Source organism: Bos javanicus, chromosome 7 (genome assembly GCF_032452875.1).
Source record: "Bos javanicus breed banteng chromosome 7, ARS-OSU_banteng_1.0, whole genome shotgun sequence".
Classification (NCBI taxonomy): domain Eukaryota; kingdom Metazoa; phylum Chordata; class Mammalia; order Artiodactyla; family Bovidae; genus Bos; species Bos javanicus.
Genome location: NC_083874.1, coordinates 39,741,622 through 39,807,888, shown reverse-complemented (window position 1 = coordinate 39,807,888; position 66,267 = coordinate 39,741,622). Strand labels below are relative to the sequence as shown.

The 66,267-nt window shown below is 39.0% G+C and overlaps 3 protein-coding genes and 1 pseudogene across 3 annotated transcripts; 3 read left to right on the top strand and 1 right to left on the bottom strand.

Annotated features, from left to right (window-relative positions):
• Window positions 1–21,001: 21,001 nt before the first annotated feature.
• Window positions 21,002–21,934, top strand: LOC133252094 (olfactory receptor 2M3-like). The gene has a single exon (XM_061424818.1). It carries the CDS (start codon window positions 21,002–21,004, stop codon window positions 21,932–21,934), a length of 933 nt encoding a protein of 310 aa, XP_061280802.1.
• Window positions 21,935–32,678: 10,744 nt separating this feature from the next.
• LOC133252093 (olfactory receptor 2M3-like) lies at window positions 32,679–39,938 on the top strand (the record flags this gene model as incomplete). Its single annotated transcript, XM_061424817.1, has 2 exons — window positions 32,679–33,589; window positions 39,926–39,938. Coding segments are annotated over exons 1-2 (924 nt in total), but the record flags the coding sequence as incomplete, so codon positions are not given.
• Window positions 39,939–55,132: 15,194 nt separating this feature from the next.
• Window positions 55,133–56,153, bottom strand: LOC133251125 (UAP56-interacting factor-like; annotated as a pseudogene).
• A 7,500-nt stretch (window positions 56,154–63,653) lies between these two features.
• On the top strand, window positions 63,654–64,586 carry LOC133252092 (olfactory receptor 2M3-like). Its single transcript, XM_061424816.1, has one exon. It carries the CDS (start codon window positions 63,654–63,656, stop codon window positions 64,584–64,586), a length of 933 nt encoding a protein of 310 aa, XP_061280800.1.
• Window positions 64,587–66,267: the final 1,681 nt, after the last annotated feature.

Sequence of the window (66,267 nt, the reverse complement as noted above, 5' to 3'; positions counted from 1 at the left end):
GCTAGTCATTTATCTAGGAACAGATCTTCTGGGTCTTTGTTCTCCTCTGGCCAAACATCTCATTTCTTTTTTCCACATCTGAACTTCCTTAGGACCCTCCCTGATATTCACGTGTATCTTTTTGCTAAGCTGGATTTCTGTGCAAAGGCTAAAAGGAGTAGGACAACACGTATTATGGGAAGATGCCTCCTTCCTTGGGAGTCTTTTTGCACATGTGTAGCTGAGGAGACTTCCTTGACCTCAGGAATGAGAGATGTGGTCCTCTTATCTCTTTACTCCAGCACAGTTCAGATCCTGACATTAACGTTGTGCTTGGAGTGTCTAAGAAAAATAAAATTTCAGTTTGACAAACTCCCACAGCTCAACCCCTGGGCCCATCTATCTGCTAACTCAGTTGGGAGAGAAATGAGGTGTGAGGATAAAACCCTGGCAGAAACTGGTTTCTATCTGGTTTTTATTTCAAGAGCTCTGGAGGGATTTGGGAAATAATCTCTTGAGTCATGTCTTCTACAAATATCTCCCTGAACACACTGGACCAAAAATCTCTTTTCAAACACACTGCTTCCAAGAGACTTGCACTCATATCCTTAGAGTCTGTGGGGTTTTGGCAACCAAGTGGGTGGAATGCACACACAGTGGTGAAGGAAAGAGCATAGCCCGGCCCTGGGAGAGTTTAGGGTCTGGCTACTGATACAAAATGTTCTAGGTAGAAGGGATGACTGAGCAATGGCTGAGGCCAGTGTTCTAGAGCAAAGCGAGCCAGGGATAGGCTGAGGGAGAGCTGGCTAGAAAACAGGGCCCACATCTCATAAGGTTTGATAGGCTATGTGAAGAGATAGGGTTTTGAGTAATGAGGAGTTATGATCTGCACCCTCTGTTAGAAAAAAGAAAACCAACCTGACTCTCTGTATGATCCACCCAAAAATTCTACAGTAATTCAAGTGAGAAATGATGACACTTGGATCACGATGGAAAAAAATGCAGACTGCAGCAGAAGTGAGCAGGTTCTGGTAATTTTTTTTTTCGTCTTTTTAAAAAAATTGAAGTATAGTTAATTTACAATGTTGTGTTAGTTTCATGTATACAGCAACATGACTCAGAAAAGTAAATCTATCTATATCTATATCTCTATATGGGAGAAGGCAATGGCACCCCACTCCAGTACTGTTGCCTGGAAAATCCCATGGATGGAGGAGCCTGGTAGGCTGCAGTCCATGGGATCACGAAAAGTCGGACACGACTGAGTGACTTCACTTTCATTTTCCACTTTCATGCATTGGAGAAGGAAATGGAAACCCACTCCAGTGTTCTTGCCTGGAGAATTCCATGGACGGAGAAGCCTGGTAGGCTGCAGTCCATGGGGTCGCACAGAGTCGGACATGACTGAAGCGACTTGCAGCAGCAGCATTTCTATATATACACATACATTCTTTTTCAGACACTCTTCTATTATAGGTTGTTACAGCATATTGAGTATAGTTAGTCTGGGTACATTTTGAAGGTCAAGTCAAGAGAACTTTCTAGCTTACCGTAGAACTGTAAGAATGGCCTGATGTGATTTTTGTCTTTGTGGAAGATAACTGATGATCAGAACAATAAGAGTGGTATGAATTTTGGTGCTTTCCTTTCCCCATTTTATTTCCTTCTTTTTCAAGTAGAAGTCAGAACCCCATTATCTCTATCTTTGATTTTTTGCAATTTGAATATGATATACTTAAAATTTAGAGTTTTTTTGTTTTGGAAAGTGTTTTTCACATTTCATTTTTTAGAGATATAAATGGCATTAGCACATTATATTAGTTTCAGGTGTACAGCATAGTGATCTGATATTTGTGTTTATTGCAAAATAATCACAACAATCATAGCTAACATAGGACACTATGTAATTACAAAAATTTTTCCCCCTGATAAGAACTTTAAGATCTACTCTCTTAACAACTTTCAAATATGCAATATGGTATAATATAGTTAACTATAGTCAGTGTTGGAGAAGGCAATGGCACCCCACTCCAGTACTCTTGCCAGGAAAATCCCATGGGCAGAGGAGCCTGGTAGGCTGCAGTCCATCAGGTCGCTAAGCGTAGGACATGGCTGAGCGACTTCACTTTCACTTTTCACTTTCATGCATTGGAGAAGTAAGTGGCAACCCACTCTAGTATTCTCGCCTGGAGAATCCCAGGGCTGGGGGAGCCTGGTGGGCTGCCCTCTCTGGGGTTGCACAGAGTCAGACACGACTGAAGCAACTTAGCAGCAGCAGCAGCAGCAGCAGCAGCATAGTCAATGTTAACCATGCTGTACCTTACATCCCAAGACATATTTATTTTATAGTTGAAAGACTGTATGTTTTGAGCCTCTTCATCCATTTTTCCAGCCCTTCAACTTTCACCTCTGACAACCACCAATCTATACACTGTATCTATGAATTTGATTTTGCTCTTTTTTAGATTCCACATATAAATGAAATCATAAAGTATTTGTCATTCACTCTCTGTCATTTCATTTATCATAATGTCCTCAAGGTCCATCCATGTTCTCATACATGACAAGATTTTCTCTTTTTTATAGCAGAATAACATTCAATTGTGTGTGTGTGTGTATGTGTGTGTACACATTTCACATTTTCTTTATCTATTTATCCAATAATGAGCTATTAGGTTGTTTTCACATCTTGTCCATTACAAGTAATTTTGCAATGAGCAGGGAGTTTAGATATCTTTTTGAGTTAGTGTTTTCAGTTTCTTTGGATAAATACCTAAACGTAGAATTGCTGGATCATAAAGTAGCTCTACTTTAAATTTTTTGAGGAATCTCCATACTGTTTTTCATAGTGGCTACATCAATTTACATTTCCACTAACAGTGCACAAGTGTTTCCTTTTCTCTACATCCTTGCCAATACTTATTTTTTGTGTTTTAACAGCCATATCGACAGGTGTGAGTTGATTTTGACTTGCAGTTCTCTGATGATTAGGGATATTAAGAATCTTTTCATGTGCTGGTTTCCATCTGTGTATCTTCTTTGGAATACAATCTCTTCATATCTTTTCGCCTATATTTTAATTGGTCTATTTGGGTGTTATTACTATTGAGTTGTGTGAATTCTTTATATAATTTGGATATTAATCCCTTATCCAGTACGCGATTTTCAGATATTCTTCCCTTTCAGTAGGTTGTCCTTTCATTTTGTTGATACTGTCTTTTATTGTACAAAAGCTTTTTAGTTTGATGGAGTCCCACTTGTTTATTTTTGCTATTGTTGCCTTTGTTTTAGTGTCAGATGCAAAAAAATGATTGCAAAGACAATTTCAAGGAGCTTCTAAATGCTTTATTTTAGGAGTTTTAGTATATCAGGTTTCACATTCAACTATTTAATTCATTTTGAGGTACTTTTTGTGTATGGTATACGATAATGGTTCAGTTTCACTATATTGCATGTGATTGTTCAACTTTTCCAACAGCCTATATTGAGGAACTTTTTCCCCTTTGTGTTTTTTTTTGGCTCAAGGTATTATTCTGTAAATACTGAGTTTGACGTTTAATCGGATCAAAACTTAACTGACCATGTATTCATGGATTTATTTCTGGTCAGTTTTATTCCATTTTATCAAATATGTCTGTCTTGTCTTTATGCCAGTACCATAGTGTTTTGGTTATTTTATATCTTGCTAATATAGTGTGAAATAAGGGAGTGTGGTGCCTCCAGGTTTGCTCTTTCTTCTCAAGAGTGCTTTGGATATTTGGGATCTTTTGTGATTCTTCACAAATTTTAAGATTGTTCTATTTCTGTGAAAATGCCATTGGAATTTTGATAGAGTTTTCATTGAATTTGAAGATTGCTTTTAGTAGTATGGACATTTAAACAATTTTAATTTTACTCATCTATGAGCAGGAAATATTTTTCTATTTATTTGTGCCTTGTTCAACTTCTTTCATCAACGTCTTATACTCTTCATTGTATAGGTCTTTTATATATTTGATTAAATTTATTCCTAGACTATTTTTATTATTTTTGAGGCATTTGTAAATGAAACAATTTTCTTAATTTTTGATAGTTCATTACTTGTGTATGCAACAGATTTTCATATATGGATTTGTATCCTGCAACTTTACTGAATTTGTTGGTTAGTTAATAGATATTTTTGGTGAAAAAAATCTGGAGGGTTTTTTAATATAATATATGTTATCTGCAAATAGTGATCATTTTTCTTCTTTTCTGTTTGGATTACATTTATTTCTTTTCCTTGCCTGAGTTCTGTAGCTAGGATTTCCAATGCTATGTAGAATAAAAGTGGCAAGAGTGGGCATTCTTGTCTTGTTGCTGATCTTAGAGGAAAAGCTCTTATTTTTTCACTGTTGAATATGATATTCATTGTAAGCTTGCTGTATATGGTCTCTATTACATTGAGTTACATGACGTCTATACTCACTGTTGAAAGTTTTTTTTTAATCATAAATAGATATTGAATTTTGTCAAATGCTCTTTCTATGTCCACAGAGGTAACCATGTGATTTTTATGCTTAATTTTGTTAATGTGGTATATTGCCTTGATTTACTTCTGAATGTGGAGCCACCCTTGCATCCCTGGAATAAATCCCAATTGATAATGGTGTATGATCCTTGTAATGTATTGTTAAATTCGGTTCACCAATATTTTGCTGAGAATTTTTACATCTAAGTGCACCGGTGGTATTGATGTGTCATTTTCTTTCCTTTCGCCATGTTTGTCTGGTTTTGTATCAAGGTAAGGCTGACCTTGAGAAACGCTGGACTGGAAGAAACACAAGCTGGAATCAAGATTGCCGGGAGAAATATCAATAACCTCAGATATGCAGATGACACCACCCTTATGGCAGAAAGTGAAGAGGAACTCAAAAGCCTCTTGATGAATGTGAAAGTGGAGAGTTAAAAAGTTGGCTTAAAGCTCAACATTCAGAAAACGAAGATCATGGCATCCGGTCCCATCACTTCATGGGAAATAGATGGCAGGGGAAACAGTGTCAGACTTTATTTTTGGGGGCTCCAAAATCACTGCAGATGGTGACTGCAGCCATGAAATTAAAAGACACTTACTCCTTGGAAGGAAAGTTATGACCAACCTAGATAGCATATTCAAAAGCAGAGACATTACTTTGCCAACAAAGGTCTGTCTAGTCAAGGCTATGGTTTTTCCAGTGGTCATGTATGGATGTGAGAGTTGGACTGTGAAGAAGGCTGAGCACCGAAGAATTGATGCTTTTGAATTGTGGTGTTGGAGAAGACTCTTGAGAGTCCCTTGGACTGCAAGGAGATCCAACCATTCTGAAGGAGATCAGCCCTGGGATTTCTTTGGAGGGAATGATGCTAAAGCTGAAACTCCAGTACTTTGGCCACCTCATGCGAAGAGTTGACTCATTGGAAAAGACTCTGATGCTGGGAGGGATTGGGGGCAGGAAGAGAAGGGGATGACAGAGGATGAGATGGCTGGATGGCATCACTGACTCGATGGACGTGAGTCTGGGTGAATTCTGGGAGTTGGTGATGGACAGGGAGGCCTGGTGTGCTGTGATTCATGGGGTCACAAAGAGTCAGACACGACTGAGTGACTGAACTGAACTGAAGGCTGACCTTGTAAAATAAGTTGAAAGCATCCCCTTCTCTTCTGCTTTTTAGGACAGTTTGAGAATTTTGATATTAATTCTTCTTTGAAATTTGGTTTTGGACTTTTACTTGCTCAGAGGTTTTTTTTTCTTTTTTTTTTTTTGTAACAAAGACAAGATTTTATTTTATTTTTTTTTTAAATTTTATTTTATTTTCAAACTTCACACAACTGTATTAGTTTTGCCAAACATCAAAATGAATCCACCACAGGTATACATGTGTTCCCCATCCTGAACCCTCCTCCCTCCTCCCTCCCCATACCATCCCTCTGGGTCGTCCCAGTGCACTAGCCCCAAGCATCCAGTATCGTGCATCGAAGCTGGACTGGCAACTCGTTTCTTACATGATATTTTACATGTTACAATGTCATTCTCCCAAATCTTCCCACCCTCTCCCTCTCCCACAGAGTCCATAAGACTGTTCTATACATCAGTGTCTCTTTTGCTGTCTCGTACACAGGGTTATTGTTACCATCTTTCTAAATTCCATATATATGCATTAGTATACTGTATTGGTGTTTTTCTTTCTGGCTTACTTCACTCTGTATAATAGGTTCCAGTTTCATCCATCTCATTAGAACTGATTCAAATGTATTCTTTATAATGGCTGAGTAATACTCCATTGTGTATATGTACCACAGCTTTCTTATCCATTCATCTGCTGATGGGCATCTAGGTTGCTTCCATGTCTTGGCTATTATAAACAGTGCTGCGATGAACATTGGGGTACACGTGTCTCTTTCCCTTCTGGTTTCCTCAGTGTGTATGCCCAGCAGTGGGGTTGCTGGATCATAAGGCAGTTCTATTTCCAGTTTTTTAAGGAATCTCCACACTGTTCTCCATAGTGGCTGTACTAGTTTGCATTCCCACCAACAGTGTAAGAGGGTTCCCTTTTCTCCACACCCTCTCCAGCATTTATTATTTGTAGACTTTTGGATCGCAGCCATTCTGACTGGTGTGAAATGGTACCTCATAGTGGTTTTGATTTGCATTTAAAAAGGAAATGAAATTACAGATGCATGAAGAGCAAAGTTTAAAATACCAAAGACATTTTGTTTGATTCACTAATGTCAATATTTGGAGGAATTTTTAAGATTTAAAAATAAGGCATTAATAATAGCTCTGTACAATAATATTTAAAAGAACAAGAAAATGAAAACATCTTTTTACCATATTTTCACAAACTGCTCTAAAGATAGAAAACTCGTGCTCAGTTGTTTTTCCTTTGCTTTAAAATAAATTATCAATAATTCTAAACCAGTCTAAAATGTATTGTTCATGAATCAAATCTAAGCATTCATACTTGCAAACATGTTTTGCAGTGAGTCCTCGACCTACAGAGAGACTAGAGTTTACTTTCAAATTGTATGACTGGCTTCCAATAATCCCTTATCAGTAGACTTACAAGCAAAATACCAGATATTAAGGATCAGATTTAATTCTTTGGTATAAGCATGAAACGGTTATTGATAGCTTTCCGTGGCTAGCATAAACCAAGTAACTGAAGGACCATGAGAGACAACAGTGAAGTCTAGTATACCCTGCAATGCAGGCGGGAGCCATAACAATATTTTGTGTTTTAACAGGGAAAATCAACACAACACACTGCAGGAAAACTAACACCTACTTAGAGGTTTTAACATTGCTGCTGCTGCTGCTGCTAAGTTGCTTCAGTCGTGTCCGACTCTGTGCGACCCCATAGATGGCAGCCCAACAGGCTCCCCCATCCCTGGGATTCTCCAGGCAAGAACACTGGAGTGGGTTGCCATTTCTTTCTCCAATGCATGAAAGTGAAAAGTGAAAGTGAAAGTGAAATTGCTCAGTCATGTCTGACTCTTAGCGACCCCATGGACTGCAGCCCACCAGGCTCCTCCGTCCATGGGATTTTCCAGGCAAGAGTACTGGAGTGGGATGCCATTGCCATTACAGCATATCAAAAATTAAGCTTCAAAATGACCAAACTTGTAAAATGTAGTTTGAATATTTTTCTGCATTTTGTTGCATTTTGCTGCATTTATATCATAACTCAAAGTTTACAACCATCTGAGGACTTTTGGCACTAGCTTGGCACAACAAATTAACTCCTCCTAGCCCTCCAGAGTGTGAGCGTGGAGAACTCTTTTCTCACCATAAATGCCTGAACTTTACACAAGAAATCAGAAGCAAAGGTACAGAACAAGGTTATAATAATGTTAACTATTATCATTTTGCACTTTTTACCTTGTGACTTATACATTTTAGAGTTGTATACCGTTTAATTTAGTAAACTTAAAATTTAACTTTTTCAAATAAGAAGTCCAGGACTTTATGGCTAATTTTCCCATCAAAACACCTAAGGGACTCAATCCATTTTAATTATAATTATTCTAAGTATTATCCGAAGAATTCTTTGGCCACACTAGACTCAAAACTACACTAAATTCAAACAGTACACCTATGACCTAGGTGTTAAAGTCTTCACCTCAGCTACCATCTTCCACCTGCTATTTTCTCTCCACACAGATGACCAGATTTTTACTCTGGACTTTCCTCCAATTAGGCTCTATCAGATAACTTTGTAAACACCCATTTATAACCTTCAAACACCACATTTTATTTTACTTTTAATTAACTTATTTTAATTGGAGGCTAAATTACTTTACAATATTGTACTGGTTGTGGCATACGTTGACATGAATCTGCCACAGGTGTACATGTGTTCCCCATCCTGAACCCCCCCTCCTACCTCCCTCCTCGTCCTATCCCTCAGGGTCATCCCAGTGCACCAGCCCTGAGCACCATCTCATGCATCAAACCTGGACTGGCAATCTGTTTCACATATTATAATATGCATGTTTCAATGCTAGTCTCTCAAATCATCCCACCCTCGCCTTGTTCCACAGAGTGCAAAAGACTGTTCTATACATCTGTATCTCTTTTGCTATCTTGCATATAAAGTCATCATTACCATCTTTCTAAATTCAATATATATGCGTTAGTATAGTGTTTTGGTGTTTTTCGTTCTGACTTACTTCACTCTGTATAATAGGCTCCAGTCTCATGCACCTCATTAGAACTGATTCAAATGGATTCTTTTTAATGGCTGAGTAATATTCCATTGTGTATATGTACCACAGCTTTCTTTATCCATTCATCTGTCAATGGACATCTAGGTTGCTTCCATGACCTTGCTATTATAAACAGTGCTGCAATGAACATTGGGGTACATGTGTCTCTTTCAGTTCTGGTTTCCTCGGTGTGTATGCCCAGCAGTGGGATTGCTGGGTCATATGGCAGTTCTATTTCCAGTTTTTTAAGGAATCTCCACACTGTTCTCCATAGTGGCTGTACTAGTTTGCATTCCCACCAACAGTGAAGGGGGTTTCCATAATTTTTCCACACCCTCTCCAGCATTTATTGCTTGTAGACTTTTGGATAGCAGCCATTCTGACTGGCGTGAGATGGTACTTCACTGTGGCTTTGATTTGCATTTCTCTGATAATGAGTGATGTTGAGCATTTTTTCATGTGTTTGTTAGCCATCTGTGTGTCTTCTTTGGAGAAATGTCTGTTTAGTTCTTTGGCCCATTTTTTGATTGGGTCATTTATTTTTCTGGAATTGAGCTGTAGGTGTTGCTTGTATATTTTTGAGATTAATTCTTTGTCAGTTGCTTAGTTTGCTATTATTTTCTCCCATTCTGAAGGCTGTCTTTTCACATTGTTTATAGTTTCCTTCGTTGTGCAAAGCTTTTAAGTTTAATTAGGCCCCATTTGTTTATTTTTGCTTTTATTTCCATCACTTTAGGATGTGGTTCATAGAGGATCCTGCTGTGATTTATGTCAGGGAGTGTTTTGCCTATGTTCTCCTCTAGGAGTTTTATAGTTTCTAGTCTTACGTTTAGATCGTTAATCCATTTTGAGTTTATTTTTGTGTATGGTGTTAGAAAGTGTTCTAGTTTCATTCTTTTACAAGTGGTTGACCAGTTTTCCCAGCACCGTTTGTTAAAGACATTGTCTTTTTTCCATTGCATATTCTTGCCTCCTTTGTCAAAGATAAGGTGTCCATAGGTGTGTGGATTTATCTCTGGGCTTTCTGTTTTGTTCCATTGATCTATATTCTGTCTTTGTGCCAGTACCATGCTGTCTTGATGACTGTGGCTTTTAGTAGAGCCTGAAGTCAGGCAGGTTGATTTCTCTAGGTCCATTCTTCTTTCTCAAGATAGCTTTGGCTATTCGAGGTTTTTTGTATTTCCATACAAATTGTGAAATTATTTGTTCTAGTTCTGTGAAAAATACCATTGGTAGTTTTATAGGGATTGCATTGAATCTATAGATTGCTTTAGGTAATATACGCATTTTCATTATATTGATTCTTCTGATCCATGAACATGGTATATTTCTCCATCTATTAGTGTCCTCTTTGATTTCTTTCACCAGTGTTTTATAGTTTTCTATATATAGGCTTTTGTTTTGTTCAGTTCAGTCACTCAGTCATGTCCGACTCTTTGCGACCCCATGAATCGCAGCACACCAGGCCTCCCTGTCCAACACCCAGAGTTCACTCAGACTTACGTCCATCGTGTCAGTGATGCCATCCAGCCATCTCGTCCTCTGTCGTCCCCTTCTCCTCCTGCCCCCAATCCCTCCCAGCATCAAAGTCTTTTCCAATGAGTCAACTCTTTGCATGAGGTGGCCAAAGTACTGGAGTTTCAGCTTTAGCATCATTCCTTCCCAAGAAATCCCAGGGCTGATCTCCTTCAGAATGGACTGGTTGGACCTTCTTGCAGTCCTAGGGACTCTCAAGAGTCTTCTCCAACACCACAATTCAAAAGCATCAATTCTTCGGCGCTCAGCTTTCCTCACAGTCCAACTCTCACATCCATACATGACCACAGGAAAAACCATAGCCTTGACTAGACGGACCTTTGTCGGCAAGGTAATGTCTCTGCTTTTGAATATGCTATCTAGGTTGGTCATAACTTTCCTTCCAAGGAGTAAGTGTCTTTTAATTTCATGGCTGCAGTCACCATCTGCAGTGATTTTGGAGCCCCCAAAATAAAGTCTGACACTGTTTCCCCTGTTTCCCCATCTATTTCCCATGAAGTGATGGGACCAGATGCCATGATCTTCGTTTTCTGAATGTTGAGTTCTAAGCCAACTTTTCCACTCTCCTCTTTCACTTTCATCAAGAGGCTTTTGGGTTCCTCTTCACTTTCTGCCATAAGGGTGGTATCATCTGCATATCTGAGGTTATTGATATTTCTCCTGGCAATCTTGATTTCAGCTTGTGCTTCTTCCAGTCCAGCGTTTCTCATGATGTAATCTGCATAGAAGTTAAATAAGCAGGGTGACAATATACAGTTGATGTACTCCTTTCCCTATTTGGAACCACTCTGTTGTTCCATGTCCAGTTCTAACTGTTGCTTCCTGACCTGCACACAGATTTCTCAAGAGGCAGGTCAGGTGGTCTGGTATTCCCATCTCTTTCAGAATTTTCTACAGTTTATTGTGATCCACACAGTCAAAAGCTTTGGCATAGTCAATAAAGCAGAAATAGATGTTTTTCTGGAACTCTCTTGCTTTTTCCATCATCCAGCGGATGTTGGCAATTTGGTCTCTGGTTCCTCTGCCTTTTCTAAAACCAGTTTGAGCATCTGGAAGTTCACGGTTCACGTATTGCTGAAGCCTGGCTTGGAGAATTTTGAGTATTACTTTACTAGCATTTGAGGTGAGTGCAATTGTGTGGTAGTTTGAGCATTCTTTGGCATTGCCTTTCTTTGGGATTGGAATGAAAACTGACCTTTTCCAGTCCTGTGGCCACTGCTGAGTTTTCCAAATTGGCTGGCATATTGAGTGCAGCACTTTCACAGCATCATCTCTCAGGATTTGAAATAGCTCCACTGGAATTCCATCACCTCCACTAGCTTTGTTCGTAATGATGCTTTCTAAGGCCCACTTGACTTCACATTCCAGGATATCTGGCTCTAGGTGAGTGATCACACCATTGTGATTTTCTGGTTCTTGAAGATCTTTTTTTTTACAGTTCTGTGTATTCTTGCCACCTCTTCTTAATATCTTCTGCTTCCGTTAGGTCCATCCCATTTCTGTCCTTTATCGAGCCCATCTTTGCATGAAATGTTCCCTTGGTATCTCTAATTTTCTTGAAGGGATCTCTAGTCTTTCCCATTCTGTTGTTTTCCTCTATTTCTTTGCATTGATTGCTGAGGAAGGCTTTCTTATCTCTTCTTGATGTTCTTTGGAACGCTGCCTTCAGATGCTTATATCTTTCCTTTTATCCTTTGCTTTTCACTTCTCTTCTTTTCACAGCTATTTATAAGGCCTCCCCAGACAGCCATTTTCTTTTTTGCATTTCTTTTCCTTGGGGATGGTCTTGATCCCTGTCTCCTGTACAATGTCAAGAATCTCAGTCCATAGTTCATCAGGTACTCTATCTATCAGATCCAGTCCCTTAAATCTATTTCTCACTTCCACTGTATAATCATAAGGGACTTGATTTAAGTCATATGTGAATGGTCTAGTGGTTTTCCCTACTTTCTTCAATTTTAGTCTGAATTTGGCAATAAGGAGTTCATGATCTGAGCCACAGTCAGCTCCTGGTCTTGTTTTTGTTGACTGTATAGAGCTTCTCCATCTGTGGCTGCAAAGAATATAGTCAGTCTGATTTCGGTGTTGACAATCTGCTGATGTCCATGTGTAGAGTCTTCTCTTGTGTTGTTGGAAGAGGGTGTTTGCTATGACCAGTGCATTTTCTGGGCAAAACTCTGTTAGTCTTTGCTCTGCTTCATTCCATATTCCACGGCCAAATTTGCCTGTTACTCCAGGTGTTTCTTGACTTCCTTCTTTTGCATTCTAGTCCTTCGGTAACTTTATTCTTAAATGTTTAATTCTTTGCTACAATGGTGAATGAAATTGATTCCTTAATTTTTGTTTCTGATCTTTCATTGTTAGTGTATAGAAATGCAAGTGATTTCTGTGTCTTGATTTTGTATATTGAAACTGCTAAATTCACTGATTAGCTTTAGTGATGTTCTGATACAATCTTTAGGGTTTTCTTGTACAGTATCACATCATCTGCAAACAGTGAGAGCTTTACTTCTTCTTTTCTGATCTGGATTCCTTTTATTTCTTCTTCTCTGATTGCTGTAGCTAGGACTTCCAGAACTATGTTTAATAATAGTGATGAAAGTGGACACCCTTGTCTTGTTCCTGATTTTAGGGGGATTGCTTTCAGTTTTTCACCAGTGAGAATGATGTTTGCTGTAGGCTCATCATATATGGCCTTTACTATGTTGAAGTCTTTTTCCTTCCTTTCACTCTGTTGTGTCCGACTCTTTGCGACCCCATGGACAGTAGCCTACCAGGCTCCACCGTCCATGGGATTTTCCAGGCAAGAATACTGAAGTGGGCTGCCATTCTATGGCAATTTTTTGAAGAGTTTTAGTCATAAACGGGTACTGAATTTTGTCAAAGGCTTTTTCTGCATCTGTTGAGATTGTTAGGTAGGTAGAATAGGGAAAAGGAGTCCTAAATGGTGGTGGCTAAAAGACAAGGAAGGGGAAAGCCCACAAAAGTAGAACAAAGGAAGGTCAAAGGAAGGTCCACGGACCACAGTGAAGACTTCAGGTAGAACAAATAGCACTTCTGGCTAAGCCCAATTTGCATAGGGCAGGCCCAGGTGGAGGAAAAAACGTATAAAAGGAGGAGCCAAAGTGCTCTTTCTCTCTCTCTCTCTCCCTCCCCCGCGTGCTCCTCCACTCCCTTCTCTTCAAGTCTTTGGGTTGGCATGCCCTCACACTTCGAGGATGGATTTCCTGCTATTTATAAATAAAATAGAGCTATAACACTGATTTGCCTAAGAGCTATAACACGGTTTGTCCAAGACCCGAGAGCTGTGACGCGCCAAGGGCTTAATGTCTGTCGCTTCAAATCTTTGTTGTGATGAGACAAAGAACCAAGGAACATACACTCGTGTGACAAGATGATCATATGGTTTTTATCTTTCAATTTGTTAATATGGTGTATCACATTGATTGATTTGCATATATTGATGAGTCCTTGAATTCCTAGAATAAACCCAACTTGATCATGCTGTTTGAGCTTTTTGATGTGTTGCTGGATTCTGTTTGCTAAAATTTTGTTGAAGATTTTATGTTCATCAGTGATATTGGCCTGTAGTTTTCTTTTTGGTGTTATCTTTGTCTGGTTTTGCTTTCAGGATGATGGTAGCCTCGTAGAATGAATTTGGAAGTGATCCTTTCTCTACAATTATTTGAAAGAGCTTTAGAAGGACAGGCATTAGCTCTTCTCTAGATGTTTGATAGAATTCTCCTGTGAAGCCATGTGGTTCTAGGCTTTTGTTTCGGGGGAGAATTTTTTTTTTTTTAATCACAGCTTAAGTTTCAGTGCTTGTAATTGGGTTGTTCATAATTTCTATTTCTTCCTGGTTCAGTCTTGGAAGATTGAATTTTTCTAAGAATCTGTCCATTTCTTCCAGGTTATCTATTTTATTGCGATATTGTTTCCCCCGTTTAAAGATCTGTCTATTTAGGTGCTGATTTTGCATCAGATAAATTAGTCTATTTTCAGAGTTCTCTGTGATTAGAAACAGGATTGGGATCCACCTTTTAGATATTAGAATTAATATAATTAAGAAAGAAATCCCTGAGTCCCCAAGATGAGTTGACTTCCATCCCTCTGCTGTTGCCCTGATGACAACAAATACCAATAAGACTGTGAGTGTAATGAAGAAATAAACATAGAAACATAGTCCTGTGTTATTTTTTAAAAAATTATAAAAGCAATATAAAGAACTCTCCTTCCCCCACTCCTGAGTCCCACTTCCTCCCTACTTCCATGCACACATACATACTTTGTACACACAGGTCTGTCCACAACCCAAAGCCTGTGAAAGTTAAGAACTTTTCTGGACACTTCTGATACTCTCTTGCCATGATTGGAGGGAGTGGCTTCTAGAATGGAAAACAAAGAGGAAACAAAAGGAATGAGTGGAACACACCAAATTCTTACAGTTCCTCTGTCTAGATCATCAGACAGAGGGGACAGACATCAGACAAGGAATTTAGGGAGTTTGTCATGGTGCTGTTGCCTGGAAGCCACTACATTAATCTCCACCTGTGTGTGTGGGTGAGTGCTAAGTCGCTTCAGTCGTGTCTGACTCTGTGTGACCCTATGGACTGTAGCCGGCCAGGCTCTTCTGTCCATGGAATTTTCCAGGCAAGAATATTGGAGTGGGTTGCCCTGGCCTTCCCCAACCAGGGACCAAACCTGCCTCTCTGGTGTCTCCTGCATTGGCAGGTAGGTTCATTACCACTAGCACCACCTGGAAGATTCTTTACCATCTGAGCCACCAGGGAAGTCCAATCTCCATCTAATCTCTCATAAATAAATACATAAACCTCTCAGTCTTTGGGATTATCACCCTTTAGTGAAGCTGCAGCCTCAGGATTAGCAACAGTTAGCAAAAGTCCAAGCCCCCAGACCTATATATGCTGTGTGGAGCTCTGACCCCAGCAGAACTACATCCCTGCCCTGGGTCCATGTTGACCATTTGGACTGAGCAAGAGGGTGCTTCTACTGGAGAAACAGGGACTCTCATACATTTTGGACAATGTAGCAATATGTCCCCAAATGTAAGATATATTGCTAGGCCCTGGAATTCCACTTCTGGAAATTTATTTTGTAGTTAGAGTCACCCTTGATGGTGACTGAGATGGGTGGGGCAGCCTAGGTGGGTGTGGAGAAGTGGGTAACTTCAAGAGTGCTTGGAATGTGAAAGAAATTCCCAAATAGGTTTCTTTCTTGAAAGACTCACAATTCAAATGGAATTCATTAAAAGTTAAATACAACAAAATTTGCTTTGTTTAATGTTATGAATGTTAATCTATTATTTATTTTCTTCTCTTTCACTTAAATATTTATCAATGCTTGGTGAAAAATAAAGTGTTTCAACTCCACACAGCATATGTGGGTCTGGAGCCTACAGTTTTTCTAAAAATAAGAGATAGGGGACATGGGGAACCTACCCTTGAGGAAGCCTTGCAGGTGAAACCTAGTGGGGCCCTCTGGGGCTCCCAAGCACAGAGGTCTTTCTGTCACCCATCTCTTGTCAGCAAGGCTCCAGTCATTATGACCTTCCCTGAGTTCCAAAGGGTGGATTCAAACGGTTGCTAATCAAGGGAGGAACAGCCAAGAAACCACCTGATACAAGATTAAACAGACCAGAGAAACTCATCAAGATTAGGAGACTGACCATCTGAGATGAGATTAAGGGAATCCAAGCCCTGTTCACACCCTAATCTTGTCAGAGAATCCACCTTTAACCTTCTGTTATAAAACCCCTCATCAGGTTCTCTGGGATGGAGACACATAGTTTTTTGGGGCAGAAGTCCAGTGTTTGGTAAAGCAATAAAGCTTTTTACTTTATCCAAAACTCTGTCTCTGGGATTTGATTCAGCACTGGTGCAAAGATAGACCAAGCTTTCAGTAACACTGGGTCCTTTTTGATTTCATGCTTCTGAACAAATCCATCATTAACACTGTTTTATTCACTAGGCATTTTATGTATCTATTTTACTTATGATTATTGTACCTTTTTATACATGTGTTTTTATAAATGATAATCATGAAGATTTGAAGTTCCCACTACTTGTGAATGTGACCTTATTGGGAAGTAAGGTCTTTTGTAGGTGACCAAGTGAAGATGAGATCTTTAGAGTGGACTCAAATACAACATGAGTGATGTCCTTATCAAAAAGGGAAATGTGGACATAGAGACAGATGGGCATACACAGAAGATGATGTGAAGGGACACAAGGAGAATGCCATTATAAAGTCAAGGAATGCCTGATGCTAGCAGAAACAAGGAGAGAAGCACAGAACCAATTCTTCATGTCCTTCAGGCACCTTGATTTCAGATTTCTGGTTCCAGAAGTGAGATAATAAATGTTTGTCATTTAAGCCACCCAGTGTATGCTACTTTGTTCCAGCAGTCCCAGGAAATGAATACAAATGGTTAAAAGGACTTTGAATTTGTTAAGATGATGATTTTTAGATGGAGAGTTTGCCCTGAGTTTGTGGTTTAGTCGCTATTGCGTCCAATTCTTTGTGACCCCATGGACTATAGCCCACCAGACTCCTCTGTTCATGGGGTTTCCCAAGAAAGAATACTGGAGTGGGTTGCCATTTCTTTCTCCAGTGGATCTTTCCGATGCACGGCTTGGACCTGCATCTCCTGCATTGGCAGGCAGTTTCTTTACCACTGAACCACCAAGGAGCCCCTGCCTTGGGTTATCTGGCCCTAAATTGAATCACAAAAGAGAGGGATATAAAGATTTGACTGTAAAAGGAAGAGATAAGACAATGGAAGCTATTTGAAGGATTTGAAGATGCTATGCTACTGACTTTGAAGACAGAGAAAAGGGTCAGAAATAAAAAAATACAGGAGGCCACTAGAATCTGAACAAAGTAAGAATTTTTCCTCAGAGACGTCAGAAGCAACCAGCTTTCTGACTTTAAACCAATGAAACTAATGCTATATTTCTGACTTCTAGACCTGTAAGAGAAAAGAAATTGTTTTAAGCCACCAAGTTTGTGGTCATTTATTACAGCAACAGAAAGAATCTGATACACCACTGAAGGCTACAGCCCATAGGACTGCAAAGAGTCAGACACGACTGAAGCAACTGAGCGAGCGAGCGATCACCTCATGTAGTTATAAAGTTTTTTCCTTGTGTTGAGAATTTTAAGATCTGCTCTCTTAACAACTTTAGAATATACACTACAGTACTGTTAGCTATAGTTACTATGCTGTACCTTACATCTCAAGAACTTATTTATCTTATAACGGGAAATTTGTGCCTTTTGACTTCCTTCACCCAATTCTCCCACCATGTCCCCTATCCACCACCTCCCAGCCTCTGGCAATCAGTAGAAACTGTTTCTATGAGGGGTTTTGTTTTTGTTTTTAGATTCTACATGTAAGTGAGATCATGGAGTATTTGTCTTTCTCTGTCTGATTTATTTCACTTAGCAGAATGCTTTCAAGATTAGTCTGTATTGTTGCACATGGCAGGATTTCCTTATTTTTTAATGGATGAACTGTAACCCATGGTATATACCCACACTTTTTCTTTTCTTTTCTTCCTTTTCTTTAAGTATTGTTAGAAAATTCTTTATGGTGAGTGTTCTTTTTTCTTCCCAGTTTGAGTGAGATATAACTGACATATAGCACTGTATAAGTTTCAAGTGTACAGCATAAGGATTTGATGTAAATATACTATGAGATTATCACAAAATTTAATTAACTTTAGTTATCATCTCATATAATTACAAAATTTTTTCAATGTGATGAAAACTCTTAGAACTCTCTCTTAGCAGTTTTCATATTACAATGCAGCAATGTGATATTCACATTTATAGCTGCCGAGAGATTGAATACACACACAATGGACCATATATAAAAAAAGAACACTGACCCACAAACTGCAAGAACTTGCCAAGGAAATCAACCCTCTTGTCAATCATAAACAGTCCAGCCACTAAGGCAGTCTTTTACAAGTCAGTCTTGTAGAAGATAGAGTGTTCACTTGGGTAACAATATAGGAAGCTTAACAATCACGTCTGTAACAACAGGCCCCAAATGTCAAAGGCTCGATTAATAACTGACAACTTCCCTAATTTTTTGCCCCACTTCCAAGTTAAGGCCAACCAAAAAAAAGCCAAATATGTACCCTACCAATAATGGTGCTCTTGATGAGTCTGCCAACAGATTCACCGCAGCGATATTCTCCAATCAGGGCACATGTGGAGCTTCTCTTTTTCTAAAGCTTTCCCACTCCTCTGCCTGCCTTTGTGTCTCTGCCAAAATGCAAGTAACGGTGGCTGACCCTTTTGCTATCGAAAGCTCTGAAGAAAGACCCTTTGCTTCCCTCATGGGCTGCTCTTTGTTTCATTGCATAGTGCACAAATATAGCTTCTTGAATGGAAACAAAAACCAACAATCAAGTCCATAAAGGTATAGGACATCACTTGAGTACAAGTTTCATAGGTTAACTGACCAGGGACCACTTCATCATCCATGACCAAACTTCTGGAATGCAGCTAGATATTCACTCTGATACTCAGTGGTGATCACATTCTCTCCTAGCTCCCATGGGTGAAGTGAGGGTTAAGAGTCCTGAGGAGAGTGTAGGTGGACGTGTCAAGGGATGGGTCCTTCCTTTGCTTAGAAGGGAGTCTGGGGTGCTTTTCAGAGCCAGGGCTATGGGGAATGAACTTTATCCTGAGGCCATGTCATTAATTTTGGCTTCTTCTTTGGGGTGGAGGCTCTATCTATTCCCTGGGGTCATTATGAGCTCAGTTGGGTCTCCCAGGATATCTGCTCTGCAACTAGAGATAGAAACCTGGGACATGAGCTCATCAATTTTGTAAGCAGCAGAAGAACATCTTGAATGGTTAGTTCTACAAATTTTTATTTGGAGCCATAGAGTTGGAGGAGAGTCTGTGAGGGGATTTCTCAGGTCACCACTTGCTCCTGCATTGCCCTGAGGACTAAATCTTTGCATATTGCTTGGGTTTAACCCATTTCTGTTGAGATTCATAGTTCAAAGTGAAAGATGAACTCTTGGGAAGGGAATAGAGGTGGTAGGTTCTGAGGCAGGTGAGGGAAGACCTGACAGATAAGGGACTCAAAGTGACTGAGAAATGTGAAGTTAGTTTCACTTCAGGCTTCAGATTATAGTGTCAGTCTGGACATAGAGATACTTCCTTGCTGTCAAGTGACAAATGTTATCAGCATCAGAGACCAAAATATGATAATCCTAGTTTTCTAGAGGAAAAATTTTATCATTGATCATCTGTTCTCCAGCCTCTGAACTGAGACAAAGTGGGCAGACAGATCTGTTGTGTCTCTGCCACACATGTGTCTGCATCACTGCAGTGTTCCTGCCTGTGCTGATCAAGGAATCTACCTACCCGAGCTTACACTGGCTCCCTTGGCTGGCTGTGCTTAGTTGCACAGTCATCTCCCACTCTTTGTGACCCAGTGGACTGTAGCCTGCCAGGCTTCTCTGTGCATAGGGATTCTCCAGGTAAGAATACTGGAGTGGGTTGTCAGGCACTCATCCAGGAGATCTTCCTGACCCAGGATTCAAACCCAAGTCTCCTGCATTGCAGGCAAATTCTTTATCATGTGAGCCACCAGGGGCTGGCATGATTGTGCAATTCACTATGTCCTGGGATTTCTCTCCCACTGCCACAATTTTCTGACTCTAGAAGTATAACAAAAACTAAATCTCCTTCCTACCCTGAAAACCTCTCCAAAAAGGTATAAGAGAAAGAAAACAGCTTTCGTTTTGAATAAACATTAAACCAGAATATGATGTGCATTATTGGTGATCTGCTAAGTGAATGCAGAGACAGAAGGATATCACTCTTTTCTACATCCAGGCAAGGATAATCCATTATATTCATGCTCTCAGGATAAACAGTATCCAGTTCTCAAATAAGAGACTTGACAGCACCATTTGGCACACAGAGTTCATTCTAGATTCATCTGGTAATTGGAGTGACTGTGTTGGTTAAGTGGCTTTATTCAAAGGAAAACAAACTTCTCTCATTCTACGACAAGAGAGAATTCTGCCACTTGGAGCAAGGTGCCTGCTGAAGTTAGGGTCCTACCCTCCTACAGAGCTGGGGGAGTAGGGGCTCTATCTTCCTAGATGATTGCAATGAAAAGATATGAATCTCAATCTTTTTTAATTAATTAATTTATTTTAATTGGAGGCTCAAGTTTTTGAGAAAGACACTACTGGGTCTGAAAGCTGGCTAGAAGGTTATTTCACTTTTAAACTGTGTACATTTCAGAGTCAAATAACTTACACATTTCTCTAAAGTAAATGCTTTAAGAAAATGGGGGAAGGGAAAATTAAAGCCTTATATTTTTAATAGCATTCATTCTTACATCTGTTATACACTTTTCCTCCTCCTACTCTTTATTGAAAACTCCAATACTCTCATAGTCTTAAATCTGTATCCACTTTTCCTAAACCTATAGCTATTTATCCTAAAACCCCTTCTCTCTCTCCCTTTGCATTATTTAGGCCCCTTTCTCTGGGGGCGTACTGACTAGTTTTCTAGACAAATAAGGATCAAATCTTGTTTGGTAACCATCGAGGACAAATGAGAGGAAAAGGATTTCATTGCAGAGGGAAAGGACAGGGATAAGACAGAGAGTTGGCTACTGTCCTCTAGAAGATACAGGAGACAGTACACGTATATGATGGAGATGCCAGGTAAGTTGTTTCGTTTTGATGTTTACTCATTTATTTTTCCCTCAGGGTCAAGGCCATGGACATCTGGAACCACACCTCGCTATCAGACTTTATCCTTTTGGGTCTGTTCAGCTATTCACCATATGACTTCTTCCTATTTTCCCTTGTCCTTCTGGCCTCTGCTGCAGCCCTGGCCGGCAACATCCTCTTCCTCCTGCTCACCCAAGCTGACAGGCGCCTGCACACTCCCATGTACTTTTTTCTTAGTCAGGTCTCCATCATGGACCTGACCATAATGGGTGCAGTCGTGCCCAAGATGGCAGCGAACTTCCTCTCGGGAAGTAAGTTCATCTCTCGGGGTGGCTGTGCCACTCAGGTCTTCTTAGTGGTCATGGTAGGAGGAGCTGAGTGCTTCCTCCTGGCAGTCATGGCCTATGACAGGTATGTGGCCGTGTGTCACCCCCTGCGGTACCCTGTGCTCATGAACTGGAAGGCCTGCTGTCTGATGTCCTTGGCATCCTGGATGGGTGGAGTGGCTGACAGTGTGATTGATGTAGGGATGGTCTTCAGCTTCCCCTACTGTGGCTCTCTACAGGTGGACCATTTCTTCTGTGAGGTCCCCGTTCTGCTGCGTCTCTCTTGTGCAGACACATCCCTCTTTGAGGACCTCATCTATGCTTGCTGCGTGATCATGCTGCTGCTGCCCCTGGGGGTCATTGTGGCTTCCTATGCCCGGATCCTCATGGCTGTAATTAGCATGACCTCCACTGAGGGGAAACAGAAGGCTCTGTCCACGTGCTTCTCCCACCTGGCTGTGGTGGGTCTTTACTATGGGGGAGCCATATTTAGCTACATGCAGAGAGCCTCTGCTAGGACACTAGCGGGAGACCAAGCCATCTCCATCTTCTATACCATCCTCACCCCCATGCTCAACCCACTCATTTACAGCCTGAGGAACAAGGAGATAATGAGGGCCTTGAAGAAGATGTGGAAGATGCAGGGGAGATAGAGAGTGTAGACATGCCCACCCTTCTGGGGATTCCTCTCTTGTTCTTCTCCTTCCTCTATAAGCTCAGATTCTTTTGTGGCTCTGAACAAATTGAACCCTCTGCCTGGCTGGGATGAAGCTATGATCTGAGCAATCTGAAAGCATTGAATGGAAGATGTCAAGGAAACAGACAGTAGCAATTAATTTCACACTGAATCATGTTTCTTTTGTTATTAAACAATGGAAAGAGACTTGTGCCTTCTTGAAATTGTACATTAAATACAAGAATCCGTGTGTAAAGACTAGAACTTCTTTGTAGTCTTCCTCTAAGAATAACACCATGAAAGGTAAAGTCATTTCTTTTGGGGAGGAGAGGGTCAGGTTGATTCTTTCTCATCAACACCAAGGTTATGATCTCAGAGAGATGGCAATTAGCAATTCTGAAGCAGGACCTTAGTTCCCTGCCCAGGAATTGAACCTAAGTAGTCTAGATGAAAACCAGAAATCCTAGATGCTAATCCACCGGGGTAAAGAGGCTAGAAGCAAAGTTGCTCTGGATCTTGCCCCATTTGAAAGCAAGAATATATCACGGAGGTAAAAACTGTAAAAACAAGTACAAAGTGTAGTATTATTAGCACAACACAACATGTGGGAGAGCACAGAGTGAAGCAGTTTATTTATTTACGACAGAGGCAAGGCAGAAATACACACCTGGAGAGAAAGGGTAAGGGCATCTTCCCTAATGAGGAGGAGCACAGTAAAGAGGTGGCTAGTCATTTATCTAGGAACAGACCTTCTGGGTCTTTGTTCTCCTCTGGCCAAACATCTCACTTCTTTTTTCCACATCTGAACTTCCTTAGGACCCTCCCTAATATTCAGGTGCATCTTTTTGCTAAGCTGGATTCCAGTGCAAAGGCTAAAAGGAGTAGGACAACACATATTATGGGATGATGCCTCCCTCCTTGGGAGTCTTTTTGCACGTGTGTAGCTGAGGAGACTTCCTTGACCTCAGGAATGAGAGATGTGGTCCTCTTATCTCTTTACTCCAGCACAGTTCAGATCCCGACATTAACGTTGTGCTTGGAGTGTCTAAGAAAAGTAAAATTTCAGTTTGACAAACTCCCACAGCTCAACCCCTGGGCCCGTCTATCTGCTAACTCAGTTGGGAGAGAAATGAGGTGTGAGGATAAAACCCTGGCAGAAACTGGCTTCTATCCGGTTTTTAGCTCAAGAGCTCTGGAGGGATTTGGGAAATAATCTCTTGAGTCATGTCTTCTACAAATAGCTCCCTGGACACACTGGACCAAAAATCTCTTTTCAAACACACTGCTTCCAAGAGACTTGCACTCATATCCTTAGAGTCTGTGGGGTTTTGGCAACCTATGGGGGTGGGTGGAGTGCACACACAGTGGTGAAGGAAAGAGCATAGCCCGGCCCTGGGAGAGTTTAGGGTCTGGCTACTGATGCAAAATGTTCTAGGCAGAAGGGATGACTGAGCAATGGCTGAGGCCAGTGTTCTAGAGCAAAGCGAGCCAGGGATAGGCTGAGGGAGAGCTGGCTAGAAAACAGGGCCCACATCTCATAAGGTTTGGTAGTCTATGTGAAGAAATAGGGTTTTGAGTAACGAGGAGTTATGATCTGCGCCCTCTGTTAGAAAAAAGAAAACCAACCTCGCTCTCTGTGTGATCCACCCAAAAATCCTATAGTAATTCAAGTGAGAAATGATGACACTTGGATCACGATGGAAAAAAATGCAGACTGTAGCGGAAGTGAGCAGGTTCTGGTAATTTTTTTTCATCTTTTAAAAAAAATTGAAGTATAGTTAATTTACAATGTTGTGTTAGTTTCATGTATACAGCAACGTGACCCAGAAAAGTATCTCTCTCTCTCTCTCTCTCTCTCTCTCTCTCTATATATATATATATATATATATACATTCTTTTTCAGACACTTTTCCATTATAGGTTATTACAGCATATTGAGTATAGTTAGTCTGGGTACATTTTGAAGGTCAAGCCAAGAGAACTTTCTAGCTTACAGTAGAACCATAAGAATGGTCTGATGTGATTTCTGTCTTTGTGGAAAAGAACTAATGATCAGAACAATAAGAGTTGTATGAATTTTGGTGCTTTCCTTTCCCCATTTTATTTCCTTTATCTTTTTCAAGTAGAAGTCAGAACCCCATTTTCTCTTTATCTTTGATTGTTTGCAATTCGAATATGATATACTTAAAATTTAGAGGTTTTTTTTGTTTTGGAAAGTGTTTTTTATATTTCATTTTTTAGAGATATAAATGTCATTAGCACAGTACATTATTTTCAGGTGTACAACATAGTGATCTGATATTTGTGTTTATTGCAAAATAATCACCACAATAATCATAGCTAACATAGGACACCATGTAATCACAAAAATTTTTCCCCCTGATAAGAACTTTAAGATATACTTTCTTAACAACTTTCAAATATGCAATATGGTATAATATAATTAACTATAGTCAATGTTAACCATGCTGTACCTTACATCCCAAGACATATTTATTGTATAGTTGAAAGACTACGTTTTGACCCTCTTCATCCATTTTTCCAGCCCTTCAACTTTCACCTCTGACAACCACCAATCTATACACTGTATCTATGAATTTGATTTTGCTCTTTTTTAGATTCCACATATAAATGAGATAATAAAGTATTTGTCATTCACTGTCTGACTCATTTCATTTATCATAATGTCCTCAAGGTCCATCCATGTTCTCATACATGACAAGATTTTCTCTTTTTTATAGCAGAATAACATTCAATTGTGTGTGTGTATGTGTGTGTACACATTTCACATTTTCTTTATCCATTTATCCAATAATGAGCTATTAGGTTGTTTTCACATCTTGGCTGTTACAAGTAATGTTGCAATGAGCAGGGGGTTTAGATATCTTTTTGAGTTAGTGTTTTCATTTTCTTTGGATAAATACCTAAACATAGAGTTGCTGGATCATAAAGCACCTCTACTTTAAATTTTTTGAGGAATCTCCATACTGTTTTTCATAGTGGCTACATCAATTTACATTTCCACTAACAGTGCACAAGTGTTTCCTTTTCTCTACATCCTTGCCAACACTTCTTTTTCCTTTTTTCACAGCCATATCGACAGGTGTGGGTTGATTTTGATTTGCATTTCCCTGATGATTAGTCATATTAAGAATCTTTTCATGTGCTGGTTGCCATCTGTGTATCTTCTTTGGAATAATATCTCTTCATACCTTTTTGCCTATATTTTAATTGGTCTATTTGGGTGTTATTACTATTGAGTTGTGTGAATTCTTTATATAATTTGGATATTAATCCCTTATCCAGTACGCGATTTTCAGATATTCTTCCCTTTCAGTAGGTTGTCCTTTCATTTTGTTGATACTGTCTTTTATTGTGCAAGAGCTTTTTAGTTTGTGGAGTCCCACTTGTTTATTTTTGCTATTGTTGCCTTTGTTTTTAGTGACAGATGCAAAAAAAAAAAAAATGATTGCTAAGACGATTTCAAGGAGCTTCTAAATGCTTTATTCTAGGAGGTTTAGTATATCAGGTCTCACATTCAACTCTTTAATTCATTTTCAGGTAATTTTTGTGTATGGTCTATGATAATGTCTCAGTTTCATTATATTGCAGGTGATTGTTGAATTTTTCCAACAGCCTATACTGAGGAACTTTTTCCCCTTTGTGTTTTTTTGCTCAAAATATTATTCAGTAAATATTTGGTTTGACGTTTAATTGGATCAAAACTTAACTGACCATGTATTCATGGATTTATTTCTGGTCAGTTTTATTCCCTTTTATCATGTGTCTGTTTTTATGCCAGTACCATAGTGTTTTGGTTATTTTATATCTTGCTAATATAGTGTGAAATAAGGGAGTGTGATGTCTCCAGGTTTGCTCTTTCTTCTCAAGATTGCTTTGGTTACTTGGGATCTTTTGTGATTCTTCACAAATTTTAAGATTGTTCTATTTCTGTGATAATGCCATTGGAAATTTGATAGAGTTTTCACTGAATTTGAAGATTGCTTTTAGCAGTATGGACATTTAAACAATTTTAATTTTACTCATCTATGAGCAGGAAATATTTTTCTATTTATTTGTGTCTTGTTCAACTTCTCTCATCAACGTCTTATACTCTTCATTGTATAGGTCTTTTATATATTTGATTGAATTTATTCCTAGACTATTTTTATTATTTTTGAGGCATTTGTAAATGAAAAAAATTTTTTAATTTTTGATAGTTCATTACTTGTGTATGCAACAGATTTTCATATATGGATTTGTATCCTGAAACTTTATTGAATTTGTTTGTTAGTTAATAGATATTTTTGGTTTAAAAAATCTGGAGGTTTTTTTAATGTAATATATGTTATCTGCAAATAGTGATCATTTTTCTTCTTTTCTGTTTGGATTACATTTATTTCTTTTTCTTGAGTAAGTGCTGTAGCTAGGATTTCCAATGCTATGTAGAATAAAAGTGGCAAGAGTGAACATTCTTGTCTTGTTCCTGATCTTAGAGGAAAAGCTCTTAGTTTTTCACTGTTGAGTATGATATTCACTGTAAGCTTGCTGTATATGGTCTCTATTACATTGAGTTACATGACGTCTATACTCATTGTTGAAAGTTTTTTTTTTTTTTATCATAAATAGATGTTGAATTTTGTCAAATGCTCTTTCTGTGTCCACTGAGGTAACCATGTGATTTTTATGCTTAATTTGGTTAATGTGGTTGGTATATTGCCTTGATTTACTTCTGAATGTGGAGCCACCCTTGCATCCCTGGAATAAATCCCAATTCATCATGGTGTATGATCCTTGTCATGTATTGTTAAATTCGGTTCACCAATATTTTGTTGAGAATTTTTACTTCTAAGTGCACTGGTGGTATTGATGTGTCATTTTCTTTCCTTTCGCCATCTTTGTCTGGTTTTGTATCAAGGCTGACTTTGTAAAATAAGTTGAAAGCATCCCCTTCTTTTCTGTTGTTTGGAAGAGTTTGAGAATTTTGATATTAATTCTTCTTTGAAATTTGGTTTTGGACTTTTGTTTGCTCAGAGGTTTTTTTTTTTTTTTTGTAACAAAGGCAATATTTTATATTTAAAAAGGAAATGAAATTACAGATGCATGAAGAGCAAAAGTTTAAAATACCAACGACATTTTGTTTAGTGCACTTAATATCAATATTTGGAGGGATTTTTAAGATTTAAAAATAAGGCATTAATAATAGCTCTGTACAATAATATTTATAAGAACAAGAAAATGAAAACATCTTTTTACCATATTTTCACAAACTGCTCTAAAGATAGAAAACTCGTGCTCAGTTGTTTTTCCTTTGCTTTAAAATAAGTTATCAATACTTCTAAACCAGTCTAAAATGTATTGTTCATGAATCAAATCTAAGCATTCATACTTGCAAAAATGTTTTGCAGTGAGTCCTCGACCTACAGAGAGACTAGAGTTTACTTTCAAATTGCATGACAGGCTTCCAATAATCCCTTATCAGTAGACTTACCAGCAAAATACCAGATATTAAGGATCAGATTTAATTCTTTGGTATAAGCATGAAACGGTTATTGATAGCTTTCCGTGGCTAGCATAAACCAAGTAACTGAAGGACCATGAGAGACAACAATGAAGTCTAGTGTACCCTGCAATGCAGGTGGGAGCCATAACAATGTTTTGTGTTTTAACAGGGAAAATCAACACAACACACTGCAGGAAAATGAACACCTACTTAGAGGTTTTAACATTACAGCATATCAAAAACTAAGCTTCAAAATGACCAAACTTGTAAAATGTAGTTTGAATATTTTGCTGAATTTTGTTGCATTTTGCTGCATTTATACCATAACTTAAAATTTACAACCATCCGAAGACTTTTAGCACTAGCTTGGCACAACAAATTAACTCCTCCTAGCCCTCCAGAGTGTGAGGGTGGAAAACCCTTTTCTCACCATAAATGCCTGAACTTTACACAAGAAATCAGAAGCAAAGGTACAGAACAAGGTTATAATAATGTTAACTATTATCATTTTGCACTTTTTACCTTGTGACTTATACATATTTTAGTGTTGTATACTGTTTAATTTAGTAAACTTAAAATTTAACTTTTTCAAATAAGAAGTCTAGGACTTTATGGCTAATTTTCCCATCAAAACACCTAAGGGACTCAATCCATTTTAATTATAATTATTCTAAATATCATCTGAAGAATTCTTTGGCCACACTAGACTCAAAACTACACTAAATTCAAACAGTACACCTAGGACCTAGGTGTTAAAGTCTTCACCTCAGCTACCATCTTCCACCTGCTATTTTCTCTCCACACAAATGACCAGATTTTTACTCTGGACTTTCCTCCAATTAGGCTCTATCAGATAACTTTGTAAACACCCATGTATAGCCTTCAAACACCACGTTTTATTTTATTTTTAATTAATTTATTTTAATTGGAGGCTAAATTACTTTACAATATTGTAGTGGGTTGTGGCATACGTTGACATGAATCTGCCACAGGTGTACATGTGTTCCCCATCCTGAACCCCTCCTTCCACCTCCCTCCTCATCATATCCTTCAGGGTCATCCCAGTGCACCAGCCCTGAGGACCTTGTCTCATGCATCGAACCTGGACTGGCAATCTGTTTCACATATGATAATATACATGTTTCAATGCTAGTCTCTCAAATCATCCCACCCTCGCCTTGTCCCACAGAGTGCAAAAGACTGTTCTATACATCTGTATTTCTTTTGCTGTCTTGCATATAAGGTCATCGTTACCATCTTTCTAAATTCAATATATATGCGTTACTATACTGTATTGGTATTTTTGGTTCTGACTTACTTCACTCTGTATAATAGGCTCCAGTTTCATGCACCTCATTAGAACTGATTCAAATGGGTTCTTTTTAATGGCTGAGTAATACTCCATTGTGTATATGTACCACAGCTCTCTTATCCATTCGTCTGTCGATGGACATCTAGGTTGCTTCCATGACCTGGCTATTATAAAATCCATCTCTTTGAAATGTAATCATCAAGAAAGATAGAATCCTTACTTCCTGAGTTGGACACAACTGAAGCAGCTGAGTGAGCGAGTGATCACCTCACATAGTTACAAAGTCTTTTCCTTGTGTTGATAATTTTAAGATCTACTCTCTTAACAACTTTCAAATGTACACTACAGTACTGTTAGCTGTAGTTACTATGCTGTACCTTACATCTCAAGAACTTATTTATCTTATAACGGGAAATTTGTGCCTTTTGACTTCCTTCACCCAATTCTCCCACCATGTCCCCTACCCACCACCTCCCAGCCTCTGGCAATCAGTAGAAACTGTTTCTATGAGGGGTTTTGTTTTTGTTTTTAGATTCTACATATAAGTGAGATCATGGAGTATTTGTCTTTCTCTGTCTGATTTATTTCACTTAGCAGAATGCTTTCAAGTTTCATCTGTATTGTTGCACATGGCAGTATGTCCATATTTTTTAATGGATGAACTGTAACCCATTGTATATACCCACACTTTTTCTTTTCTCCCTTTTCTTTAAGCATTGTTAGAACCTTCTTTATGGTGAGTGTTCTTTTTTCCTCCCAGTTTTAGTGAGATATAACTGACATATAGCACTGTATAAGTTTCAAGTGTACAGCATAAGGATTTGATGTAAATATACTATGAGATTATCACAAAATTTAATTAACTTTAGTTATCATCTCATATAATTACAAATTTTTTTTCCTTCTGATGAGAACTCTTAGAACTCTCTCTTAGCAGTTTTCATATTAAAATGCAGCAATGTGATATTCACATTTAGAGCTGCTGAGAGATTGAATATACAGACAATGGACCATATATAAAAAAAGAATTCTGAACCTCAAACTGCAAGAACTTGCCAAGGAAATCAACCCTCTTGTCAATCATAAACAGTCCAGCCAGAAAGGCAGTCTTTTACAAGTCAGTCTTGTAGAAGATAGAGTGTTCACTTGGGTAACAATATAGGAAGCTTAACAATCGCTTCTGTAACAATAGGCCCCAAATGTCTAAGGCTCGATTAATAACTGACAACTTCCCTAATTTTTTACCCCACTTCCAAGTTAAGGCCAACCAAAAAAAGCCAAATATGTACCCTACCAATAATGGTGCTCTTGATGAGTCTGCCAACAGATTCACCACACCGATATTCTCTGATCAGGGCATATGTGGAGCTTCTCTTTTTCTAAAGCTTTCCCACTCCTCTGCCTGCCTTTGTGTCTCTGCCAAAATGCAAGTAACAGTGGCTGACCCTTTTGCTATCGAAAGCTCTGAAGAAAGACCCTTTGCTTCCCTCATGGGCTGCTCTTTGTTTCATTGCATAGTGCACAAATATAGCTTCTTGAATGGAAACCAAAAACCAACAATCAAGTCCATAAAGGTATAGGACATCACTTGAGTACAAGTTTCATAGGTTAACTGACCAGGGACCACTTCATCATCCATGACCAAACTTCCGGAATGCAGCTAAACATTGACTCTGATACTTAGTGGTGATCACATTCTCTCCTAGCTCCCATGGGTGAAGTGAGGGTTAATGGTCCTGAGGGAAGCGTAGGTGGACGTGTCAAGGGATGGGTCCTTCCTTTGCTTAGAAGGGAGTCTGGGGTGCTTTTCAGAGCCAGGGCTATGGGGAATGAACTTTATCCTGAGGCCATGTCATTAATTTTGGCTTCTTCTTTGAGGTGGAGGTTCTATCTATTCCCTGGGGTCATTATGAGCTCAGTTGGGTCTCCCAGGATATCTGCTCTGCAACTAGAGATAGAAACCTGGGACATGAGCTTATCGATTTTGTAAGAAGCAGAAGAAGATCTTGGATGGTTAGTTCTACAAATTTTTATTTGGAGCCATAGAGTTGGAGGAGAGTCTGTGAGGGGATTTCTCAGGTCACCACTAGCTCCTGCATTGCCCTGAGGACTAAATCTTTGCATATTGCTTGAGTGTAACCTGTTTCTGTTGAGATTTATAGGTGGAGTAAAAGATGAACTGTGGGGAAAGGAATAGGGGTAGTAGGTGCTGAAGCAGGTGAGGGAAAACCTGACAGATAAGGGACAGAAAGTGACTGAGAAATGTGAAGTTAGTTTCACTTCAGGCTTCAGATTATAGTGTCAGTCTGGACATAGAGATACTTCCTTGCTGTCAAGTGACAAATGTTATCAGCATCAGAGACCAAAATATGATAATCTTAGTTTTCTTGGGGAAATTTTTATCATTGATCATCTGTTCTCCAGCCTCTGAACTAAGACAAAGTGGGCAGACAGATCTGTTGTGCCTCTGCCACACATGTGTCTGCGTCACTGCAGTGTTCCTGCCTGTGCTGATCAAGGAATCTACCTACCTGAGCTTACACTGGCTCCCTTGGCTGGCTGTGCTTAGTTGCACAGTCATCTCCCACTCTTTGTGACCCCATGGACTATAGCCTGCCAGGCTTCTCTGTCCATAGGGATTCTCCAGGCAGAATACTGGAATGGGTTGTCAGGCACTCATCCAGGAGATCTTCCTGACCCAGGGTTCAAACCCAAGTCTCCTGCATTGCAGGCAAATTCTTTATCATGTGAGCCACCAGGGGCTGGCAAGTTTGTGTAATTCACTATGTCCTGGGATTTCTCTCCCACTGCCACAATTTTCTGACTCTAGAAATATAACAAAAACTAAATCTCCTTCCTACCCTGAAAACCTCTCCAAAAAGGTATAAGAGAAAGAAAACAGCTTTATTTTTGAATTAACATTAAATCAGGATGTGATGTGCATTATTGGTGATCTGCTAAGTGAATGCAAAGACAGAAGAATATCACTCTTTTCTACATCCAGGCAAGGATAATCCATTATATACATGCTCTCAGGATAAACAGTAACCAGTTCTCAAATAAGAGACTTGACAGCACCATTTGGCACACAGAGTTCATTCTAGATTCACCTGGTAATTGGAGTGACTGTGTTGGTTAAGTGGCTTTATTCAAAGGAAAACAAACTTCTCTCATTCTACGACAAGAGAGAATTCTGCCACTTGGAGCAAGGTGCCTGCTGAAGTTAGGGTCCTGCCCTCCTTCAGAGCTGGGGAAGTAGGGGCTCTATCTTCCTGGATGATTGCAATGAAAAGATATGGATCTCAATTTTTTTAATGAATTTATTTATTTTAATTGGAGGCTCAAGTTTTTGAGAAAGACACACTCAGTCTCAAAGCTGGCTAGAAGGTTATTTCACTTTTAAACTGTTTGTGTACATTTCAGAGTCAAATAACTTACAAATTTCTCTAAAGTAAATGCTCTAAGAAAATGGGGGAAGGGAAAATTAAAGCCTTATACTTTTAATAACATTTATTCTTACATCTGTTATACACTTCTCCTCCTCCTACTCTCTATTGAAAACTCCAATACTCTCATAGTCTTAAATCTGTATCCACTTTTCCTAAACCTATAGCTATTTATCCTAAAACCCCTTCTCTCTCTCCCTTTGCATTATTTAGGCCCCTTTCTCTGGGGGCGTACTGACTACTTTTCAAGAGAAATAAGGATCAAATCTTGTTTGGTAACCATCGAGGACAAATGAGAGGAAAAGGATTTCATTGCAGAGGGAAAGGACAGGGATAAGACAGAGAGCTGGCTACTGACCTCTAGAAGATACAGGAGACAGTTTACATATATGATGGAGATGCCAGGTAAGTTGTTTCGTTTTGATGTTTACTCATTTATTTTTCCCTCAGGGTCAAGGCCATGGACATCTGGAACCACACCTCGCTATCAGACTTTATCCTTTTGGGTCTGTTCAGCTATTCACCATATGACTTCTTCCTATTTTCCCTTGTCCTTCTGGCCTCTGCTGCAGCCCTGGCCGGCAACATCCTCTTCCTCCTGCTCACCCAAGCTGACAGGCGCCTGCACACTCCCATGTACTTTTTTCTTAGTCAGGTCTCCATCATGGACCTGACCATAATGGGTGCAGTCGTGCCCAAGATGGCAGCGAACTTCCTCTCGGGAAGTAAGTTCATCTCTCGGGGTGGCTGTGCCACTCAGGTCTTCTTAGTGGTCACGGTAGTAAGTGCTGAGTGCTTCCTCCTGGCAGTCATGGCCTATGACAGGTATGTGGCCGTGTGTCACCCCCTGCGGTACCCTGTGCTCATGAACTGGAAGGCCTGCTGTCTGATGTCCTTGGCATCCTGGATGGGTGGAGTGGCTGACAGTGTGATTGACGTAGGGATGGTCTTCAGCTTCCCCTACTGTGGCTCTCTACAGGTGGACCATTTCTTCTGTGAGGTCCCCGTTCTGCTGCGTCTCTCTTGTGCAGACACATCCCTCTTTGAGGACCTCATCTATGCTTGCTGCGTGATCATGCTGCTGCTGCCCCTGGGGGTCGTTGTGGCTTCCTATGCCCGGATCCTCATGGCTGTTATTAGCATGACGTCCACTGAGGGGAAACAGAAGGCTCTGTCCACGTGCTCCTCCCACCTGGCTGTGGTGGGTCTTTACTATGGGGGAGCCATATTTAGCTACATGCAGAGAGCCTCCGCTAGGACTCCAGTAGGGGACCGAGCCACCTCCATCTTCTATACCATCCTCACCCCAATGCTCAACCCACTCATTTACAGCCTGAGAAACAAGGAGATAATGAGGGCCTTGAAGAAGATGTGGAAGATGCAGGGGAAATAGAGAGTGTAGACATGCCCACCCTTTTGGGGCTTCCTCTCTTGTTCTTCTCTTTCCTCTATAAGCTCAGATTCTTTTGTGGCTCATTTTCCTCCTTTGAACAAATTGAACCCTCTGCCTGACCGGGATGAAGCTATGAGCTGAGCATTCTGAAAGCATTGAATAGAAGATGTCAAGGAAACAGATACACGTAATTAGTTTCACAATGAATCTTCCCTCACGAGCACCTCTATTTTCATCTTATGAAGACCCATAGATATATATTACTTACCATTTCCCCAGAATTGCTAAGGACAGTCTTTCTTCTGAACTCATGTTAAAAGTACGGAAGGAGAACCAATTCAGAATTCATCGCTCACTGAAATGTGATGCAAAGGTCAGAGATGGAGTCTTACTTGTAGGAACTGTGTGATCTTGGACAAGGATATTCCATTCTCTGGGCTTCACATTATCATCTGCACCAATAAAGTAAGTCTGACATGTTTCTTTTGTTATTAAACAATGGAAAGAGACTCGTGCTTTCTTGAAATTCGACATTAAATACAAGAATCAGTGTGTAAAGACTAGAACTTCTTTGTAGTCTTCCTCTAAGAATAACACCATGAATGGTAAAGAGATTACAAGTGTATCATTCCTTTTCAAGAGCGGGGGAGGTCAGGTTGATTCTTTCTCATCAGCACCAAGGTTATGATCTCAGAGAGGTGGCAATTAGCAATTCTGAAGCAGGACCTTAGTTCCCTGCCCAGGAATTGAACCTACGTAGTCTAGATAAAAACCAGAAATCCTAGATGCTAGTCCACCAGGGTAGAGAGGCTAGAAGCAAAGTTGCTCTGGATCTTGCCCCATTTGAAAGCAAGAATATTTTACGGAGGTAAAACTGTAAAAACAAGTACAAAGTATATTATTACTAGCACAACACAACAGTTGGGAGAGTACAGAGAGAAGCAGTTTATTTATTTAAGACAGAGGCAAGGCAGAAATACACACCTGGAGAGAAAGGGAATGGGCATCTTCCCTAATGAGGAGGAGCACAGTAAAGAGGTGGCTAGTCATTTATCTAGGAACAGACCTTCTGGGTCTTTGTTCTCCTCTGGCCAAATATCTCACTTCCTTTTTCCACATCTGAACTTCCTTAGGACCCTCCCTGATATTCACGTGCATCTTTTTGCTAAGCTGGATTCCAGTGCAAAGGCTAAAAGGAGTAGGACAACACATATTATGGGATGATGCCTCCCTCCTTGGGAGTCTTTTTGCACGTGTGTAGCTGAGGAGACTTCCTTGACCTCAGGAATGAGAGATGTGGTCCTCTTATCTCTTTACTCCAGCACAGTTCAGATCCCGACATTAACGTTGTGCTTGGAGTGTCTAAGAAAAATAAAATTTCAGTTTGACAAACTCCCACAGCTCAACCCCTGGGCCCGTCTATCTGCTAACTCAGTTGGGAGAGAAATGAGGTGTGAGGATAAAACCCTGGCAGAAACTGGCTTCTATCCGGTTTTTAGCTCAAGAGCTCTGGAGGGATTTGGGAAATAATCTCTTGAGTCATGTCTTCTACAAATAGCTCCCTGGACACACTGGACCAAAAATCTCTTTTCAAACACACTGCTTCCAAGAGACTTGCACTCATATCCTTAGAGTCTGTGGGGTTTTGGCAACCAAGTGGGTGGAGTGCACACACAGTGGTGAAGGAAAGAGCATAGCCCGGCCCTGGGAGAGTTTAGGGTCTGGCTACTGATGCAAAATGTTCTAGGCAGAAGGGATGACTGAGCAATGGCTGAGGCCAGTGTTCTAGAGCAAAGCGAGCCAGGGATAGGCTGAGGGAGAGCTGGCTAGAAAACAGGGCCCACATCTCATAAGGTTTGGTAGGCTATGTGAAGAGATAGGGTTTTGAGTAATGAGGAGTTATGATCTGCGCCCTCTGTTAGAAAAAAGAAAACCAACCTGGCTCTCTGTATGATCCACCCAAAAATCCTATAGTAATTCAAGTGAGAAATGATGACACTTGGATCATGATGGGAAAAAATGCAGACTGTAGCAGAAGTGAGCAGGTTCTGGGTACTTTTTTTCATTTTTTTTTAAGAAAATTGAAATATAGTTAAGTTACAATGTTGTGTTACTTTCATGTATACAGCAAAGTGACTCAGAGAAGTATATCTATCTATCTATATCTATATCTATATCTATCTATCTATCTATCTATCTATATACATATACATTCTTTTTCAGACACTTTTCCATTATAGGTTGTTACAGCATATTGAGTATAGTTAGTCTGGGTACATTTTGAAGGTCAAACCAAGAGAACTTTATAGCTTACAGTAGAACTGTAAGAATGGCCTGATGTGATTTCTGTCTTTGTGGAAGATAACTGATGATCAGAACAATAGGAGTGGTATGAATTTTGGTGCTTTCCTTTCCCCGTTCTATTTCCTTCTTTTTTTTCAAGTAGAAGTCAGAACCCCATTATCTCTTTATCTTTGATTGTTTGCAATTTGAATATGATATACTTAAAATTCAGAGTTTTTTTGTTTTGGAAAGTGTTTTTCATATTCATTGTTTAGAGATATAAATGGCATTACCACATTATATTATTTTCAGGTGTACAACATAGTGATCTGATATTTGTGTTTATTGCAAAATAATCACTACAATAATCATAGCTAACATAGGACACCATGTAATTACAAAACTTTTTCCCCCTGGTAAGAACTTTAAGATCTACTCTCTTAACAACTTTCAAATATGCAATATGGTAATATAATTAACTATATTCAATGTTAACCACGCTGTACCTTACATCCCAAGACAGATTTATTTTATAGTTGAAAGACTGTATATTTTGACCCTCTTCATCCATTTTTCCAGCCCTTCAACTTTCACTTCTGGCAACCACCAATCTATACACTGTATCTATGAATTTGATTTTGCTCTTTTTTAGATTCCACATATAAATGAGATAATAAAGTATTTGTCATTCACTGTCTGACTCATTTCATTTATCATAATGTCCTCAAGGTCCATCCATGTTCTCACACATGACAAGATTTTCTCTTTTTTATAGCAGAATAATATTCAATTGTGTGTGTGTATGTGTGTGTACACATTTCACATTTTCTTTATCCATTTATCCAATAATGAGCTATTAGGTTGTTTTCACATCTTGGCTGTTACAAGTAATGTTGCAATGAGCAGGGGGTTTAGATATCTTTTTGCGTTAGTGTTTTCAGTTTCTTTGGATAAATACCTAAACGTAGAATTGCTGGATCATAAAGTAGCTCTACTTTAAATTTTTTGAGGAATCTCCATACTGTTTTTCATAGTGGCTACATCAATTTACATTTCCACTAACAGTGCACAAGTGTTTCCTTTTCTCTACATCCTTGCCAACACTTATTTTTTCTGTTTTAACAGCCATATCGACAGGTGTGAGTTGATTTTGACTTGCAGTTCCTTGATGATTAGGGATATTAAGAATCTTTTCATGTGCTGGTTGCCATCTGTGTATCTTCTTTGGAATACAATCTCTTCATATCTTTTCGCCTATATTTTAATTGGTCTATTTGGGTGTTATTACTATTGAGTTGTGTGAATTCTTTATATAATTTGGATATTAATCCCTTATCCAGTACGCGATTTTCAGATATTCTTCCCTTTCAGTAGGTTGTCCTTTCATTTTGTTGATACTGTCTTTTATTGTGCAAGAGCTTTTTAGTTTGTGGAGTCCCACTTGTTTATTTTTGCTATTGTTGCCTTTGTTTTTAGTGTCAGATGCAAAAAAAAAAAAAAAGATTGCTAAGACAATTTCAAGGAGCTTCTAAATGCTTTATTCTAGGAGGTTTAGTATATCAGGTCTCACATTCAACTCTTTAATTCATTTTCAGGTAATTTTTGTGTATGATATATGATAATGGCTCAGTTTTATTCTATTGCATGTGATTGTTCAACTTTTCCAACAGCCTATATTGAGGAACTTTTTCCCCTTTGTGTTTTTTTGCTCAAAATATTATTCAGTAAATATTTGGTTTGAAGTTTAATTGGATCAAAACTTAACTGGCCATGTATTCATGGATTTATTTCTGGTCAGTTTTATTCCCTTTTATCATGTGTCTGTTTTTATGCCAGTACCATAGTGTTTTGGTTTTATAGCTTGCTAATATAGTGTGAAATAAGGGAGTGTGATGCCTCCAGGTTTGTTCTTTCTTCTCAAGATTGCTTTGGTTACTTGGGATTTTTTGTGATTATTTACAAATTTTAAGATTGTTCTATTTCTGTGAAAATGCCATTGGAATTTTGATAGAGTTTTCACTGAATTTGAAGATTGCTTTTAGCAGTATGGACATTTAAACAATTTTAATTTTACTCATCTATGAGCAGGGAATATGTTTCTATTTATTTGTGTCTGGTTCAATGTCTCTCATCAACATCTTATACTCTTCATTGTATAGGTCTTTTACATATTTGATTAAATTTATTCCTATACTATTTTTATTATTTTTGAGGCATTTGTAAATGAAACAGTTTTCTTAATATGTGATAGTTCATTACTTGTGTATGCAACAGATTTTCATATATTGATTTTGTATCCTGCAACTTTACTGAATTTGTTGGTTAGTTAATAGATATTTTTGGTTTAAAAAATCTGGAGAGTTTTTTAATCTAATATATGTTATTTGCAAATAGTGATCATTTTTCTTCTTTTCCATTTGGATTACATTTATTTCTTTTTCTTGCCTAAGTGCTTTAGCTAGGATTTCCAATTCTATGTAGTATAAAAGTGGCAAGAGTGGGCATTCTTGTCTTGTTCCTGATCTTAGAGGAAAAGCTCTTATTTTTTCACAGTTGAGTATGATATTCCCTGTAAGCTTGCTGTATATGGTCTCTATTACATTGAGTTACATGACATCTATACTCACTGTTGAAAGTTTTTTTTTTTAATCATAAATAGATGTTGAATTTTGTCAAATGCTCTTTCTGTATCCACGGAGGTAAACATGTGATTTTCACGCTTAATTTTGTTAATGTGGTATATTGCCTCGATTTACTTCTGAATGTGGAGCCACCTTGCATCCCTGGAATAAATCCCAATTCATCATGGTGTATGATCCTTGTCATGTATTGTTAAATTTTGTTCACCAATATTTTATTGAGAATTTTTACATCTAAGTGCACTGGTGGTATTGATGTTTCATTTTCTTTCCTTTCGCCATCTTTGTCGGGTTTTGTATCAAGGTAAGGCTGACTTTGTAAAATAAGTTGAAAGCATCCCCTTCTCTTCTGTTTTTTGTAAGAGTTTGAGAACTTTGATATTAATTCTTTGAATTTTGGTTTTGGACTTTTGTTTGCTCAGAGGTTTTTTTTTTTTTTTTTGTAACAAAGGCAATATTTTATATTTAAAAAGGAAATGAAATTACAGATGCATGAAGAGCAAAAATTTAAAATACCAAAGACATTTTGTTTGATGCACTTAACATCAATATTTGAAGGGATTTTTAAGATTTAAAAACAAGGCATTAATAATAGCTCTGTACAATAATATTTAAAAGAAGTAAGCCAGAAAGAAAAACACCAATACAGTATACTAATGCATATATATAGAATTTAGAAAGATGGTAATGATAACCTTGAATGCGAGACAGCAAAAGAGACACAGATGTGTAGAACAGTCTTTTGGACTCTGTTGGGGGGCGGGAATGATTTGGGAGAATGGCATTGAAACATGTATATTATCATATAAGAAACGAATCGCCTGTCCAGATTCAATACAGGATACAGGATGCTTGGGGCTGGTGCACTGGGATGACCCAGAGGGATGGTATGGGGAGGGAGGTGGGAGGGGGTTCAGGATGGGGAACACGTGTACACCCGTGGCAGATTCATGTTGATGTATGGCAAAACCAATACAATATTGTAAAGTAATTAGCCTCCAATTAAAAAAAAATGTTAGCAGTTTGAATCTGGCAATACATAGTCAAATGCATCATGACCATGTCAAGATTTTCCCAGGAATTAAAGTTAGTATAATGGTCAAAACCCAATACATGCAACTCACCATTTTTATAGATTTTAAAAACAAAACAAGAGAGGAGGAGCTAAGATGGCAGAGGAGTAGGACGGGGAGACACTTTCTCCCCCACAAATTCATCAAAAGAACATTTAAACACCAAGTAAATTCCACAAAACAACTTCTGAATGCTGGCAGAGGACATCAGGCACCCAGAAAAGCAACCCAAGTCTTCGAAAGGAGGTAGGAAAAAATATAAAAGACAAAAAAAAAGGGACAAAAGAGGGAGGGACAGAGTTCCGTCCTGGGAAGGGAGTCTTAAAAAGAGAGAAGTTTCCAAACACCAGGAAACCTTCTCACTGCCGAATCTGTGCTGAGCCTTGGAAGCACAGAGGGCGACATAACAGGGAGGAAAAATAAACAAACAATTAAAACCCACACATTGCAAGCCCTACGGTAACTCCCCCAGCGGAGAAGCAGCACAGACGCCTGCATCTGCCATTAGCAAGCGGGGGCTGGGCAGGGAGGCACGGTGCGGGCTGCATCGCAAGAATCTGGCCTGAATACCCCGAGCGCTATCTGAGTGAAATAATTTGGGCTAGCAAACCAGACTGTGGGATATCTACCACGCAAAAAGCCAGCCATAACCTATGACACCGCCAGGCCCACGCACGGAACAAAGGACTGAACAGAGATAGCCAGCGGCAGACCATCCCCATCTGGTGATAGGCAGCCAGGGCCGGAAGGGGACAATCACAGCCCCAGAGAGACATTATCTATAAAACTGTAAGCAGGCTTCTTTGCTAACTAAAACTTCTTGGGGGCTGGACGGTCAACATCTGCCTGAGAAGGTGTGCCGGTGGACACCTAGATAACCGAGCTGCGGGGAAGTGATAAGTCACAGCAATCGCGCGCGCCAAACACCTCATCACCTGAGCTGCTCGGATCTGGGAAGGGCACAAAACGTAGGCCCAACCGAGAGTCTGCGTCTCTGAGGACTACCTGAGTGCCTGAACCTGAGCGGCTTGGACCTGGGAAGTACAGGCAGCCCAGGGCCGGCCATGGATGGTTCCCTGCAGAGCAACCTAGAGCCTGAGCAGCGCGGGCAGAGAGGCTACACGCACCGTGAACTGGGGGGCAGACCCAGTGTGGCTGAGGCACTGCGAACACACGCCAGTGTTATTTGTTTGCAGCATCCCTCCCTACCTCCCCTCAGCGCAACTGAACAAGTGAACAACAACAAAAAAAGTGTCCTCCACTGTCCCTTTTGTGTCAGGGCAGAAACCAGACACTGAAGAGACCAGCAAACAGAAGAAGCTATAACAGAGGGAACCACCTTGGAAGCTACAGGCAATAGATTAAAACCCTGTGGTTACTACCAACTACACAGGAAGGAGCCTATAGATCTTGAGAAATATAAGTCGGACCAAGGAACTAGCCAAAAGTGAACTGAACCCACAATACTCACAACAAAACCGGAGAAAGTCCTAGATATATTTTTACTATTTGTACAATCATTCTTTCTTTCTTTTTTTTTTTTATTTTTTAATTATTTTTTTTAATTAAAAAAAATTTTTAAGTCCTTTATTATTTCTTTAATTTCCACTTTTATAACCAATTACTTTGCAAAAAAAAAAAAAGACCCTATTTTTTTTAAAGCAAACTTCATATATATATATATATATATTTTATAATTTTTTTGACTTTTTTTTTTCCTTCTTTTCTTTAACATTGTATTTTTGAAATTCCAAACTCTACTCTAGATTTTTAATTTTAGCTTTTTGGTATTTGTTATCAATTTTGTACCTATAGTTTTGTTTTGTTTTGTTTTATAATTTCTGTGACCTTTTTTTTTTCTTTTTCTTTTTCTCTGTTTCTTTCTCTTCTTCTTTTAAATAACATTGTATATCTGAAATTCCAAACTCTACTCTAGATTTTTAATTTATGCTTTTTGGTATTTGTTATCAATTTTGTACCTGTATTTTTTTTTATATAATTTATATGACTTTGTTTGTTCTTGTTTTTTTTTTTTCTCTCTCTCTTTCTTTTTCTTCTTCTTTTTTTAACATTGTATTTTTGAAATTCCAAACTCTAGATTTTTATCTTTTGCTTTTTGGTATTAGTTATCAATTTTGTACCTATATTTTCTTTATAATTTTCACGACCTTGTTTGTTTTTGTTTGTTCATTTTTTCTCTTTCTTTTCCTTCTTCTTTTCTTTAACATCGTGTTTTTGTAATTCCAAACTCTACTCTAGATTTTTAATTTTTGCTTTTATGTATTTGTTACCAATTTTGTACCTTTAAGAACCCAATATCAGTACCCATTTTTCACTAGGGAGCGAGATTACTGGCTTAACTGCTCTCTCTTCCTTTGGACTCCTTTTTCTCCACCAGGTCGCCTGTGTCTCCTCCCTAATCCCTCTCTACTCTACCCAACTCTGTGAATTTCTGTGTGTTCCAGACGGTGGAGAACACTTAGGGAACTGATTACTGGCTGGATCTGTCTCCCTCCTTTTCATTCCCCCCATTTATCCTCCTGGCCACCTCTGCCACCTTCCTCCTTCTTCTCTTCTCTGTATAACTCTGAACAACTCTGAGCGGGCCAGTTGTGGAGTGCACATAAGGAAGAGATTACTGAATAGCCCACTCTCTCCTCTGTTGATTCCACCTCATCTCATTCGGGTCACCTCTAACTCCCTCCTCACTCTTCTCTTCTCCATATAATGCTGTAAACCTCTCTGGGTGAAACAAGTTTCAGGGCAAGACATACCAAGCAAATTCTCCAGCAGCAAGGAACTCAGCCCTGAACTCCAAGAAACAGGCAGCCCAAAGTCACCCCAAAACCATAGACATCCCATAACTCATTACTGGACATTTCATTGCACTCCAGAGAGAAGAAATACAGCTCCACCCATCAGAACACCGACACAAGCTTCCCTAACCAAGAAACCTTGACAAGCCTCCTGTACAAACCCACACAGAGCGAGGAAAAGCCACAATAAAGAGAACTCCACAAACTGCCACAATACAAAAAGGACACCCCAAACTCAGCAATTTAAACAAGATGAAGAGACAGAGGAATACCCAGCAGATAAAGGAACAGGATAAATGCACACCAAACCAAACAAAAGAGGAAGAGATAGGGAATCTACCTGATAAAGAATTCCGAATAATGAGAGTGAAATTGATCCAAAATCTTGAAATCAAAATGGAATCACAGATAAATAGCTTGGAGACAAAGACTGAGAAGATGCAAGAAAGGTTTAATAAGAAGAAGAAATAAAAGAGAGTCAATATATAATGAATAATGCAATAAATGAAATTAAAAACACTCTGGAGGCAACAAATAGTAGAATAACAGAGGCAGAAGATAGGATTAGTGAATTAGAAGATAGAATGGTAGAAATAAATGAATCAGAGAGGATAAAAGAAAAACGAATTAAAAGAAATGAGGACAATCTCAGAGACCTCCAGGACAATATTAAACGCTACAACATTCGAATCATAGGGGTCCCAGAAGAAGAAGACAAAAAGAAAGACCATGAGAAAATACTTGAAGAGATAATAGTTGAAAACTTCCCTAAAATGGGGAAGGAAATAATCACCCAAGTCCAAGAAACCCAGAGAGTCCCAAACAGGATAAACCCAAGGCAAAACACCCCAAGGCACATATTAATCAAATTAACAAAGATCAAATACAAAGAACAAATATTAAAAGCAGCAAGGGAAAAACAACAAATAACACACAAGGGAATTCCCATAAGGATAACAGCTGATCTTTCAATAGAAACTCCTCAAGCCAGGAGGGAATGGCAAGACATACTTAAAGTGATGAAAGAAAATAACCTACAGCCCAGATTATTGTACCCAGAAAGGATCTCATTCAAATATGAAGGAGAAATCAAAAGCTTCTCAGACAAGCAAAAGCTGAGAGAATTCAGCACCACCAAACCAGCTCTCCAACAAATACTAAAGGATATTCTCTAGACAGGAAACACAAAAACGGTGTATAAACTCGAACCCAAAACAATAAAGTAAATGGCAACGGGATCATACTTTTCAGTAATTACCTTAAACGTAAATGGGTTGAATGCCCCAACCAAAAGACAAAGACTGGCTGAATGGATACAAAAACAAGACCCCTACATATATTGTCTACAAGAGAGCCACCTCAAAACAGGGCACACATACAGACTGAAAGTGAAGGGCTGGAAAAAGATATTCCATGCAAATAGGGACCAAAAGAAAGCAGGAGTAGCAATACTCATATCAGATAAAATAGACTTTAAAACAAAGGCTGTGAAAAGAGACAAAGATGGTCACTACATAATGATCAAAGGATCAATCCAAGAAGAAGATATAACAATTATAAATATATATGCACCCAACACGGGAGCACCGCAGTATGTAAGACAAATGCTAACAAGTATGAAAGGAGAAATTAACAATAACACAATAATAGTGGGAGACTTTAATACCCCACTCACACCTATGGATAGATCAACTAAACAGAAAATTAACAAGGAAACACAAACTTTAAATGATACAATAGACCAGTTAGACCTAATTGATATCTATAGGACATTTCATCTCAAATCAATGAATTTCACCTTTTTCTCAAGCGCACATGGAACCTTCTCTAGGATAGATCACATCCTGGGCCATAAATCTAGCCCTGGAAAATTCAAAAAAATAGAAATCATTCCAAGCATCTTTTCTGACCACAATGCAGTAAGATTAGATCTCAATTACAGGAGAAAAACTATTAAAAATTCCAACATATGGAAGCTGAACAACACACTGCTGAATAACCAACAAATCACAGAACAAATCAAAAAAGAAATCAAAATTTGCATAGAAACTAATGAAAATGAAAACACAACAACCCAAAACCTGTGGGACACTTTAAAAGCAGTCCTAAGGGGAAAGTTCATAGCAATACAGGCATGCCTCAAGAAACAAGAAAAAAATCAAATAAATAACCTAACCCTACACCTAAAACAACTAGAAAAGGCAGAAATGAAGAACCCCAGGGTTAGTAGAAGGAAAGAAATACTAAAAATTAGGGCAGAAATAAATGCAAAAGAAACAAAAGAGACCATAGCAAAAATCAACAAAGCCAAAAGCTGGTTCTTTGAAAGGATAAATAAAATTGACACACCATTAGCCAGACTCATCAAGAAACAAAGGAAGAAAAATCAAATCAATAAAATTAGAAATGAAAATGGAGAGATCACAAGAGACAACACAGAAATACAAAGGATCATAAGAGACTACTATCAACAATTATATGCCAATAAAATGGACAACTTGGAAGAAATGGACAAATTCTTAGAAAAGTACAACTTTCCAAAACTGGACCAGGAAGAAATAGAAAATCTTAACAGACACATCACAAGCACGGAAATTGAAACTGTAATCAAAAATCTTCCAGCAAACAAAAGCCCAGGTCCAGACGGCTTCACAGCTGAATTCTACCAAAAATTTAGAGAAGAGCTAATACCTATCCTGCTCAAACTCTTCCAGAAAATTGCAGAGGAAGGTAAACTTCCAAACTCATTCTATGAGGCCACCATCAGCCTAATACCAAAACGAGACAAAGATGCCACAGAAAAAGAAAACTACAGGCCAATATCACTGATGAACATGGACGCAAAAATCCTTAACAAAATTCTAGCAATCAGAATCCAACAACACATTAAAAAGATCATACACCATGACCAAGTGGGCTTTATCCCAGGGATGCAAGGATTCTTCAATATCCGCAAATCAATCAGTGTAATACACCACATTAACAAATTGAAAAATAAAAACCATATGATTATCTCAATAGATGCAGAGAAAGCCTTTGACAAAATTCAACATCCATTTATGATAAAAACTCTCCAGAAAGTAGGAATAGAAGGAACATACCTCAACATAATAAAAGCTATATATGACAAACCCACAGCAAACATTATCCTCAATGGTGAAAAATTGAAAGCATTTCCTCTGAAGTCAGGAACAAGACAAGGGTGCCCACCTTCACCATTACTATTCAACATAGTTTTGGAGGTTTTGGCCACAGCAATCAGAGCAGAAAAAGAAATAAAAGGAATCCAAATTGAAAAGGAATCCAAAAGGAGAAGTAAAACTCTCACTATTTGCAGATGACATGATCCTCTACATAGAAAACCCTAAAGACTCCACCAGAAAATTACTAGAACTAATCAATGACTATAGTAAAGTTGCAGGATATAAAATCAACACACAGAAATCCCTTGCATTCCTATACACTAATAATGAGAAAACAGAAAGAGAAATTAAGGAAACAATTCCATTCACCATTGCAACGGAAAGAATAAAATACTTAGGAATATATCTACCTAAAGAAACTAAAGACCTATACATAGAAAACTATAAAACACTGGTGAAAGAAATCAAAGAGGACACTAATAGATGGAGAAATATACCATGTTCATGGATTGGAAGAATCAATATAGTGAAAATGAGTATACTACCCAAAGCAATTTATAGATTCAATGCAATCCCTATCAAGCTACCAACAGTATTCTTCACAGAGCTAGAACAAATAATTTCACAATTTGTATGGAAATACAAAAAACCTCGAATAGCCAAAGCTATCTTGAGAAAGAAGAATGGAACTGGAGGAATCAACCTACCTGACTTCAGGCTCTATTACAAAGCCATCGTTATCAAGACAGTATGGTACTGGCACAAAGACAGAAATATTGATCAATGGAACAAAATAGAAAGCCCAGAGATAAACCCACGCACATATGGACACCTTATCTTTGACAAAGGAGGCAAGAATATCCAATGGATTAAAGACAATCTCTTTAACAAGTGGTGCTGGGAAATCTGGTCAACCACTTGTAAAAGAATGAAACTAGAACATTTTCTAACACCATACACAAAAATAAACTCAAAATGGATTAAAGATCTCAATGTAAGACCAGAAACTATAAAACTCCTAGAGGAGAACATAGGCAAAACACTCTCCGACATACATCACAGCAGGATCCTCTATGACCCACCTCCCAGAATATTGGAAATAAAAGCAAAAATAAACAAATGGGACCTAATTAAACTTAAAAGCTTCTGCACAACAAAGGAAACTATTAGCAAGGTGAAAAGACAGCCTTCAGAATGGGAGAAAATAATAGCAAATGAAGCAACTGACAAACAACTAATCTCAAAAATATACAAGCAACTCCTACAGCTCAACTCCAGAAAAATAAGTGACCCAATCAAAAAATGGGCCAAAGAACTAAATAGACATTTCTCCAAAGAAGACATACAGATGGCTAACAAACACATGAAAAGATGCTCAACATCACTCATTATCAGAGAAATGCAAATCAAAACCACTATGAGGTACCATTTCACGCCAGTCAGAATGGCTGTGATCCAAAAGTCTACAAGCAATAAATGCTGGAGAGGCTGTGGAGAAAAGGGAACTCTCTTACACTGTTGGTAGGAATGCAAACTAGTACAGCCACTATGGAGAACAGTGTGGAGATTCCTTTAAAAACTGGAAATAGAACTGCCATATGACCCAGCAATCCCACTGCTGGGTATACACACTGAGGAAACCAGAATTGAAAGAGACACGTGTACCCCAATGTTCATCGCAGCACTGTTTATAATAGCCAGGACATGGAAGCAACCTAGATGCCCATCAGCAGATGAATGGATAAGAAAGCTGTGGTACATATACACAATGGAGTATTACTCAGCCATTATAAAGAATACATTTGAATCAGTTCTAATGAGATGGATGAAACTGGAACCTATTATACAGAGTGAAGTAAGCCAGAAAGAAAAACACCAATACAGTATACTAACGCATATATATGGAATTTAGAAAGATGGTAACAATAACCCTGTATATGAGACAGCAAAAGAGACACTGATATATAGATCAGTCTTATGGACTCTGTGGGAGAGGGAGAGGGTGGGGAGATTTGGGAGAATAGCATTGAAACATGTATAATATCATGTATGAAATGAGTCGCCAGTCCAGGTTCGATGCACGATACTGGATGCTTGGGGCTGGTGCACTGGGACGACCCAGAGGGAGGGTATGGGGAGGGAGGAGGGAGGAGGGTTCAGGATGGGGAACACAGGTATACATGTGGCAGATTCATTTCGATATTTGGCAAAACTAATACAATATTGTAAAGTTTAAAAATAAAATAAAATTTAAAAAAATAAAAACAAAACAAAGTAAAAACAAATAATCATCTCAGTAGATGCAGAAAATGCATTTGACAAAATTCAAGCATGTGTGCTTGATAAAAACTTAGCAAGCTAGAAACAGAAAGCAACTTCCTCCTGATTAAGGACATTTATGAAAAACCTATAGCTAACATATCATAGTTAATGGGGAAAATCTGACAGCTTCCTCCAAGACCAGGAATAAGCCAAGAATGTTCACTTTCACCACTTGTATTCAACATTGCATCTGTGATTCTGGGCAGTGCAACCAGGCAATATGAAGAAACACAACATAAAAAGAATGAAAAAGAAAGGGCAAACACTTTAGTCCCAGATGACGTCACCATCTATGTAGAAAACCTATGGAATTTACCAAAAAAGCTACTCTAACATGAGTTTAGCAACATTGCAAGACAAAAGATCAATACACAAAAATCAACTGGATTTCCATATACTAGGAACATACAAAACTTGAACTAAAAAGCACCATTTATTACAGCATAGAATGTGATATAATAGCAGATAATTTGACAGAAAACATGCAAGACTTGTACACTGACAACTACAAAATGTTGCTGACAGGAATTAAGAAAGACTTGAAAAATAAGCATATTGTGCTCCCTGATTGGAGGACTCAATATTATGAAGATAGCAGATACCCCAGACTAATCTGTAGCTTCAGGGCAATCCAATCAAAGTTTCACCAGCATTTTGGGTAGAAATGATAAACTTCATTTTAAATTTACATGGAAAGGCAAAGGAATTATTATCACACCTGAACAACTCTGGAAAAGAACAAAGCTGGGTGACATATTACCTGATTTCAAAATTTTTAATAAAGCTACAGCGAACAAGAAGTGTATTATTGGCATAAAGACAGACAAATTATCATTGATACACAATACAGCCCAGAAATAAATAGTCTCTCTCTCCTTCTCTATCTCTCCAAGGATGCCCAAGCAATGCATTAGGGAAAAGAATAATCTTTTTAACAAATGATGCTGAAACAATTGGATAGGGGCATGAAGGACTGGAATGAAGGACAATAAAGACTCAAGAGGAAACAGCATTTGGGGGATAATGAACTTGTTCACTATTACCTGTGGTGATGGTTTTACAGGAGTCTATGTATGTCAAGGCCTCATCAAATTATTCTATGTCAGTTACGACTCAACTATAAACTATAGTTGAATTATATCTCAACTATAACTCAAACTATAAAAAATGAAGTGCTAAACTCCAATAAAGAAAAACGAACCAAACAAAATAAAAAATAAAAGAACAAGAAAATGAAAACATCTTTTTACCATATTTTCACAAACTGCTCTAAAGATAGAAAACTCATGCTCAGTTGTTTTTCCTTTGCTTTAAAATAAGTTATAAATAATTCTAAACCAGTCTAAAATGTATTGTTCATGAATCAAATCTAAGCATTCATACTTGCAAAAATGTTTTGCAGTGAGTCCTTGACCTACAGAGAGACTAGAGTTTACTTTCAAATTGTATGACTGGCTTCCAATAATCCCTTATCAGTAGACTTACAAGCAAAATACCAGATATTAAGGATCAGATTTAATTCTTTGGTATAAGCATGAAACGGTTATTGATAGCTTTCCGTGCCTAGCATAAACCAAGTAACTGAAGGACCATGAGAGACAACAATGAAGTCTAGTATACCCTGCAATGCAGGCGGGAGCCATAACAATATTTTGTGTTTTAACAGGGAAAATCAGCACAACACACTGCAAGAAAACTAACACCTACAAAAATTAAGCTTCAAAATGACCAAACTCGTAAAGTGTAGTTTGAATATTTTGCTGCATTTTGTTGCATTTTGCTGCCTTTATACCATAACTTAAAATTTAAAACTATCTGAGGACTTTTAGCACTAGCTTGGCACAACAAATTAACTCCTCCTAGCCCTCCAGAGTGTGAGCGTGGAGAACTCTTTTCTCACCATAAATGCCTGAACTTTACACAAGAAATAAGAAGCAAAGGTACAAAACAAGGTTATAATAATGTTAACTATTACCATTTTGCACTTTTTACCTTGTGACATATACATATTTTAGAGTTGTATACTGTTTAATTAGACAAGGCACTGGCACCCCACTCCAGTACGTTTGCCTGGAAAATCCCATGGACGGAGGAGTCTAGTAGGTTGCAGGCCATGGGGTCACTAAGAGTCGTGTCACTTTCCCTTTTCCCTTTCATGCATTGGAGAAGGAAATGGCAACCCACTCCAGTGGTCTTTCCTGGAGAATCCCAGGGACAGAGAAGCCTGGTGGGCTGCCATCTGTGGGGTCGCACAGAGTCGGACACGACTGAAGCGACTTAGCAGCAGCAGCAGCATACTGTTTAATTTAGTAAACTTAAAATTTAATTTTTTCAAATAAGAAGTCTAGGACGTTAGGGCTAATTTTCCCATCAAAACACCTAAGGGACTCAATCCATTTTAATTATAATTATTCTAAGTATCATCTGAAGAATTCTTTGGCCACACTAGACTCAAAACTACACTAAATTCAAACAGTACACCTAGGACCTAGGTGTTAAAGTCTTCACCTCAGCTACCATCTTCCACCTGCTATTTTCTCTCCACACAAATGACCAGATTTTTACTCTGGACTTTCTTCCAATTAGGCTCTATCAGATAACTTTGTAAACACCCATTTATAGCCTTCAAACACCACATTTTATTTTATTTTTAATTAATTTATTTTAATTGGAGGCTAAATTACTTTACAATATTGTAGTGGGTTGTGGCATACGTTGACATGAATCTGCCACAGGTGTACATGTGTTCCCCATCCTGAACCCCGCCTCCCACCTCCCTCCTCGTCCTATCCCTCAGGGTCATCCCAGTGCACCAGCCCTGAGCAACTTGTCTCATGCATTGAACCTGGACTGGCAATCTGTTTCACATATGATAATATACATGTTTCAATGCTATTCTCTCAAATCATCCCACCCTCGCCTTGTCCCACAGAGTGCAAAAGACTGTTCTATACATCTGTATCTCTTTTGCTGTCTTGCATATAAGGTCATCGTTACCATCTTTCTAAATTCAATATATATGCGTTACTATACTGTATTGGTGTTTTTCGTTCTGACTTACTTCACTCTGTATAATAGGCTCCAGTTTCATGCACCTCATTAGAACTGATTCAAATGGATTCTTTTTAATGGCTGAGTAATACTCCATTGTGTATATGTACCACAGCTTTCTTTATCCATTCATCTGTCGATGGACATCTAGGTTGCTTCCATGACCTGGCTATTATAAACAGTGCAGCGGTGAACATTGGGGTACACGTGTCTCTTTCAATTCTGGTTTCCTTGGTGTGTATGCCCAGCAGTGGGATTGCTGGGTCATATGGCAGTTCTATTTCCAGTTTTTTAAGGAATCTCCACACTGTTCTCCATAGTGGCTATACTAGTTTGCATCACCACCAACAGTGTAAGAGGGTTTCCTTAATTTCTCCACACCTTCTCCAGCATTTATTGTTTGTAGACTTTTGGATAGCAGCCATTCTGACCGGCGTGAGATGGTACCTCATTGTGGCTTTGATTTGCATTTCTCTGATAATGAGTGATGTTGAGCAATTTTTCATGTGTTTGTTAGCCATCTGTACGTCTTCTTTGGAGAAATATCTGTTTAGTTCTTTGGCCCATTTTTTGATTGGGTCATTTATTTTTCTGGAATTGAACTGCAGGAGTTGCTTGTGTATTTTTGAGATTAATTCTTTGTCAGTTGCTTAGTTTGCTATTATTTTCTCCCATTCTGAAGGCTGTCTTTTCACATTACTTATAGTTTCCTTCGTTGTGCAGAAGCTTAAGTTTAATTAGGCCCCATTTGTTTATTTTTGCTTTTATTTTCATCACTCCAGGAGGTGGTTCATAGAGGATCCTGCTGTGATTTATGTCAGGGAGTGTTTTGCCTATGTTCTCCTTTAGGAGTTTTATAGTTTCTGGTCTTATGTTTAGATCTTTAATCCATTTTGAGTTTATTTTTGTGTATGGTGTTAGAAAGTGTTCTAGTTTCATTCTTTTACAAGTGGTTGACCAGTTTTCCCAGCACCACTTGTTACAGACATTGTCTTTTCTCCATTGTATATTCTTGCCTCCTTTGTTAAAGATAAGGTGTCCATAGGTGTGTGGATTTATCTCTGGGATTTCTATTTTGTTCCATTGATCTATATTTCTGTCTTTGTGCCAGTACCATACTGTCTTGATGACTAAAGCTTTGTAGTATAGCCTGAAGTCAGGCAGGTTGATTCCTCCAGGTCCATTCTTCTTCCTCAAGATTGCTTTGGCGTTTAGAGGTTTTTTTGTATTTCCACACAAATTGTGAAATTATTTGTTCTAGTTCTGTGAAAAATACCATTGGTAGTTTTATAGGAATTGCATTGAATCTATAGATTGCTTTAGGTAGTATACGCATTTTCATTATATTGATTTTTCCAATCCATGAACATGGTATATTTCTCCATTTATTTGTGTCCTCTTTGATTTCTTTCATCACTGTTTTATAGCTTTCTATATATAGGCTTTTGTTTCTTTCAGTTCAGTTCAGTCGCTCAGTCGTGTCCGACTCTTTGCGACCCCATGAATCACAGCACGCCAGGCCTCCCTGTCCATCACCAACTCCCGGAGTTCACTCAGACTCACGTCCATCGAGTCAGTGATGCCATCCAGCCATCTCATCCTCTGTCGTCCCCTTCTCCTCCTGCCCCCAATCCTCCCAGCATCAGAGTCTTTTCCAATGAGTCAACTCTTCGCATGAGGTGGCCAAAGTACTGGAGTTTCAGCTTTAGCATCATTCCTTCCAAAGAAATCCCAGGGCTGATCTCCTTCAGAATGGTTGGATCTCCTTGCAGTCCAAGGGACTCTCAAGAGCCTTCTCCAACACCACAGTTCAAAAGCATCAATTCTTCAGCGCTCAGCCTTTTTCACAGTCCAACTCTCACATCCATACATGACCACAGGAAAAACCAATTTATTCGTATTTTATTCTTTTCGTTGCAATGGTGAATGGGATTGTTTCCTTAATTTCTCTTTCTGTTTTCTCATTGTTTGTGTATTGGAATGTCTGTGTGTTAATTTTATATTCTGCAACTTTACTATATCCATTGATTAGCTCTAGTAATTTTCTGGTGGAGTCTTTAGGGGTTCTACATAGAGGATCATGTCATCTGCAAACAGTGAGAGTTTTACTTCTTCTTTTCCAATATGGATTCCTTTTATTTATTTTTATTCTCTGATTGCTGTGGCTAAAACTTCCAAAACTATGTTGAATAATAGTGGTGAGTGGGCACCCTTGTCTTGTTCCTGACTTTAGGGGAAATGCTTTCAGTTTTTCACCATTGAGGATAATGTTTGCTGTGGGTTTGCCATATATAGCTTTTATTATGTTGAGGTATGTTCCTTCTATTCCTGTTTTCTGGAGGGTTTTTATCATAAATGGATGTTGAATTTTGTCAAAGCTTTCTCTGCATCTATTTAGATAATCATATGGGTTTTATCTTTCAATTTGTTAATGTTGTATATTACCTTAATTGATTTGTGGGTATTAAAGAATCCTTGCATCCCTGGGATAAAGCCCACTTGGTCATGATGTATGATCTTTTTAATATGTTGTTGGATTCTGTTTGCTAGTATTTTGTTAAGGATTTTTGCGTCTATGTTCATCAGTGATATTGGCCTGTAGTTTTCTTTTTTGTGTGTGGCATCTTTGTCTGGTTTTGGTATTAGGGTGATGGTGGCCTCATAGAATGAGTTTGGAAGTTTACCTTCCTCTACAATTTTCCGGAAGAGTTTGAGTAGGATAGGTGTTAGTTCTTCTCTAAATTTTTGGTAGAATTCAGCTGTGTAGCTGTTTGGTCCTGGGCTTTTGTTTGCTGGAAGATTTCTGATTACAGTTTCAATTTCTGTGCTTGTGATGTGTCTGTTAAGATTTTCTATTTCTTCCTGGTTCAGTTTTGGAAAGTTATACTTTTCTAAGAATTGTCCATTTCTTCCAAGTTGTCCATTTTATTGGCATATAGTTGCTGATAGTAGTCTCTTTTGATCCTTTGTATTTCTGTGTTGTCTGTTGTGATTTCTCCATTTTCATTTCTAAATTTGTTGATTTGATTTTTTGTTTCTTGATGAGTCTGGCTAATGGTTTGTCAATTTTTTTTATCTTCTCAAAGAACCAGCTTTTAGCTTTGTTGATTTTTGCTATGGTCTCTTTTGTTTCTTTTGCTTTATTTCTGCCCTAATTTTTTAATAATTTCCTTCCTTCTACTAGCCCTGGTGTTCTTCATTTCTTCCTTTACTAGTCGCTTTAGGTGTAGAGTGGACTTCCCTGGTGGCTCAGACAGTAAAAGCATCTGGCTACAATGTGGGAGACCTGGGTTCAATCCCTGAGTCAGGAAGGTCCCCTGGAGAAGGAAATGGCAACCCACTCCAGTACTCTTGCCTGGAAAATCCCATGGACGGAGGAGCCTGGTGGGCTGCAGTCCATGGGGTCGCAAAGAGTCAGACACGACTGAGCAACTTCACTTCACTTCACTTAGGTATAGAGTTAGGTTATTTATTTGACTTTTTTCTTGTTTCTTGAGCCTGTATTGCTATGAACCTTCCCCTTAGCACTGCTTTTACAGTGTCCCATAGGCTTTGGGTTGTTGCAAACATCACATTTTAAACTGAGACTAATGCCTGAAGTCACATTTCTTGTTTTTAAAAGTTCAGCATTAAAGATTTACAACTCTGGAGGAGTAACCTAATGTTATTTGAAAAATGAACTAAGTTCCAAATATCCCCATAACTCTTAAACCACCAAACTGAAATTCTAATAATTTTTATATCCCTAATGAAGAAAAGACAACTGCAGTTATTACACGAACAGCTTTAAAGTATAAGTGACAGCAACAAAGGGACCTACTTCAAATCTTGAAGACCAAGATTTGCCATGGCAAGGTGTAAAAAATGGGCAAAGGTGATGAGATCCTAAATACCACTATCATAAAATAATCAATTTCTGTCTTTCCACCTTCTTTCTGCTACATGAGGAATCAAAAAAGTCAAACAGAGATTTGTTCTGTCTGGACCAACCATGAAATCTTTAAGAACATATAGGTATATTCCCTGTTATTCTTTCAGGGCATTATTTATACATGTTTAGAAAATACTTCAAAAATAAAAATGAGTTATTTAGCCTTGTGAATATTTTGAAATAAAGTTTCTTGAATTTCTGTGAACTCTTCAAGGCATTAAATTTTTAAGAGTCATCATTCAAAAGTTCCTTTGACATGGGATCTATCCCACAGTTACAAAGCGGCTACCTCCTTTGTTGAAAATGGCTCTCTGTCCCTTCAGGATCCCAAATCGCTCATTCAAAGTCATCCCCGTCTTTTTCCAACACTGTTTATTTCAAATTGTAGGGTGACACCTTTAGGGACTTTCTTTACATCAGATTGATCCCGTTTTGTCAAGAATGAGGGCACAACAGTACGAGTTGATTGTGGTTTCTGAGTTACTGGGCACTGAGCTGCTCCTGGATTATCAATGGATACAGTCAAAATTCCTCCATTTGTGGTAGAAGTTCTCTATTGATGAGTTCTCTTTGCTACTACATCGTCTAGCAGTTGTTCAACTGGGCCTGAACCTTCAGGCCTCTTCTGAAAAGAAAAACTCCCTGATTAGTGTCTTTCTGATGACTTAATTTATTTCCACTCCTGGTAAAACCAGCTGGAATGTAATTTTTTCTATTTAACTGGTTAGGTCTCTTGAGAGCTGCAACTGGTTATGCCTGCAGTATTCATTTAGTCTCAGATTTGCCTTCCTTTTTAATGTTGGAAAATATCATTCTGTATTCTTGCCACTTAAAGGTGGTCGATTCATAGGACTAATTCCCTTTCGAATTCCAGTTGCTTTCCTAGATGCAAGGCCAGTGATAACTCCGTAAGGACGTCTATTTCCAGGCGTCACTCTTCTTCTACGGCTCAGACTATTCTTACCAAAACCAGAATTCTATTGAATAGCCCATCTTACTCTCATTCTGAATTGCCTGGCACCACTTTGCTGAAGTCTTCTATTTAATCTCAGGAAATTCTGCCTCTTTCCTTCCTTTCGATTCAGTTTGATGATATCGTCCTAAGACATATCAATTCTGTCCAGGTTTTCATTGCTGCGGGCTTTCGGCAGCACTGTGGCTCCTATTAACTGGGTACTAAACCGGTTCATGGGAGAAGGCAATGGCACCCCACCTCAGTACTCTTGCCTGGAAACTGCCACGGATGGAGGAGCCTGGTGGACTGCAGTCCATGGGGTCGCTAAGAGTCAGACACGACTGAGAGACTTCCCTTTCACTTTTCACTTTCATGCATTGGAAAAGGAAATGGCAACCCACTCCAGTGTTCTTTCCTGGAGAATCCCAGGGACGGGGGAGCCTGGTGGGCTGCCGTCTGTGGGGTCGCACAGAGTCGGACATGACTGAAGCGACTTTGCAGCAGCAGCAGCAGCAGCAGCAGCAGCAGCAGCAGCAGCAGCAGCAAGTAGCTACATAGCTTCTTTATTTGTTTTGGTTTGCATAGACTATCCTTTTCCATCACTTAAATTTCAGTCTGTGTGCTCTTACTTCGGAAGTTAGTCTCTTATAAGCAGCATATTGATGAGTCTTTTCTTACAGTATTTCATCCTTATTTACCTTAAGTGTTTTTTATTGTATCTCTGTGTAACTGTTTTTTTTAGCAACTCCTCTAGATATTGAACCATACACATAGCTTTTCAAAATCTACCAATATTAACATTTTATCCATATGAGTAAGTTAGAAAATTTATTTCCCTTTATCCAATGCATTTTTAATTTAATTTTCTAAAGTATTTTCTATATTTATTGAGAACCACATTAGACAATGTAATATTTTCTTCATCCTTCAAACATAATTTAGAAAACTAAAATATTTCTCATATTTTTGTTCTTTATTTTTTTCCAAGAATCCTTACTTTATCATTTGTATTCTGTTTAGAAAAATTCTTTAAGTCATTTTTTTAGAGTAGATTTTCTCCCAACAGATTCTCTTAGTTTTCTTAAATTATTTCATTTTCTTTTTCTTTACTAAAATATATTTTCAAAAGATATCAAATGACAATTATTTTCTTTTAGGACTTAAATACTGTTGTGTCTCTTCCTTCTGTCCATTACTGTTTCCTATAAGAAATCTGCTGTCAAAAGATTTGTTCCACTGTATGTAATATGTCCTTTCTCACTCACTACATTAATTAATTTTCATTCTGTTTAATTTTCAGAAGTCTGGCTATGATGTCATTACTTGGATTGCTTTGGGTTTATCTTGTTAGAGGTTTTTGCAACTTCTTAAAGCTCTAGGTTATTCATTTATTTCTTTGCCACATAGAGTGAGTTTTCAGCCATTATTTCATTTGCATACTTTTTCAGCTCCACCCTCTTTCATCTACTTTCTGGAACTTTGATCACATGATTGCTAGATCTTTTGCTACAGTGCGGACATGTCCTGAGGCTCTGTTTGTCTTTTCTTAGTCAATCTTCTTTATATTGTTCACATTAGGTACTCCCTCTTGTATTATCTTCAAATTCACTGATTCTTTTCTTTGTCTTCTCCTTTTTGTTCTTTAGTACAACCATTGGGTTTTAAATTTCAGATATTTTACTCTGAGTTCTAAAATTTTTCATTTGTTTTTCATTTTATCTTCTATTTCTTTGTTGAGATTGTCTCTTTTTTATTTGTCTTGAATGTATTTTAGTTGCCTATGGAGGCATTTTTGTAATAGTTGCTTTAAGATCTTTCATGCATTTTGACATATCCATCATTTCAATTTTGGCATCTGTTGCCTTTTCATAGAGTTTTTCCTGGATTTTTGATATCATGAATGATATTTGATCATAACTTGGACATTTGGGATATTTTAAGGCTGTGGTTTTCCAGAGAAGGCAATGGCACCCCATTCCAGTACTCTTGCCTGGCAAATCCCATGGATGGAGGAGCCTGGTGGGCTGCAGTCCATGGGGTTGCTAAGAGTTGGGCATGACTGAGTGATTTCACTTTCACTTTCATGCATTGGAGAAGGCAATGGCAACCCACTCCAGTGTTCTTGCCTGGAGAATCCCAGGGACGGGGGAGCCTGGTGGGCTGCCATCTATGGGGTCACACAGAGTTGGACATGACTGAAGTGACTTAGCAGCAGCTTAGCAGAAGGCTGTGGTTTTCAGGCTTTAATTTTTGTAGGTCTCCTCTAAGACTGTTCCACTGGATAAAAGTGGGGTTACCACCTCATTAGTGACAGGTGGGTATGGAAATACAGTTTCTCCACAGCCTCTATTGACACCTAGGTGTTGTGGTGGGAGTAAATTATGCAAGTCTTTTTGATTGACATCTATAATTACAATTAATTGTATATAATTATGAGATGAATATTTTTGTTACTGCTAATTTCCTTTTCTTGTGCCTTCATGATGTTAATATAATTTCACCAGGTTTCTCATGATTATTGTTTGTAAGGTATATCTTTCTCTATTCTTTCACTTTCTTATCTGTTCTTTAGTTTTAAAGTGAGTTGCTTATAAAAAGTACCATATCATAGGCTCTTTTTATTTTTTAAATCTCTGGCTAAATATTCATTTCCATTGAAATGTTTAATTCATTTATATTTATTGTAGTTATTGCTCTGGTTGAATTGAAATCTAACATGCTTCTCCTTGTTTTCCACTTCTATCACCTGTTATTCATTTACAAAAATGATTTCTTCTATTGACATTCTTTTGGATTAATCAAAATTGGCATTCCATTTTCCCCCCTCACCTTTTAGGTATACCACTTTCTTTCATTTTTAGTTTTAAGTGGCTGTTGTAATATTTACAATATGCATCTTCCACAGTTTACTGTCTGATTTAATGATGTATCAATTCAGGTGTAATATAACAAATTTACAATTTTCTCTATCAAAACACTGGCTAACCCATGATTGAGAGCACTCTGTTTTCTGGCTCCATCCTTTCTGCCAATTAGCAGGAAATTTAATATTGCTGCAATACTATTGCTGAACTTCGGTTCATAGTCCAAATTTATGAATATGGAGACCGTTCATATTCTTGCCTGGAGAATTCCATGCTGGGAGGTGACAATCCAGGAAGATCTTTCTTTCTTCTGTTAATTATTTATCTGTCTACTATTTGTCTTGGAGGGGAAGATAATACAATACTCCCAAATATTCCACTTTTCTGTAATGATTATTTTGAGTGAAAGGAACTTGAAACACAGTGAAGGTAGGAAGAAGCCTTCTCCAAACTCCTGTTATGAGTCTGTAAACATATCCTGCAAAACAAGTGTAGTTGTCATTAATCCCTTCCCCAGGAGTTTTTAACACAAATGAAAAATTGACTCTCATCATGGGAAAAGACACTAGAAGTGACACCACATCCAGATGAACTTTCTCAGAAACTATCATATCTCCTGTCTACCCTTCTAAGTCCCACTTATCTTTCCTAAAAATCATGTATTTTCCCTTAATTGGCCTATATCCTCTCTCCCCTTTTGCAATTAAGATGGTGTTTAAACCTGAATGCTAAGTCATCTCAGAGATATGCACCTTCCTGGGTTATCTCCTGTGTATCCATTAGTTATGCATACATGTATGCTTAGTCATACATGTCATGCTTAGTCATGTCCGACTGTGACCCCATGGACTGTAGCTCTCCAGGCTCCTCTGTCCATGGAATTCTCAGGCAAGAATATTGGAGTGGGTTACCATGCCCTCCTCCAGGGGATCTTCCCAACCCTGGGACTGAACCCGTCTCCTGCCACTCCTACATTAGCAGGCAGGTTCTTTACCACTGCACCACCTGGGAAGATCTGCATACATTCATGGTAATAATTTTTTTTCTTGTCTGTTTCTTTTTCTCTTGGTCTTTTATTACAAAAGTCAGTGAAGAACTCAGAAAGGTAGAGTGCCTTCCATAGAGTCTGCCAAAATGCAAGTGATCAGGACTGACTTCCTTGCTGTACCGAACTCTGAATAAGTAGCTTTTACTTTTCTTGTTTGGCTGGTCCTTATTTAAATCCACAATGCTCAATAATTATTTGTTGAATGGACAACCAATAATTGAGTAGAAAAATTATAGGACATCAGTTGAATACAAGATTTGCAGAACTAACTAAGCTCTACTTCTCATCATTAACGATTAAATTCTCAGAATGGAGCTGGACATTTGCTCTGATATTCTTTGGTGATCACATTGTCTCCCAGCCCCTATGGGTGATATGAGGGTGAAGAACCCCGAGGGAAGCATAGGTGGATGTGTCAAGGGATGTCTCATGTGTGCCTCCTCCCTTTGTTTAGGTGGGACTCTGGGGTATTTTCTGATCCAGGGTTATGGGGAATAAATTTTGTCCTATAGCCATTTCATTAATTCTGGCTTCTTCCTTGAGGTAGTTTCTGTCCATTCCCTGGGGTCATTATGTACTGAATTGGGTCTCTCAAGATATCTGCTCTCCAACTAAAGGTATAAACCTGGGATGTGAGCTCATCAATTTTGTAAGAAGGAGAAGAATATCTTAGATGGTTAATTGTAAAATTTTTAGTTAGAGCTGTGGAGTTGGAGGAGACTCTGTCTAAGAGTCTTTCTCAGATGACAACTTGTTCATGCATTGTTCTGAGATCTTTGCATACTTCTTAGGTCTGACCCATCTCTGCTATACTCCACTGGGTGGAGTAGAAGGTGAACTCTGGGGAACTGAATGGGTCTGGTAAGTGCTGAAGGGGGTGAGGGAAGACCAAATAGATGAGGGACTAAAGGTGACTGGGAAGGGGAAGAAGTGGATCTGACTTCTGGATTCAGTCTATAGAGTGTCAGGCTGGATACCAAGATACTTCCTTGTTGCCAAAGTCAGAGACTTGAAAGATGGTATTCTTAGTCTTCTTGAGCAAAATTGCTATCATTGCTTACTGTTCTCCAGTCTCTGGACTCAGTTCCAAAGTAGGAAGACAGACCTGTTGTGTCATTGCCCCAAGTGTGCCCCCATCAGGCTGGTGTCCATGGCTATGCTTCATTCCTGCTTGTGCTCATCAGGAATCTACCTCCTTGAGCTATTCTCTGGCTCTCTTGGCTGGTATATCTTTGTAACTCACTATGTCATAGGATTTCCTTGTCTCCTGCCGTGATCTCCTGATTCTAGACATTTATCTCATCTCTGCTAAGATGAAAATGGCATTGCGCAGGCACATTGACCTATACCAGCGTGTAAACGTATATTTCATTAGAATTACCTAGGGATCTTTCAAAAAAATTATATAATGAGACCCTATCCAGACCCAGTACCCATAATCCCTGCAGTAGAACCAAGATGTGCACATTTTTGAAAACATTCTCTTTAATGTCTTAGAGACAGACATAAGCATGACCCAAGTCATGACCGCCGGACTCCAGGAATCTCATTCTTCCTATCTTTTCTATTCATAATTATCTTCCTCATGGAAACTGTTTTGACAGTCTTTGTCTCTCTTTGACAGTCTTTCCAGATTTTATTAGAAGGAATGCTTGAATTGCAATTGTGACATCAAACAGGACAGAAGCAGCACACTCCAGAAAGGCAGCCCTGGAGACCCACCCCTTGTGGTTTGAGCACTGACTGTTTCTTCCTTGGTAAATTCAGTGAGTGTCACTGACTCTTAGAACAGCTATTTGTTCTAACCAGTTTAGAGTCAACTGAGTTTAGGCACTAAGGAGACTGATGGACAACTGAGAGACAGTCATGTCCAAGTCCCTGCCCGCACACACCCCACAGTTCAAGTAATGGAGTAGGGCGAAGGCTTGGCATACTTCCAGAGAGGCATTTCTGAGGTTCTCTTGTGTACTTGACATGACACTGTTGTGTCACGACTCTGTTGCAGTGCCTGCTGTGTTGGGAAAACATAATTAAAAGCCAAGTCAGTCTCTTCCCCATTCTTAAAACCTATCCACAAAGGTAGAAGAGAAATAAAACAGTTTTCTTTTTTTTAATTATTTATTTATTTTATTTTTGGCTGTGCTGGATCTTTGTTGCTGCTCAGGCTTTGTTGTAGTTGTGGCGAGTGGGGGACAATCTATCATTGAGGTGCTCAGACTTCTTACAGAAATGGCTGCTTTTGTTGTGGAGCATGGTCCCTAGGGCATGTGGGTGCTTTTGTTGTGGAGCATGCTCCACAACGGGCATGTGGGATTCAGTAGTTGTGGTTCCCAGGCTCTATAGTTGTGACACAAGGACTTAGTTGCTCCGCAATATGTGGGATCTTCCCAGGCTAGGGATGGAAGATTCTTTACCACTGAGCCATCAGGGAAGCCCAGAAAGCAGTTTTATTTTTGAATAAACATTAAATCAGAAATTGCTGTGTGTTACAGGTAATCAGCTAAGAGCTTGCAAAGACAGAGGAATATGAACCCTTTGTACAGCCAGGCAGTGACTACTCATTACTTGCATGCTCTCAAGATAAACAATAGTCCTCAAGGAAGAGGAATTGACAGCACCATTTGTCACATGGAGTTCATTCTAGATTCACCTGGTAATTGGTGTGACTCTCTGTGTTTGTCACTTGTCTTCATCCAAAGGAAATACCAAGTTCTCACATGTTATGACAAGAGATAGTTCTGCAGCTTGGAGTAAGGTGCCTGCTGAAGTTAGCATCCTGCCTGCCTGCAGAGCCTGGGAGGTAAGGACTCTATCTTTTTTGACAATTATGTTTCCAAGAAATGGGTTCTAGGTTCTTGGGAAAACATTCTTATTCTACTTTTAAAATGTTTACATACATTTCAGAGAGATGAGGAACTTACAAGTATACATTTTCTAAGTAATTGCTAAGTAAAGTGAGGTTAGGAATCTATCCCTTTATTTTCAATTTATAAATATAAATTATATTTATAGCTGTCACCCCTTTCCCACATCCTTCTCTCTTTCTCTCTATCCCCAGTACTCACTTCTCCAAATCAGAGAAGAAGAAATTTTCTTCCACCTGTCTAGTTTTGCCAGGTCTAGGAACTAAATTGACATGAGACAGATCCACAGGAGAAAATCAAATAAAGGTTTAAGTACATGCATACCTGAGAGAGACTCAGGAAATCTGAGTAACTCACCAAAAGGGCTAAAACCCTCATTTTAAATACCATCTTCAGCTTTCAAGACAAAGTAGGATGTTGAGGGTAATAGTTTGGGACTTCAAAGGGGAGGAAGGCAACGGACATGGGGATGAAAAACCAAAATTTGGTAAATAAATGTTTGCTGGGCCATGCTGGGACAGAGTGAACTCTGCCCACAGTTTCCCCCACACATATACTCTAAGTCCATGTTCTTTGCAGATCTCTCTGATGATAGATCTATTCTGGGACGAGTCTTTTAGGAACTTAGGGGGAAGGTTAAAGCTTCTTCTTTAGTCTTTTAGGTCTTGATTGTTTTCAGCTTGATATAATCTAAATGCCAAAGTGACATTTTGGGACAAATTTTATTCCCCTATATCTTCGTAAATCTATATTCTCTTTCCCTAAATCTTTAGGTATTCACTTGCTAATTAAAAGTCCTTCTCTGTCTCCCTTGCATTCTCTGACCTTCCCCCTCTGGGGGCCTGCTTCCTAGTCTATCAAGAGAAATAAGCTCAAATCCTGGGGAGGAGATAGATTTTCACTGTAGGAGGAAAGGATGGGGTTAAGACAGAGGGTTGAGCACTGTCCTTTAAAAGAAACCAGAGGAGGTTATTTTCCTTGTACAATGGAGATGCCAGGTTAGTCATTTTGTTCTTATGTTTGCTCATTTATTTTTTTCTTAGGCTCAAGGCCATGGATGTATGGAACCATACCTCCCTGTCAGATTTCATCCTTTTGGGTCTGTTCAGCTACTCACCATATGACTTCTTCCTTTTTTCCCTTGTCCTTCTGGCCTCTGCTGCTTCTCTGACTGGCAACATCCTCTTCCTCCTGCTCATACAAGCTGACAGGCACCTGCACACTCCCATGTACTTTTTTCTTAGTCAGGTCTCCATCATGGACCTCACCATGATGGGCACAGTGGTGCCCAAGATGGCAGCCAACTTCCTCTCGGGAAGTAAGTTCATCTCTTGGGGTGGCTGTGCCACTCAGGTCTTCTTAGTGGTCATGGTAGGAAGTGCTGAGTGCTCCCTCCTGGCAGTCATGGCCTATGACAGGTATGTGGCCGTGTGTCACCCCCTGCGGTACCCTGTGCTCATGAACTGGAAGGCCTGCTGCCTGATGGCCTTTGCATCCTGGATGGTTGGAGTGACTGCCAGTGTAATTTATGTGGGCATGGTCTTCAGCTTCCCCTACTGTGGCTCTCTCCAGGTGGACCACTTCTTCTGTGAGGTCCCCACCCTGTTGCGGCTCTCCTGTGCAGACACCTCGCTTTTTCAGGACCTCATCTATGCTTGCTGTGTAGTCATGATGCTGCTGCCCCTGGGGGTCGTTGTGGCTTCCTATGCCCGGATCCTCATGGCTGTGATTAACATGCCCTCCACTGAGGGGAAACAGAAGGCTCTGACTACTTGCTCCTCGCACCTGACTGTGGTGGGTCTTTACTACGGGGGTGGCCTATTTAACTACATGCAGAAAGCTTCTGCTAGGACGCCAGCAGAAGACAGAGCCATCTCCACCTTCTACACCATCGTTGCTCCAATGCTCAACCCACTCATTTACAGCCTGAGGAACAGGGAGGTAATGAGGGCCTTTAAGAAGGTCCTGGGGACATGGAGAGTGTAGACATGCCCACCCTTCTGAGGCTTCCTCTCTTGTTCTGCTCCTTCTGCAAGCTCAGACTCTCTTGTAGCACATCCTCCTCTGTACTCATCAGCCCCTTCAGTCTGGTTGGGGTGAAGCTACGAGCTGAGTAATCTGAAAGCGTTTGGATGGAAGATGTCAAGGAAACATGGTAGTTATCCATTTCACAATGAGTCTTTCCTCCATGAACACTCCTGTTTCCATGCAGTGAAGGCTCATAAATACATTTTTACCTTTTCCCCAGAATTGCCAGGGACAGTCTTTCTTCTGATCTGCATGCTAAAAGGGAGAAAGGAGTGAGAACCAATTTAGAACTCACTGTCCACTGAAATGTGGTACATAGGTTAGAGGTAGAGTCTGACAGGTAGGAGCTGAGCAACCTGGACAATGTTATTTCTTATTATCTGTAACATCATAGCTACCTGTAAAGTCCAATGTTTTCTGGCACTAACTACTAGTTACTTATTATAATACAAACTCCATTTCAGTCTATCTTATGTTAGTAGGCAATGTAAAGAGTTTTGTGCCTTCTTGAAATTGTACATTAAATATGCCAAAGTATCAAATATCAAAAACAGCCAGAACATTTTTATAGTCTGTCTGTCAGTATAACACTGCAGACGAAAAAAAGACACAAAGGTTCCTTGCAGTCAGGTTATTTGGGGATCTACTGACCAAAGTATTATGGCTCTAGCAACAGTCCTTCTAATGATTATTCAGGGTTGATTTCCTTTAGGATCCACTGGTTGAATCTCCTTGCTGTCCAAGGGACTCTCAAGAGTCTTCTCCAGCACCACAGTTCAATTGCACGAACTTTTCAGCACTCAACTTTCTCTATGATCCAACTCTCACATTCTTACATGACTACTGGAAAAACCATAGCTTTGACTATACAGACCTTTGTTGGCTAAGTAATGTCTCTACATTTTAGTATGCTGTATAGTTTTGTCATAGCTTTTCTTCCAAGGAGGAAATGTCTTTTAATTTCATGGCTGCAGTCACCATCTGCAATGACTTTGGAGCCCAAGAAAATAAAATTTGTCACTGCTTCCACTTTTTCCCCTCCTATTTGCCATTAAGTGATGAGACTGGGTACCATGATATTAGTTTTTTGAATGTTGAGCTTTAAGCCAGCTTTTTCACTCTTCTCTTTCACCCTCATCAAAACACTCTTTAGTTCCTCTTCAGTTTCAGCCATTAAAGTGGTATCATTTGCATATCTGAGGTTGTTGATATTTCTCCTGACAATCTTGACTCCAGCTTGTGCTTTATCCAGGCCAGGATTTCGCATGATGTACTCTGCATAGAAGTTAAATAAGCAGGGTGACAATATACTGTGTTGTACTCATTTCCCAATTTGGAACCAGTCATTTGTTCCATGTAATGTTATAACTGATGCTTCTTAACCCACATACAGATTTCTCAGGAGACAGGTCAGGTGGTCTGGTATTCCCAACTCTTTAAGAATTTTCCACAGTTTGTTGTGATCCACACAGTCAAAGGCTTTAGTGTCATCAATGAAGCAGAAGTTGATGTTTTCCTGGAACTCCCTTGCTTTTTTCATGATCCAACAAATGGCAATTTGATCTCTGGCTGCTCTGCCTCTTTGAAACTCAGCTTATACATCTGGAAGTTCTCCATTCAGGCATTGCTAAAGCCTAGG

Excerpts from the sequence above, each read along its gene's own strand:
- LOC133252092 (XM_061424816.1), top strand. The coding sequence starts at position 63,654 with ATGGATGTATGGAACCATACCTCCCTGTCAGATTTCATCCTTTTGGGT.
- LOC133252094 (XM_061424818.1), top strand. The coding sequence starts at position 21,002 with ATGGACATCTGGAACCACACCTCGCTATCAGACTTTATCCTTTTGGGT.